The following is a 72,089-nucleotide window of genomic DNA, read 5'->3' as shown; positions in this document are numbered from 1 at the left end:
AGTGTTTCGGGAGCATCGGGAGTCGGATTTGGAAAATGTAAGCGGCATTGGAAAGCTAGTTCAGAGGGCTATCTGATGACAGAGGTCAGAATTTCCTGTGTGCAAGTTCAGTCTATCTAATTCATTAAGTAATCGACACCTTCTTCTCATTCCTAATAAAACGGTCGCCCATCTTGAAAGTGGACCCGGAGACGTAGTTCATCAGGGAGAAACTCCGTAATCAATCTTGTTGTCTGGTATAACTATGTTTTCACTATTTTCACTTCTTTTTTTCTTCTTAATTGTGGTTTGTCAGCTGTCGTAAAGTGTTATGTTCAAGCAGCTTATCTCGATTTCCATTCTTTCATTTAAAATTCAACTACTTAATGGCTAATCAATTCTATATTAGTTTTTAGTATGTGGTCATATTAGATCATATAATTTGGTATCAGAGCAGGTTACATTGTAGAATGTGCCAATGAATGTTAACCAGGTCTAAGTTGCAACGAGGAGAAGGAATCCTTGAGCAAATCGATCCAGAGATTGGAAAGTGAAAAGTTGTTCAGAAATCGATCATGTCAGGACCTAATACAAGTGAAAACACTAAGACTAAGATGAGTGAGGAGCAGTTTCAGTAGGCATTCTTAACTATGCAACACATGTTGGGAGAATTGTACGAAGACAAGAAGGCGAGAGATGCAGCTTCTTCTTCAAAGTCATCGAAGAAGGACAAAGGTAAAGGGAAGAATGATAAACCATCTTCACCTCCATCATCTCCATCATCCTCCTCTTCTTCTTCTTCTTCTTCCAGTGCAGAATCTAAAATGGAAAAAAATCCGAAGAAATCATCTCTTTTGAAACTTGATGTTAAATTTGAGTTACATGTTTATGATGGAAAAATGAATCCCGAAAAGCTAGATAATTGGATAAAGCAGTTAGAAGTGTATTGTCACATTCAGAACATTTCTAGAGATAAAACTAAAATTCAGTTAGCTACACTTAGAATGGGGGGAATAACTTTAATCTAGTGGGAAAGAAAAGCTCAGCTAGACGTAAAGCATAAAGGAAAATTCATCTCTTCATGGTCTAAGTTTTTGAAAGCTCTTAGGAAACAGTTCTATCCTTTAGGATACATGAAACAAGTTGTTATTGATTGGAAGCATCTAAGGCAAGGTAAAGGGAAGAGTTTTCAAGAGTTTACTTAGGAATTCAGAAAGAAAGCATTGGCGCTTGGTATTTCATTAGATACACGTGGAACTTTGTTAAAATACATCAGCAGTTTACATTCATATTTGCAACATACTTTATTGATGTTTAATCTTGATGATTTTGATGAGGTGTGTGTTCAGGCCATACATATTGAATCAGGTGGCATACCATTCAAGTTTTCATTAGACTCATCTAAAGAGTTGGAAACCAGAGATTCCAGTGACAGTAAGAGGAAGAAAATTTTGAAGAGAAAGAAATCAACGATTGTTCAGAAGGAAACACCTACTTGTTCTCATTGCCAGAGAATCGGTCATGATGAATCGAAGTGCTGGAAAATTCATCTAGAACTTAAGCCAAAAAAGTTCCTTAAGGCGAAGGATGAAAAGAAGGCCATTGCAGCAGTCCAGTAAGATCTGGGTTCAAATTCAGGTGATGAAAGGAGGATAACTGCCATGGTTATGATAGGTAAAACTTCTGATACTGGTTCAAGTTCGAAAAATAATGTATCTTCTTCAATCATAAATCCTCCACATGAGGATAAAGGAGTTGAACTCTTCCACATAAGGATAACTTCTAAGCATACAAATATTCACACAATGTTTGACAGTGGATCGCAAGAAAATTTAATATCTGAACATATAGTTAATCAATTAAGATTGGAGACACAAAATCATCCGAGACCATACCCATTAGGTTGGATTAATAAATCAACTCTGTTACATGTCACAAAGTAGTGTCGGTTAAAATTTGCAATTACATCTAAGTACATTGATTAAGTGGAGATAGATGTGGTCCTAGTAGACATATGTGGAGTTGTCTTAGGAAGTCCTTATATTTATGATAGAGATGCAGTGTTTTACAGAAGAGAACATAAATATCACCTAAAGAAAGAAGGGGTTGAATTTATTGTTAGGGCACATAAAGTCAAATCAAACTTGGATTTAATTGTTACAAATCAAGTTAAGAAGTTAATAAGTTCAAGTAAATATGTACTCATGTTTATTAAGGAACAAAATAAGGATGATTGATCGAGATGCGAGATTTGGTTTATAGATCAATTGGTCAAGGTGGTTAATTCTTTTCCAAGAAATATTATTCATAAACAAGGTAAGCAACATGAGATACATTTAATATCCTATGAACATCTTCTTAAAGAAAAAATGAATCTCAATTAATTCATTCAACTGAATTCTAGAAACTATCATCATCAGCAATGTATTGCAGGGAATGGTACATGTGAGTCAAATCAAAGACTTGTTTTAAATGATATGTTTATTTACAGTTTTAGGGGTGTAGGCTAGTATTGGGGAAATTTAGTGTTCCATTTCTTTGGTAATGCATCATCATTTCATGCTTTAAAAAGTAATGAACCCTCTTTTCAAGTGGAGAGGAAGTCTATAAGTTTTCATGACAAAGAATTTTCGAAAGCATATCTAAATTTTCCTTATCATGATTTGAAAACTAATGCATTAAGTGAAAGTGTAAGTGAGTGGAGATATTAGTTAATAGACGAAGAAATATTGATTCAAGTAAATCAACAATTACTTAGATACTTTCAAAGTCAAAATAAGTTGCATCAGTCTTTACATCACAACTGCATGAGTTCTGTGCAGCAAGTTCACTTAGTAACTAGTCAACAAGAAAGTAAATCAAGTCAAGTAATTGATATGAAGTCAAAATCAATGGAGTATTTGAATATTTCACTTATTTCGGAAAGTAGATTGTTAATACCCATTAGATGTATTGAACAAAGTTCTACAAATACTATTTTCAAAGATGTTTTTGAATCACTAACTCATGATTCTTCGTGGAAAGAATTCAATTGCCATGTTTAGAGCCGGTTGTTTGCCCATCATCGCAAGTTGGTCATACTACGAATGGAAGAAATAGGTCACCAAATCAAAAGGTATAAGGGTCAGCATCGGCAGGGTCATCACTTGCAGGTGATTGATCAAATGCATTGGTACATCGTGAGGTCAAGATGGAAAGAGAGGGAGTTCTACCCTCATCGACTATTTAATTAGTCAAACTTTTGTGGTCCAAAAGCTTTCAAGTGGAGACGAATGATCCAGGAGGATCCGTCGATTTAATTCCACAGGTATTCAAAGTTTCTTCATCATCGTTCAGTGTCATCGTCGCTTCAATTCAATTTCAACAGTGTTGGTTATGATCAGGTTGTTCAGGTAATGTTCATAGGTTTTCATGGCATTCAGCAGAGATGGTTTAGTGCGTGCTTGTTGAGTTGAGTTCATCAACAGTTCCCTAGGGTTTGGTCGATGACATGTGTTTTGTCATTTGACAAAAAGGATTGGTGTTGACATGGTTGTATCATCCATCACAGAGGCTTGATATGTCGTCAGGGTGTTGTTCGTGGCATAGGTTCATCATCCAAGTTGTCGTTGCAAAGACAGCTAGAGTTGATGATGTGTGTGGGTTTTTTCATCATAGGTGGTTCTACGTCACAATGTGATGAAAGATTGTAAAAGGGTTTTTAAAAATTCTAGACCTAAGCCCTATTCCTACATCTAAGTCCTAATGACTAAAACTAAACACTAAGCCCTAGCACTAAACCATGTATTAGTCCTAAACCTATGCTAAAAAACCATATGCCAAAATGCTATATTCAAAATACATTGAAAAAAATGTAAACCTAACCCTAATCCTATGCTAAACACCATCCGCTAAGCTACAACCATGTATCAAATGCTCAAACCTAAGTACAAATGTACCTAAAACACTAGCCTACCAAACCTAGTCCTAAAGCCATGCAAAATCCATTACCTAAACTCTAACTCTCGGCCTTTGTTTATAATCAAACCATTATAAAACAAATATAACACAGCTAAACCGCTGGCGGCTAACCGTGTCGGAACCGCCGGAGAAAAATCCATGTGAGCAGGTTAGGCAGAGGTTAGCCCTAACTACCAGTCCTTAACCAAGTAGAGTAAAACTCGACATGTGAACACTTGCAGGTATAGCCGCGTAGTCAAGGTTTGTTCTGCGGTTTTAGTAGACGGTTACGGTTAGGCAGTCACAGCGCTATGTGAACGTCGGGATAACCGCCACCTCCAACAGCTACGGTAAATGGTTAGCGGAACCGCCAGGACCTAAAACCATTGAGATAACCACTCTGCAAACACCTGTTTACATGCACAGTCAGCACCTTCCGCCCGGTTAGCTAACCGCTAACAGTCTTCAGGCTATTCTAAGGTGAAAAGTGGGTTTTATATTGTTAGTTTGTTATAAATTAATTCGAAGACCATGGCCTAATGAACCAAGGTGGCAAATCATGACAAAACCAAACACATTCAAACCCTAAAGTCAGATCATTCACCTCAAATCTAGTCAGGGAGGTTTGAATGTACTTGCAGGCCTATAAGAGGCAGTTTTTCTCATTAAAGAAAAACTTGGTGGTTTTCAGCTTTTGTATGCGGGTTCTAGAGGGATAGAGGCGATTTTGTTTTTAGTGTTTTGGGAGCATCGGGAGTCGGATTTGGAAACCGTAAGTGGCATTGGAAAGATGGTTCAAAGGGCTATCTAATGATAGATGTCAAAATTTCCTGTGCATAAGTTCAGCCTTTTTAATTCACTGAGTAATCAACACCTTCTTCTCATTCCTAATAAAAAAGTCGCCCATCTTGAAAGCAGACCCAGAGACGTAGTACATCAGGGATGAACTCTGTAATCAATCTTGTTGTCTAGTATAACTATGTTTTCATTGTTTTCACTTCTGTTTTGCATCTTAATTATGGTTTATCAGCTATCGTAAAGTGTTATGTTCAAGAAGTTTACCTCAATTTCTGTTCCTTCAGTTAACATTCAACTACTTAATGGCTAATCAATTCTATATTAGTTTTTAGTATATGGTCATATCAGATCAGAGGGAGTGTTGAAAAATGCAACAAGAAACTCTGAATTTGTTTTTTCCTTGATTAAATTGAGAAAAATTGAATTTCCACATCAGTAGACAACTTGGATGCAGTTAACTTGTGTGACATGGCTTGCGTCATCTAGTTTACTCAGTAAATTTGAGTTGGAGCAGTTAGAGTTCAGTTAAGCACGTATGATTACTAATTTGTAGCAATCAAAGTCAGTTATCTCAAGTTGTTTTCAATTAAGCTAGTTCCAACTATTAGAGGAACTAGTGGAAGGTTAGTTATGTAGTGGTACCTCAGTTAAACTCAATGGTCATCCATTTAACTAGTCAATCATCCCAAAATAGCTAGTGCATGCAAAGAATTCAAGTTCTGTAGCTATGGTGGATATTCCAAGGCAGTGTAACATAAGTTGTAGACTAGTATTGAGTGTACATGTGTTTCATGCAGTTAGATGATCAACCTTGGGAATTAAGCAATTCATTTTGGAGAAATTCCTAAATAATAGGGGCCTAATTTCTCAAGGAATTGTGCAAGGAAATTGGATCTGAAGTAGAGATATGGGTTATTCACTTTCGAGTTGTGCTCAGTTGAGAAAATAAATTGTAATACATATTTATTAATTAGATTAATGGATGTAGGCATTGGGTTTTTTTAGTAGATTGCTTTCCCTAGGAAACTATTGTGTGCATGTGTATTATTTCTTATTGCATGTCTAAATTTTTTGTTCTAAATTGTGAATTAACTTCTATAAAGTAGTAGAGAAGGTTTGCATCCTATGATTTTTATTAAAAATTCAGAGGAGTTGAAAATATACACCATAATTTATACACAATCGAGAAAGAGATGAAAGGGATTATATCTATTACTGAGTTAAGTGGGGAAGACATAGTAATTTGTATGATGAATCAATACTTCCTGAAAAGATAGTCCCTGCCCAAAAGATTAGACCAAGGCATAGAAGCTAGAGTTCTACCAGTTGTTGGGATAGCGTCCCTAGGGTCAATTTTTTACAGTTTGAGAAATTTTTGGTTATCATTTTGTAAAGAATGTAAAGTCTCCACGAAATATGGAAGTGAAGCACATAGTTAGGTAAAAGTCAAAGGTCATTCAACCCCTAATATGGGTATGTGATAGGATGGTTTTGAGACTCACCCATAGGCTACGGGTCAAGTTATTGTAATAGAAAGGCTACAAATATTTGAGTCATAGAGAGTCTAGGAGGAAAACTTTGGATGAAGATATATTGAAAGGGAAAGGTGCTAAGACAGGAAAATTTTGTTTCCTGTACTTAGGAGAAAGGGGAAGGCTCCTCAAACTGAGTGCGCGGAGACCTTGGCAAGTCCACAGCTGAGTGTGCAGGGTAGAAGAGTCTGTAATTTCAACGCTAAATCTAATAAATACAGTTTTAGGTTGAAATGAATACATCTATGCCTTTTTCTTCAAATTATGCTTAAGTTAATTTATCTTCTATATGTAAGATAGTTTATATAAATTAATGTGTTCTATAGCACGAATCTGTTGCATCTTTAATGTCTATGCATGAAAAGTATAAAGCACTGTTTTTACGAAGATATTAGACAGATATATTATTTATACTGTTTGCAAAGGGAAGATCTGTGTAAAGGCATATCTAGGGTTACTATCTATTGAGAGAAAGTCATGAATCTGCCTCTCTTATGTTTGATAAGAACGATCGTATACCTTCGAGAAGACCTGGAGGTCAATAGGATAGAGTTGCAGTAGCGGTCAATAGGAAGGTATAGATCTGCGTGAAGGTCGATCTGATATACAAGGGTTTCAAAATACAAATCACACAGTCTCTAGATGCAGAAACCTAGTTCTAGAATCCCCCAATACTGCTTCAGGTGAGACTGCAACCTTCGCTATGCATGTTGTTGTTGAAAGGGCCAACATTTAAGGTTTTGTTTGGGACGGGTGGAGCGTGCGGAGGATTCCAAGGCCAAGGAGGAGGAAGAGGAGTAGGGCCTAGTAGAGGTCATGGACAAGTGATCTGTTATAACTGTGGCGAGGCAGGACACTTCGTGTGAGATTGTCAAAACCCAACGCATCTGTCATGTCAATACTATAGAAAGTTCAACCATGTGATAGAAGATTGTCTAATCCTTATAGGAAGATGAAAAAAGGAAGATATAGCTCCAATAGCCTATGAAGAATATTCAGATGATGAGGGCAGAACCACGCGAAGAAGATCATAATGTTAATATAGTAACGCGCAGTGGTATGGCCACTGATAAAGATAAGGTAAAATAGCCAGAGACTAAGGGATGGGTGCACAAGGCTGCTGAAAAGGAAGTTGGATTTTACCTCAACCAAGCTAAATAAACTTTGATGGAAGAAAAGAAGAACTTCGCTTAGTCCTCCACCTCAGGAAGCTAGGAGAAAATGCTGGAAACTGGTACGACATGGGAAGTAGATCCTTTGGTGTTAGCTACTTTCCTAGAGACCTGTATGAAGTTGTTGGGTGATAAGAAAGTAGTAGAAGGAATCCAAGAAATAATAGAAGAGTGTGCAAGTAAGATTAAATTTCCTTCAGAAAAACGCACTGTAAGGAAAATCGGTAAGCATAAGAAGAGGACAAGGCATGAGATGAGGCTCACTGCGCATATAGGAGAATATGAAATCGACCAAGTCATCCTGGATTTGGGTTCTGATGTGAATGTAATTCCTAAGAAGATGTGGGAAATAATGGGGAGACCTACACTGTAGTGGTCTCCTATTCAGGCGCACATGGAAAATCAATAGAATATTATTCTGATGGGAAGCCTATATGGTGTAACGATAGACATTGAGAGTGTGAGTGCGCTGGCTAACTTTGAGGTCATTAAAATAGTGGATGGTAGTAACCCTTACCCTGTGCTATTCAGAATAGATTGGTATTTTGACATGGACGTGGTAATCAACTTGAAGAAGTGGAAGATGACTTTTGAAAGAAAGGCGCTCACGGTTGTAGTGCCACTAGACCCTGTTGAGGGAGCACGCTATACTGAACATGTTAGTGAATTTTTGGAGGATAATGATGATCTGGATTAGATATACAAGATCACAATGTGAAATGAAGATTGGATCAATCCTACAACCAATGGATGAATTGTGTGGGATAGGGATAGTTCCTACACCTCAGAGTTAGATGAAGAGCTCGAGCACTGGCAAAATTGGTTGCATGAAGTATCTACGCTATGTTGCAATATGATGACCAAATCACTGCGGCGTGTCTCAACTGGGGTAAGGAAGCTTCCACATTATGATGGTTTGACTGATGTTGATATGTTTCTAGATGAATTTGAAAGGGAAGTACCTAAAGAAAATCACTTCCAAGCACTTGAATTGGTGTTGCTCACTACACCTACTCATTGGTGGGGTACACACAAGGAGAGTTTCACGGGTTGGAAGGACTATATAAGGATGATGAAATTGAGGTTTGGATATGCTAATACCAGGATGACCAAGAAATATAGTGTGAAGGATGATCCTCGTGATCATTTGGCGCGGTGGACTAAGGCCTTGATCCAAATGGAAAACAACATCAACCCATGGTATTCATCCACCCATGGAATTTACCCATGGTATTGCAAGTGTCATCCACTCATGGTATTTATCCACCCATGGTATTGTAAGTGACATCCACCCATGGTATTTTCCCATGGTATTGTGACGTCCACCCATGGTATTCATTCACCCATGGAATTGACCCATGGTATTATGACATCAACCCATGGTATTCATTCACCCATGGAATTGACCCGTGGTATTATAACTGAAAAATACTATAAGTAACAAGTCGCATTTTGTAAATGGACAATTTTGTCTACCACAATGTAACTTTTATATTTATTCTCTATTTTAATAAAGATTTTCTTTGTGGTTTTGTTGATTGGGAATTCTCCTCTTTTTCTTCTGGCATTTCAATTTTTCAAATCTTGGGGGCATCTCCCCCAAGATCCATTTCAATTTTTTAGCTCTTGGGGGCCTCCCTCCAAGATCTGGGTCAGTGGTATCAAAGTAGGTTATGATTCCATGGGAATAAGGGTTTGATACATATTTCAGTTTCAAATTTTGCAGAAATATTCAACAAAATTCAGGCATATGCTACGTCCTCCACAAAACATTTTCTTGGGCCAAGTGGGAAGAATTTTTCCTTTTTCATTTTTTACAGGAATGGTTTTGGGTGACGAGTTTGCAGATCAGGTATGAAAATTTTCATGAAAAATTTACTAAAGAAAATAACTTATATAGATTCCTTGCGAAAACATACCCAAGTTCGAAAAAAGATTGGCCAAATCGGGGTTCGAATGATGGAGATATCGCTGATTTAAAATTAGCTATGTTGCAGAAATGTTTCTGACGACAATTTATGGACGACGACTCTCCTATATTATTTTTTGCAATTTTAGTGAATAATTTCAGAAACTTGATTGTATATCTGAGCTCCTCTTGAAAATTCACCCAATTTAAAAAAAAATGGGTCGAATCGCAGTTCGGATGTGGGAGATATCACTAATTTAAAATCAACTATTTTTTCAGAACATTTGTGACAGTGGAAAAGTTGCAGCACCAATATGAGGTTCTAGAGTGTCCAAATAAGGATTTCCAACACATGGGAAGATGCAAAATGGTCCTTCTGTTTCCAAAAACAGGTTATAATAAATATTCTGAGTTATATTGACCGAGTTATATCCATTTTAATTCTGGAGTAGCATTCGTAGTGGGTTCCATTTGGAGACGTGCCCTCCCACCCCGCTTTAGTAGGCACCTACTTCACATTCATCAGTTTCATCATAACATCATTCGACTTGGGTTCTTTGGAGACATTCCCTCCCACCCTAGGATATGTAGGTACTTGTTACTTCATCAACAACCAATATCATGGTTATGGGTCATCCACAAACCCACACTTCATCGAATTCCACTTGCTAGGATGCACATTGTTAGTATCATAGTTGGTCACAAGTAGTACAGGGTATCTCTATCCTCAGATACTCATTCATCATGGTTACGGGTCATCCACAAACCCATAGTTCATCGAATTCTATTTTCTAGGCCGCACATTGTCAGTATCACAATTGGTCACAAGCATTACAGGGTATCTCTATCCTCGGATCTTCGTTCATCATGGTTATGGGTTAACCACATAAAACCCTTCTCTTCAGTGGCTCTTCATATTCAACAAAGGATTCTCAAGAGTGAACTTCATGCAATGGGGACCATTTCTTCTTAAGGAGGGAGGAATGATCCGAATAGAAAACGGCATCAACCCATGGTATTCATCCACTCATGTTATTCATCCACCCATGGAATTTACCCATGGTATTGTAAGTGTCATCCACTCATGGTATTTATCCACCCATTGTACTGTAAGTGACATCCACCCATGGTATTCATTCACCCATGGAATTGACCCATGGTATTGTGACATCCACCCATGGAATTGACCCGTGTTATTGTAACTGAAAAATACTATAAGTAACAAGTCGCATTTTGTAAAAGGACAGTTTTGTCCACCACAATGTAGCTTTTACAGTTATTCTCCATTTTAATAAAAAATTTCTTTGTGGTTTTGTTGATTAGGCATTCTCCTCTTTTTCTTCTGGCATTTCAATTTTTCAGATCTTGGGGGCCTCTCCCCAAATATCCATTTCAATTTTTTAGCTCTTGGGGGCCTCCCTCCAGGATCTGAATCAGGCTTGGGGAATGGAGCCACAACCAAAATGGGTGCACGTTTTTTGTCATACCTTAGATATAATCCCAATGAATTGGTATTTGGAAATGGATAATTTCCATGGGACAATTGAATGGGACATCTTAAGAGAGAGTTTCTTATTGAATTTCAGCTTTGAGGATGGGTTTGAATGCATTGATGAAGTGCTCCAAGAGATCAAAGTGGCTATATTTAGAACGCCTAAGGGATTGATAGAATGGACTCACCCAGATTGGAGTACACACCTGCACCATGTGCTAGAATGTTGCAATGTGACTGCTAAAGAGGAAGAAGAAGACCTGCAAAATATTAACATTCCAAAGACAAAAGGACAACGTGAAGTCAAAGGATCGACATCTAAGAAATTGGATATATCAGAGCCTTTGAAAACTAAACAGGTAAATATTGGTTCTGAAGCAGAGCCTAAGTTTGCTAAGATAAGATACTATTGGGATGAGGGTATAGTCGATAAGGTGGTCGAACTGCTGCGCAAATACCAATATCTATTCCCAACAAAGTTCTTGGATCTCAAGGGGATTGTAGGATATTTGGGCATAATGAAAATCACTTTGAAACCTGATGCGAAGCCCGTCAAACAGAGACCTTATCAATTCAATCTGAAGTATAAAGAAAAGGTGCGCCAAGAGCTTGATAAGATGTTGGATGTCAGAATTATTGAACCAGTAGAGGAATCCGATTGGGTGAGCCCAATGGTTGTCCAAGAAAAGAAACAAAAAGGAGAAATTAGGATACGCATAGACATAACAAAGCTAAATGATGCATGCGTACACGATCTGTTTTCAACACCATTTACAGATGAAGTGTTAGAGAATGTTGGAGGACAAGAGGCTTATTCATTCACTGATGGTTTCTCAGGATACCATCAGATTAAGATCACGCTGGAGGGTCACAACAAGACAACCTTTGCGACATAGTGGGGTTTCTTTCAGTATACAGTAATGCTATTCAGATTAAAAAATTCACCCATAATCTTCTCCAAGGTAGTAATCATGGAATTCAAGGAGTTTATTCATAAATTATTGGAAGTATATTTTGATGATTGGGCTATCTTCAGGTTGTTGAAGCACCATGTTGCAAGACTACACCTTATGCTGGATACATGCCATTGATATTAGATTGCACTAAACTTGAAGAAGTTCATATTATGTGTGCCCTTTGGAATATTTCTTAGTAATGTAGTATATAAGCAAGGATTGATGGTGGACCCTACGAAGATCACTATGATTGTGAATTTGGAAGCCCCCAGGAATGTAAAGTAGCTACGCGTGACATTGGGGCACACTAGGTATTTTAGGAAATTTATCAAGGCTTATGCTCAGATAACCATGCCGATGGAAACGTTATTGAAGAAAGACGCAACGTTTTGTTGGGATGAAGATTGTTAGCACCGCCTGGACGTATTGAAGGAGAAGATGGTGACTGCACTAATCTTGATGTTCCCAGATTGGAAGAAATAATTCCATGTGCATGTGGATGCCTCTTGCATTGCGCTTCGTGCAGTATTGACCTAGGTAGGAGAAGGAGAAATTGATCATCTGATAGCTTTCACAAGTAGAAAGTTATCAAAGGCTGAGAATAGTTATTCCACTACAGAGTGCGAAGGGCTGGTGATGGTCTATGCACTGCAAAAGTTTTGACATTATTTGTTGGGCGTACATTTTAAAATGTATATAGATCACTCCGCGCTGAGGTACCTGTTCAATAAGCCTGTGTTGGGGGAGAAAATCTGTCGATGGTTATTATTGTTTCAAGAGTATGACTTTGAAGTAGTTATGAAATATAGAATGCTGAATGCAGGACCGGACCACCTATCAAGGATTGAAACAGGAAAATAACCAAATAGTTTGGAGGAAGGATTGTCGGATGTGCAACTCTTTGTTGTGTGCATTGCGAATGACTATTTTACTGACATCATTCAATTTTTAACCATGGGTACAACTCTGAAAGGGTATTTCACTCAGCAAAAGAAGGAATTAGTGGTCCACTCTGTGGATTTTTTGATGATTCCAGGTCACTTGTATAAGATGGGAACAAATGAGATACTGCGAAGGTATGTTCCATAGTTTGAGCACGCTAGTATCCTCACCGAAGCACATGGAGAAGCAGCGGGAGGACACTATGCAGGAAAAGAGACTACGCAGAAGATTTTGCGTGTAGGTTTATGTTGGCTAACATTACACAGTGATTCTAAGGTGTACTTAAAAGCATGCTATGCTTGCCAAAGGATACGAAAGCCTTCGCGAATAGATGAATTTCCCATAAATCCTCCAGTGTCATTGCAAGTACTTGATAAGTGGGCTATTGATTTTATAGCACCAATACAGCCACCAAGAAAGAAGACGGGCGCATGGTATATTATTATTGCAAAAAAGTACTTAAAAAGATGGGTAGAAGCACAACTAGTGAAGGATTGTTCTTCTACCATTACCACAAAGTTCTTTTTCAAGTATGTCTTGACATGGTTTGGGTTCACTAAGGTATTGATGAGTGATAGGGGCACACATTTTCTGAATGAAACAATCAGCGCAATGCTTGAAGAATTCCAGCTATATCATCAAAAGAGTAGGCCCTATCATCCCCAAGCCAATGGTATTGTGGAAGCATTCAATGATATTTTGGAGAACGTGTTGAAAAATATTTGCAACACGCAGAAAAATGACTAGGACGTGCGCGTACCAAGAGTTCTATGGGAATATAGAATGACCTACAAGAAGTTGACAGGGAAAACTCCGTTTAGGTTGGTCTATGGGATTGAGGTGGTAATGCCTATGGAGTATATTGTGCCAAGCCTTCATATTGCAACTTTGATAGAGATGGTGGATCATGAGACCTTGGAGGAATGGCTCAAGTAGTTACTGGAACTAGAAGAAGATCATTTTCTTCTACGATTTCATCAGTAAGTGCAAAAGGAATGAGAAAAATCCTGGCATGATAGGCATGTTACGTTGCGCACTTTCAAGGTGGATGATTTTGTGTTACTATATGACAACAACTTCACAAAGTTTCCGGGGAAATTTCAAATGCATTGGTTAGGGCCATATGTTGTTAAGGAGATCGCGGATGCTGGCACAATTCATCTCGTGAAGTTGAACGGGGATCCATTCCCTAGAAGAGTGAATGGATGTTGATTGAAGGTATATATAGGGGATCTTGGCCCCTCGCAATGACTACATGGTCACAGGATAGTCTTATCACTCCAGGAAGTTGCAAGGGAGAGCAGGAATATAAACTACACACTAAAGAGAAGGAATATACAATAAGGTGGTTGCGCGACAAATGCAAGCTGTGACAGAAGAAGCTACGACAGTAGAAGATGCGATGGATGAGCTGCACCATAGGAGGTGGTATTGCGTAGCCACGTCGAAAAATAGCCATTGGAGTCATTGTTCATGATTGGATAGAAAAAAATCCTATTAGGAGGAGTGGGTAGGTGACATCTATGGTGAAAATATTTGGAGATCTACCGCCAAAGAGGCATTTATGATAAAAAAATGGAGGGAACGGTCGTATTTGAATTAAAACTCAATTATAAATCTAGCATGTTCATTTGCCGAAGAACACTTTGCCATCTGAGAGTTGTGTCTGAGCATTATTGTCTTTGCTCTATGAATCGACAGACTTGGGAGAATTTCTTTGCAAGCCCGACATTCGCGAAACTATTTGAAGAAACTAGATGCTTATCCTAGAACAGATGGCTGAGCCTATAAGTTCTGAAGCAACTGTCTCGGAAGAAAAATCCCCTGAAGTAGTGTCAATGGAATCCATGCCATATGTGCCTATGACACCGTGATCACCTAGGCCACAGAAATTGGTTTCTAAGCAGAAGAAGAAGAAAGTTGTACCAGTGAGGCAATCACTAAGGAAGAATTCAGAGGTTCGATAGAAAGAAAATAAAGACAAGGCAAAGAATCCTGAGGAACTAGTGGATTTGGAAGCTGAAGAGCTCCGTGATGGAGTGGAGGAATTGGATGTTGAGGAGGGTGAGCCTATCACAAGGCTCTAGATGTATATCCCGCTGTGGAAAGGAAAATGCAAGGTGACCAAGGACCCAGATTTGGGCGAATTCATGGTCTCTACGCCCCTGTTACTGAAAGAACTAGGTTTTCAAGGTACGCTCTTGGCACGCATCCTGGTGTTAAAGATGGAAGATTGGGATCTCGCCGACCATAAGAAATTCCCTCATTTTGCCACTAATAAATACATGACCAAGATTTAATATGAAGAGACTGGGGTCACAAGGATGGAGCTGATGAAATGGGTTAAAGGCGTTGAGCAGGCCAGATTACTAAATATGTTGTGTGTGCCATACTTTCACAGGTCAATTATCAATATTGTCTGTGTGCGCCAACTACTCACACTGGTGCATGATGGGTGCTTATGGCTAGCAAACCCATCCCTATAACCAATATGCTTATCCATAGAATTACGGAGTTTCCCTATAAAGGGGTGGACCTAGCCAAGGAATTTGGAGGAAAGAGCAAAGAAAAGGAGAAAGACCAAGCGGTGTAGTTTTTTGCTCAAATTTTAGCCAGGAAGATCATGAGAAAATTTCATGCGCATGATGTTCCGACGCCAATCGTTTCATTGGATGGACAATGCGCAAAGGGGGTGCAGTACAATTGGGCACAATACCTATGTAAAGGATTCTTAGTGAACTGCCGCAAAGCACAGGAGGACAATAAGGCTCTTCACTTTGCCTGGCTCCTATTGCTGATCGTATTAGTAGCATGGTGACTTTCGGAAGATAGTCAGTTCCCTCCATAAGAAGAAGACTTATCAGAGGCAACAGACTTCACTTCGCTCTGGGAAATGAAGGATCGAGAGAGGATCATGGAATCAAAGGTATTTTGGATACTGGTTGAGAAGGACCTATGCATAGTGATAAGCTAGTGGCCAAGGTTGTCTCCAACCTTTTTTGAGAAGTTAAGTGCCTTCACGGAGTTCAAGGCTGACTTTCATAATGTTTCAATCCAAGCAAGGTGAGACCCGAAGAAGATATGGCAATAGTTTCCATACTTAATGACAAAAGATGATGTGCAGGAGGTTGTGGGACTATGGCCAGCAAAGTGGCGAGAGCCCACTGACCTTGGTGCAGGTACCAGTAGGGGCCGAGAAATATCTTCTATGCAAACAACCTATGAGTAGAATAAGAAAGAAGTGGAGCAAGCAATAGCACGCGAGAAGGCTTCTCAAAAGAAAAAAGACATTGCTGCTAAGGCAGCTGTTGAAAAAGAGCGTGTTGGACAAAAGGACATAGTGGATGTTGAAGCACTGGCTTTCCAGCATACTGAAGAACAGTACCAGTAAGAGAAGGAAGGAGGCAGGGGTGAATCTCAAAGCACTCCTTTTACCCTATTTAAGCGACAAAAGTAGACCACTGTTGGGCCAAGGAAGAAAAAAAAATAAAACAAGCAAGCGCACATTGACCCAATGGTCCTCACAAAAGGGGACCTCAATGAAATTGGGGATTAGCTCAGAGACACCATAATGGAACTATGGCAACAGTTCAAACAACAGTACATGCAAACACTGGGGAGCGTCCATAAGGATCTCCGTGAGTTTCAGATTCAAGTAGCTAGAATTCAGGCGAGCATTGGACAAGCGAGCGAGGTTCAGTTGAGCCTACCACAAGTGAGTGAGAGCATGTTGGAGACATAAAGGACTTTGGACCTTAGAGTCATCTCCTTATTAGAAGGTACAGTCTGCATAGAATCAGAGGAAGACCACGCCCAACTGGGAAAGATCAAAGGCATGGGTGTGAACTTAGCCACGCTGGCACTTGAGACCCTCCACACGCTTCATCAGGTGGTCTCAGATGAGCTTCATACTAGAGATTAGCATCCACTAGTGGTGATTAGCGAGGTTACGTTGAACAACGAACAAATATTCCCTATGAAGTCTCAGGCCCTGAAAGATAATGAAGAGCTAGCAATGCAAAGTCAGAGCCTCGAAGTAGCAATTACACAGGTATGTAATTCAGTCCTAGAGTTACATATTCCAGAGGATGTAGTAGTTGTGGAAACTATTAGGAAATTAGATGCTCCAGTACGTGAATCAAGAGATGAAATAGGCTGAGTCACTTTTGACTTCCAAATGCAGATATTGGAACTACAGTTGAAATTGCAGCCAACTACTCCACCAGAGGTCAAGGAGCAGCGCAACGCAACCATCAAGGAGCACATGACTACTCTGGAGAATGCAGTCAAAGGTTGCGACTTTCTTTTTGAAAATGCCATGTAGTTGTGGGATTTTGCAGGAGGACCCAAGCCTGTAGAAATTGACTACATAAACCAGAGAGGCTGTTGGGTCTTGAAAATGTCATTCATTTCCATTACACTTTCACTATTATGTCCATTATATCACCTCCATTTCACTACTATGTCACCACATTCATCCCACTTCTATTATCATTGGGCCACATTTATGTTTTTCCAAACTTTATTAATTCTTAGCCTTTTTAAGTGAATTTGTGGTTAAAAATTAGAAAATAATGTGCATATGCTTATACCTAACAAATGGGTTGAGATTGTTGACATGTGTAGGTTGAAAGGAGGCTTCTAGAAGACCCTTATGTGGCACTCTAAGGCCAAATTCGAATTTGAGTGGAAAGAATCATGGCATCATGAGGATATGTGTCACATCTCCTAATTATATTGTAACTCTAAGAAGACATGTGTTTTATCAGTTCCTATTTTGATTAAGACTCTAGAGGTAGAGGGAGAGATTCATGGACTCTCATTAATGAGATGGCTTCTCATCTTTTTGTATAAATAGGAGATCTCTCTCCTTCATTTGTTAGTTCTTACGTCTTAGTTTGTTAGTTCTTAAGCTTGTTAACTTGTGAGATGGCTTTTGAAAGCTTTGGAGAGCTTTCTTGTATTTTGTAATTTTGAAGAATTTGAATAAAGCTTTGATGTTCTCAACATGGAAGGAGATGTGAAGTAGATGTTATGGAGCACATTAGAATGTAAGATAGAGTAGATTTTATTTTGTAATTTTGGTTTGATTTCATTATGTCATTTGATAGATTAGAGTTTCCATTGATGCAATTTTAATTCATGAAAGTGTGTTCAACCGGTTGATTGTAGATTAGTTTTATCTTTACATGCTTTTGCATCAACTAGTGTCATGAGATTAACGTCTCTGCTGACTTTTCTTTTCTTAGTTTTTTTTTAATTCCAGTTCTATTTTGATTTTAGTCTTCTTTACTTGATTTGTTAGTTAGTTTAGAAATCAACTTGCTCATATCATTGACAGTTACCTCCGAAATCCATAGTTGGACTACTGGTGAGGGATTGAATTATGGATGTGTAATTTGATTTTAGTTTTACTTTTCTGCAAATAGATATTAAATTCTTCATATCATTGACAGTTACCTCCGAAAGCCATAGCGAGACTACTAGTGAGGGATTGAATTATAGATGTGTAATTTGATTTTAGTTTTACTTTTCTGCAATTAGATATTAAATTGCTCATATCATTGACAGTTACGTCTGAAAGCCATAGCTGGACTATTAGCGACGGATTGAATTATGGATGTGTAATTTTATTTTAGTTTTACTTTTCTGTAATTAGATATCAGATTGCTCATGACATTGATGATTACCTCCAAAAGCCATAGCTGGACTATTGGCGAGGGATCGAATCATGAATGTGTAATTTGATTTTAGTTTTACTTTCCTTGCAATTTTTTATTTCTTTGAGTGCAGTAGCTTAAATTACTTTTTTGTATTTAGACAGCTGCATAGATAATAGTTTCATGATCAGTAGTTCATTATTTACTTGTTTTAAATAGCAACACATTTTCCATTCTTGTTCAAGCATTACTGTCATCACTAATACATTCTAAGACCTTCTGAAGTGTTAAGTTCTAGAAATTATTATAGAGGACATAATTGCCTTAAAATCTGTATCCATACTTGCCTTCTAGAGACTTAGGAATAGGATTTCCATTTGCATTAGATACTTTAGGAGATCAACAAGAACAAAACCCCAAAACAAAACAAAAATTATAAAACAACGAAGTAAGAAAAAAGTTAACTAAGCACATATGGTGCACCACACTTCATCAGTTTACGATCCCTGGATTGATAATTTATGTAGAGCAATTTAAGACGTTAAATTGACTAGACATTTTGGCGTCGTTGCCGGGGAAGTGTAATTAGGAAACCTTATTTCTTACATCTAAAAAAATTTAATAATTCTTGAGTATGCTCTTCTCCTACACTTTGTGTGATCTGGAGGATCAGAAAAAGGATTGTTATGTAAAAAAAAAAAAAAAAATCTTGAGTATGCTCTCCTCTTGCAGTTTGTGTGATCTAGAGGATCAGAAAAAGAATTGTTATGTTTAAAAAACAAAAATTAAAAAGAAAAGAAAAAAAGAAAAAAAAGGAGACAAAATAAACTTCTTCATTTCAATTGATTCAAATAATAATAATAATAATGAAATAATGAAACCTAACTGCTTTGATAGGTTCAATTGTCCAAGATTGACTGGTTATGGTTTGTAGTGGTCCTCAAAACACTGTATCCTATTTTAATAAGGTTTTGCAACTTAGCTGCAGAATGTAGCCTGATTCCGCAGCTAGTTGAGAATTTCACAGCTGATTTCAAGGTTTAGGAGGTTACAAGCGTCCAATAAAGAAACCGACCACATGGGCATCTCCAGAATTGTCCTGAAATGGATCCTATCCTAGTCACACAGCTCAGATCGATAAAAAACTAGCCTAAGACCTCAGTCAAAGTCCTATTTTTAGCATATTTTCCTTGAAGCCTTTGATGCCTGAAATTGAAAATCATTAATCATTCTTATAAAATTTCACAATTTCAGAGATATATATATATATATATATATATATATATATATATATATATATATATATATATATATATATATATATATATATCTATGGCTATCTTCAATCCTAAGTTCCACTGTGGCTTCAATAGAAATCTGCATCCCTGTTCAAGCTTTGGCCTTAAAACGAACCTGCAAAAGCATTAAAAAATATAAATAAATAAATATCCTGCAGATCTATGGAGTTAACTAAGATTGACTCAAATAATTATGCCATAAGGTTGGAATAGAATGCATTATCTATTTGGCAGAATTCATTACATGAGATGCCATAATGTGGTTGAATTGGAACTATGGCTTCCACACAGAATGCTTTGACAAATGGATTCATTCTAACTCTTCCTGCTCTACTTGTAGACATTTTCGTCATTTTGGCTTTAAAATAAAGGGAAAGCACATTCGAATCAACAAATTATATCTTTGACAAGCTCAAATTCATCAACCAAGAACTTCTCAAGAGTCTGATGTAATCATTGACTTAGAATTTGGGGTTAATCGATTTACAATTCCTTGATCAAATTATTCTGAGAGTGCACCTTTGTTTGAAGTAATGCTACGCTGGAGGAAGAGAAGGAAAGCCATTCAAGGCAAAAGTTAAACCATCTTATGCTACAACAGTTGTTTCTGTTCTTGATCCAATCGACGATGAAGCAACAGAGGCTATTCTCTGTGCTGAAAATTGCAAAACTACCCATAGCTCAACATGTGAAAGATTTATTTGTTTCTATGAAAGCATGGGATAGTTACTGTAAAATATGTTCACTTGCTCCCACTAGCTACTGTAGATATTGCAAACCTGAAGAAAACGCATTTGCCACAGCAATTTAGAAAAAACGCAAAACAGAGAAAAACGTCTAACTTCAAACGCACGATTTTGCCAAACGGAGGTGAATTTGGAAAAAATAAACCATGGGTTTTTTCGGTAGTAGGGTCAATTAAATAAATCAGAAACCATTTTTAGAAATTCGTGGTGTTTTGGAGATATCCTCAGTTCTTTGGAGCGCATTTTTTGTCTGCCGCGTGAAAAAAAAGGGAATTTCAATTAATGAACAAGCTGTGATTTAATTCAGCGTGCCTGAGGAAGGGAATTCTAATTAAGAATCAACTATGTGGTGGCATTCAACTCATGGTTACAAGCCTCTTGTCCTTAATGAAATCATACTTCATCACACGCCTGTTAACAGCAATCCCAATTGAAGACGGCTCTGTTTAGTGAGTAACTCCATTACGTGAACCGATTGGATACGGCTCTTCACAGCCGATTGATAGACGTGGCATGGAGCTTTTTAGCATTTAATTTTGACTTTAATGTATAACGGCACTTCTCCAAGCACCCATCTAACAACTATTCCTATGACTCGACATTTTACTTGCTAAAATATCGGCATAGGTGTTGATACTCATGGATTTTGTCTCCATTGACAAGTTCTATGTACGTGTTTAACTTTATTGTGACGTGCTTGGCAGTTTGACCATACTTTCAGCCAGAAATTCTGCAATAAAACAACCTCTATCAACCCGTAATCCCATGACAAGCATTGATCAATCTCATCTTTATCAAACTGCTCTTATAGCGAGGGTGGATTATATGCTCTGGTTTTAAGTAATTTGAGTAAATTAATAATTAGCATATGGCTCAATCCAGTTTCTAGAATTCCTTTAATAAGTGGCCTTGAGAACTATGCCTTGGTACCAATTGATCTTGCTACTGATCATACAAAAATTGGAGGATTGCGTGTTGAATTTCAAAATTGACGGTTGACTGTCTTTTAGCTGCGGAATGTAGCCACTTTCCGCAGCTGATTCAACTTTCCGCAACTGTTTTTGTTAAACTCTAGGTTGCAGGTGTCATCAAGCAAAACAAGCCACATGGGTAGCTGGAAAAATGTTAATATATGGACGGTGTCCTATTCATTTGATCCAATTCGGTGAAAAAGACCTCGGTCAAAGGGAAGTCAAGTTGTGTGTTATCACTAAGTTGCTACACTGAGTCGCCACACTAAGTCGCTGCATGTCAAGAAAAAATAATAATTTTGAATCAATGAAATGAATAAGTTATTTGCTCACTTTTCTGAAGGTATTGATTAATTTTAGACTGATGATGAAATATGAGTGGCTAAATTTGTATTCAAGATTTTTAGCTACAGAAACCGTGCACATTCTGCAGCTGAAGTCCAATTCCGTAGTTGAAAAGAACCTTATTGTTCAAATCAGCCTAACTTTTTCATACGAAATCAGATTTTGATGATTTAAGTACCGTTGGAAAGATCTCAACAAGATCTACACAATGAGAAATGCATCAATAGAGTTTGAAATGACAGATAATGAAATAAATTGCTGAAAAGAAGAAACATCCAACTTGGGGCACCAATTCCAAAGCAGGTATAAATTATTTTGATTTTTCCTTTGAAGACTTGTTTCATTATTAAAAATTCTTAGTTTTGTATGTAAATATCATAACTAGATAGATTGATCACCTCTCTCCTTTGATAATCTTACATTCCATTGCAGAAGAAGTATTAGTTTTTTTGCAGGTTCCAGGAGGAAGGACAAATGACTACAAGAGAATGGTGTCTCTCAAAGAGACTAATTTGCTTCATAAGAGGATGATCAGCAACAAAGAGGAAATATGCTGATGTAAAATCAAATCCAAACACTTAAAAAACTTTCAGATACTATTGTCTCCATCACATCCATACCTCATAATAAACCATTCATCTCATTTTCCTCCATATTTTCCATTTACATTCACATACACTTTCCATCTCTTTTTGTCCATTCATAACCCACAAATAAAAGCAAGAGGCTCATTCACATGCTTATTACCCATTTCCATTTCTGTTCTCCATTGCCATCTTCCATTTTCATCTTCCATTTCCTATCATTTTCATTCCGCAAATAAGCCCTGCTTCAATGCAAATTATTGAGTCCATAGTCCTTTGAGTCTAAGTTCTTTGTAAAAACACCTTGAGGCTTGCATGCCTTAATGTCAAGTCCTCATGATGACAAACAATGGGAATACATTAATGTCCCTTGTTCATCAGATCTTCTAGGTGAATCAACATCGGAAAAATCATTTGTACCTAGCAAGATGTGTTTGGGCATCTTGACTCTCATTGTCATCAATGGTGAGAGTTCTCGTGTTGACTAGTGGCATCCATTAATGGCCACTAAGTCAACAATTTCCTACTATGTTCGACATCAGAACATTTTTTCACATAGTAGGAATTGTGCCAATGAGTTTTGAAGACATGAAGACTATTATTTTCAGCATTTTGGAGTAGATTCAACAAGTTTTAGTAGAAGCAATAAAAAGTCATCTTATCTCTTCATCCATGACTCCTCTTATTCAGCCACTTGAAGAAGAATATGATCATAATTTTGCAGCCACAACACATACAACTCATCCGTTCCAAAGGGTAAGTTAAGGTACGTCATTTTCTAACTTTTAACCATAGAATTCCATAAAAAGGTAGAATGATAATTGTTGGAAAAACATTTCTCTTCCTCATTTCATAAAATTGTCAATACCATCAGTTGGGGGGGGAATACATTCATATTCATATCTTGCCATGTCTATATCATACTCAGGAGCTCACATACTTCCAACATATACTAACTATTACATTGTTATTATGAGCATACAATGGCTTTTCAAAAAAATGCTTAAAGGATAAATTGGATACAAACAAAATCATGGTTGTCACATAAGAACCAACCATCATGCAAATTTAAGCCAAAGCTCAAGGATCAAAAGAGTTAATGTAATATATATTGCATAAGGACATGCAATAACTTTAGTTGGGGGGTATGTTGGGTCTTGAAAATGTCATTCATTTCCATTACACTTTCACTATTATGTCCATTATATCACCTCCATTTCACCTCCATTTCACTACTATGCCACCACATTCATCCCACTTTCATTATCATCGGGCCACATTTATGTTTTTCCAAAATTTATTAATTCTTAGCCTTTTTAAGTGAATTTGTGGTTAAAAATTAGAAAATAATGTGCATATGCTTATACCGAACAAATGGGTTGAGATTGTTGACAGGTAGAAGACCCTTATGTGGCACTCTAAAGACAAATTCGAATTTGAGTGGAAAGAATCATTCATGAGGAATGTGACCCTAATTATATTGTAACTCTAAGAAGACATGGTTCCTATTTTGATTAGGACTCATTCATGGACTCTCATTAATGAGATCATCGAATGTTAGAGTGGAAAGAATCATGGGATGGAGGATATGTCTATATTAGTAACTCTAAGAAGACATGTTTCTTATCAGTTCCTATTTTGATTAAGACTCTAGAGGTAGAGGGAGAGATTCATGGACTCTCATTAATGAGATGGCTTCTCATATTTTTGTATAAATAGGAGATCTCTCTCCTTCATTTGTTAGTTATTAAGTCTTAGTTTGTTAGTTCTTAAGCTTTGTAGAAATTTTGAATAATATGACACGTATTCACAGAGATTATCTTGATTATACACTTATAAGCGGAACATGCATAATACATAACCTCCTCTATGTTGATCATCAATTTTGCGGAAACAAAACACAAGCATGCGCACATAGAAGCATCAATCACACATATTAAGACAGTATTTTCCCAGGGAAAGCATCTCGCTAAAAACCCCAACTATCTGTATATTATATTGATTGAGAACATGTAACAATACATAGTACAATACTCATCCCAAGTACTCAGTACTATCTCCTCATGCTACACACAATATAGCTCAGATCCGATCTCCAAATCTCCCCTGCTGCTTGCCTGCCTCCACTGCACAATACCTGCTGAGAATGAATGAATTCAAACTCGTTCCAAGTTCTTATTTACCTTGGAAAAGTCACTCACACTGGGAATCACGTGAGCATAGGCTATCTATTGGGCATATCTCATAGGCATACTCAATCTTGTGCAAATCTCCTGCACAACTGACAGCGACAACTCACCCTTTCACTTACCTCTACCACCTGTCTTCACTGAACTATGCACGCACTGAGTTAACTAATGTATTCTTCAGTTGCATTATGAGTTAATAACTTGTGAATTAATTAATAAATAATTCACCCAACTCATCTCTAGTCTATTGATCAGTTAGACTAAATACAACTAGTTTAACAAAGTCAAACTGAACACAACTCCATTAACTCCACTTCCAGTCCACTAAACTCAACTCACTTGAGTTTTAACTGAAGTCCTGCATGTAAAGATCAGTCATCCCATAGGTAACCACATATTTCCTTTTGGGATCTGCATGTGCCACATCCGTAGCTCATCCTGAAGTGCTCAAAGAGAATAAGATAATGTTTATAGTCCAAATATTATTAAGGGATAATAATATTCGACTATTCTATATTTAGACTACCAGTCACTCCGCTATGATCTAAAAATAGAAGTCCATCTATTTTTCCCAACATGACCAATCATCCATAAACAACATCTTGCAACTCATAGACATGATCCATATGTCTAAAAATAGACATAATCTAAAAATAGACTTGCGCCAAAAATAGCCTGCGAGCCCACTTAGTGAAGGCGACTCCTTTCCACTAAGCTCCATCATCTTGTTGCATTCTCAACAAGAATTTCTTGTTGCACACTTTTCAACACTCCCTCTCAACAAGAAAGGCTTGCTCTCAAACCCGATCCTGTAACTCTGGAATGTTCTGCATGCAAAACATCTGGCTGGTCCACTTGCTCTGTCATCAAAGTCTCTGACTGCTATTGCCTTTGTCGATTGAAAACTCTGCATCTTTGTGCTCTTCAGTATCTGACTGCTCTAGCCTCTGTCACTTTGATCTCTGACTGCATCAGTGTTGCTGCTAGTTCTATCTCCCAGCATTGCATCTGCACTGCACCTCCCAACTGACCTCCCTGTTGGGCTAGAAAAACCCTCTGATGCTAAAGCTCTACCTACTGCTGACAAGTGATCCCTCTCTGACAGCTGCGCTACTGCAACATCTCCATGGATCTCGCACCATTGCACACCTCTTTATGCCACCTAGCACTGTGCAAAACACTTGTGCCTCTCGCATTGCTGCAACCTGATAGCTATGCGCTGTCCTGGGATTCCCTACACTGTCGCTCTCTCTGTTGCTCCATCCACATCTGTCTCTACCCAATCAGTCAGTTCCTGCTACTCCACATCGGGGCTCCCATAGCAAGGTCTCATCCAAGAGGTTGGGTACCTCAAGGATCCTACCCCTCCTCCTTGGGATGATCAATCCACATCACCCCACCTCCTACCTGGAGGTATGGTTGCATGCGATCCCTCAACCCACCTGGCTCGAAGTTTCCCCCTGCTGGAGGTCTCTGCATGAGTAGATGTCTCTACTCGATCTCCTCTCAACTTCCCTTGTTGTGGCTGCTCCACAACCCCCTGAAGCTGTTGCACCAATCGTGGCTCCTCCACAATCGTCTGAGACTTCTTCTGGCTCTGCATGTTGAGAGGTAATATACCATCCCTCTCAACCACCAAGTCTCCATCAGTTTCCTTGCTTCTCAAGGCTTTGCATGCATCTTGAACCTCTAGAGCATATAGGTTCTTGACCCGTGAACCAATCTCATGACAACGAAAGCATCTCACCTTCGACTTGTCAAGCTTCTTCCCATCACTGGAAGAACAAGATTCAGAAAGAGAAACCTTCTCCTTCCCCTTCTTCACCTTACTCGCTAAGGCACAGTTCTCCTCATCATGCATGCATGAAGAACTATCTTTGGTGCTCCGTCTGATCTCCTCTTGCACAAGATCCGACCAAAGTCTCTCCCATCCTGGCAATTTCTCCCTTCCATTCACCGAGTCCTGGTAGCTATGCCAACTCTTAGGAAGGCCAAGGAGTGCTAGACTCACCATATCCTCATCCTCAACAGTTACCCCCACACTTCCCAGCTCATCCCGGCATTGGGTGAACTTTGTGAGATACTAGGGCATACTATCTCCATTCTCACACCTAATGTTTCTGAGTTTATCCTTGAGCGCCATTCCACCAGCTCAAAACTCAACTGCTTTTGATCTAAAATTCATGAGAACAAAGTATTTCTTGTACAGAGATCGACTGTATGGGCATTCATCAGATATCTCACCTTCCAAAAAAAGGATGAATCTAGAGGCTACTTGGCCTGATTACAGACTCTGCCTAAAGAAATAAAATGTAATCACTTTCTGAATAATAGTTCTGATGATCAATACAACACTGATATCATGTAGAACTTCTTCTACAAATCAGCTCACTCTAATACCATGTAGAAATTTTGAATAATATGACACATATTCACAGAGATTATCCTGATTATACACTTATAAGTGAAACATGCATAATACATAACCTCCTCTACGTTGATCATCAATTTTGCGGAAACAAAAGACAAGCATGCGCACATAGAAGCATCAATCACACATATTAACACAGTATTTTCCCAGGGAAAAAATCTCGCTAAAAACCCAAACTATCTGTATATTATATTGATTGAGAACATGTAACAATACATAGTACAATACTCATCCCAAGTACTCAGTACTATCTCCTCATGCTACACATAATACAGCTCATATCTGATCTCCAAATATCCCCCGCTGCTTGTCTGCCTCCACTGCACAATACCTACTGAGAATGAATGAATTCAAACTCGTTCCAAGTTCTTATTTACCTTGGAAAAGTCACTCACAATGGGAATCACGTGAGCACAGGCTATCTATTGGGCATATCTCATAGGCATAATTAATCTTGTGCAAATCTCATGCACAACTGACAGCTACAACTCACCCTTTCACTTACCTCTACCACCTGTCTTCACTGAACTGTGCATGCACTGAGTTAACTGATGTATTCTTTAGTTGCATTATGAGTTAATAATTTGTGAATTAATTAATAAATAATTCACCCAACTCATCTCTAGTCTATTGATCAGTTAGACTAAATACAACTAGTTTAACAAAGTCAAACTGAACACAACTCCATTAACTCCACCTCCAGTCCACTAAACTCAACTCACTTGAGTTCTAACTGAAGTCCTGCATGTAAAGATCAGTCATCCCATAGGTAACCATGTATTTCCTTCTGGGATCTGCATGTGCCACATCTGTAGCTCATCCTGAAGTGCTCCAAGAGAATAAGATAATGTTTATAGTCCAAATATTATTAAGGGCTAATAATATTCGACTGTTCTATATTTAGACTGACAGTCACTCCGCTGTGATCTAAAAATAGAAGTCCATCTATTTTTCCCAACATGACCAATCATCCATAAACAACATCCTGCAACTCATAGACATGATCCATATGTCTAAAAGTAGACATAGTCTAAAAATAGACTTGCGCCAAAAATAGCCTACGGGCCCACTTAGTGAAGGCGAATCCTTTCCACTCAGCTCCATCATCTTGTTGCATTCTCAACAAGAATTTCTTGTTGCACACTTTTCAACAAGCTTGTTAGCTTGTGAGATGACTTTTGAAAGCTGGAGAGCTTTTTTGTACTTTGTAATTTTGAAAAATTTGAATAAATCTTTGATGTTCTCAACATGGAAGGAGATGTGAAGTAGATGTTATGGAGCACATTAGAATGTAAGGTAGAGTAGATTTTATTTTGTAATTTGGCTTTGATTTCATTATGTCATTTGATTGCTTTCAAGTTTGATAGATTAGAGTTTCCATTGATGCAAATTTTAATTCATGCAAGTGTGTTCAACCAGTTGATTGTAGATTAGTTTTCTCTTTACATGTTTTTGCATCAACTAGTGACATGAGATTAACCTATCTGCTGACTTTGCTTTTCTTAGTTTTTTTTAATTCCAGTTCTATTTTGATTTCAGCCTTCTTCTTTACTTGCTTTGTTAGTTAGTTTAGAAATCAACTTGCTCATATCATTGACAGTTACCTCCGAAAGCCATAGTTGAACTACTGGCGAGGGATTGAATTATGGATGTGTAATTTGATTTTAGTTTTACTTTTCTGCAATTAGATATTAAATTGCTCATATCATTGACAGTTACCTCTGAAAGCCATAGCTGAACCACTGGCGAGGGATTGAATTATGGATGTGTAATTTGATTTTAGTTTTACTTTTCTGCAATTAGATATTAAATTGCTCATATCATTGACAGTTGCCTCCGAAAGCCATAGCTGGACTACTAGCGAGGGATTGAATTATGGATGTGTAATTTGGATTTAGTTTTACTTTTCTTCAATTAGAAATTAAATAGCTCATATCATTGACAGTTACCTCCGAAAGCCATAGCTGGACTACTGGCGGGGGATTGAATTATGGATGTGTAATTTGATTTTAGTTTTACTTTTCTACAATTAGATATCAGATTGCTCATGACATTGATGATTACCTCCAAAAGCCATAGTTGGACTACTGGCGAGGGATCGAATCATGAATGTGTAATTTGATTTTAGTTTTACTTTCCTTGCAATTTTTAATTTCTTTGAGTGCAGTAGCTTAAATCACTTTTCTGTATTTAGACAATAGCAGAGATAATAGTTTCATGATCAGTAGTTCATTATTTACTTGTTTTAAATAGCAGCGCATTTTCCATTCTTGTTCAAGCATTACTGTCATCACTAGTACATTCTAAGACCTTCTGAAGTGTTAAGTTCTAGGAATCATTATAGAGGACATAATTTCTTTAAAATATATATCCATACTTGCCTTCTAGAGACTTAGGAATATGATTTCCATTTGCATTAGATACTTTAGGAGATCAACAAGAAAAAAACCCAAAAAAAAAAAAAACTATAAAACAATGAAGTAAGAAAAAGGTTAACTAAGAACATATGGTGCACCACACTTCATCAGTTTACGATACCCGGATTGATAATTTATGTAGAGAAATTTAAGACGTTAAATTGACTAGACAGAGGCCCAGAAGAAATATGATGAGATCAGGCGATTACACACACCTTGGCGCCAGTCCCTTTACATGCTTACAGGAAGGGAAGATGATACAAGCACAAGTTTAGGAATTGAATCAAAAAGAATTAGTGTTAAAGGCTTAGCTTCAACCATGGAAAAATGAGGGCATCTATATCTCTTAGACTATTCAAGAAAAGGTGAAATCCTTTTAGCAGACTCAAAGGACCATGCGCCTTGCAGTGGAGGGACCAACTACAGAAAAACAGGTCGAAGAGATGAAATAGGTTATAGTATAGAGCATCACGGAGCTCGAAGCATTGAAGCAGGAGTTCAGTGAGCTCCACCACAAAGTAGAGAAGTCGTTGAGTGACTCGAGGGCGAGTCACCATATTTGTGTTGGGTACATGTTGGAATAGGGCCCCTAGGGTCAATTTTTGATAGTTTAAGCAATTTTTGGTTATAATTTTTCAAAGAATGTAAGTCTCCACAAAATATGGAAGAGAAGTGCGCGGTTAGGTAAAAGTGAAAGGGGCTTTAGCCCCTTATATGGGTAAGTGATAGGATGGTTTTAAGACTCACCCATAGGCCGCGGGCCATGCTATTGTAATAGAAAGGCTATAAATATTTGAGTCATAGTGAGTCTAGGATGAAAACTTTGGATGAATATCTATTGAAAGGGCAAGGTGCTAAGACAAGGAAATTTTGCTTCTTATACTTAGGTGAAAGGGGAAGGCTCCTGCAGTTGACTGCACAGAGACCTTTGCAAGTCCATAGCTGAGTGTCCCTGCAGCTGAGTGCGCAGGTCCCTGCAGCTGAATGCGCAGGGTAGAAGAGTCTGTAATTTGAATGTTGAATCTAATAAAGATAGTTTTGGGTTGAATTGAATACATCTGTGCCTTGTTATTGAAAGTATGCTTAAGTTAATGTATCTTCTATTTGTAAGTTTCTTTCTACAAATTAATGTGTTCTACTACGCGAATCTATTGCATCTTTAATGTCTATGCATGAAAAGTATAATGAAAATTTTTCGCGAAGATATTATATAGATCTATTATTTATAATGTTCAGAAAGGGAAGATCTGCACAAACATAGATCTATGGTTACTATTTACTAAGCCACAGTCATGAATCTGCCTCTCTTATGTCTGATAAGCATGATCGTATACCTTCGCGAAGACCTGGAGGTCAATAGGATAGAGTTGCAGTAGAAAAAAGAGGAAGTTATAGATCTACGTGAAGGCCGATATGAGCTATAAGGGTTTTATAATACACATCACATGGTTTCTGGATAAATAAACCTAGTTCTAGCATCCCCCAACATTGCTTTGGGTGAGACTGTAGACTGCACTATGCAGGTTGTTTTCGAAAGGGCCAATAGTTAGGGTTTTGTTGGTTGGCATGAATAACTCTGAACCTGGGTTAGGCCCCCTTAATCCAATACCAGTGTGTCAGCAAGTGTTGTCATTGTGACAAACACCCTCCAAAATTTGGTCTACACTTGAATTTTAAAGCCTACAGTGGATATTGCGATCATTTATACCATAACCACTTTATGTTCGATCAATAAGTGTCAAAGGAACCTTCTCACACATTCTCAACTCGCAACAAGTTCATGAGTACACCCTTTTATGCAAGCTTGAAAAAGCATCTAACAAGTTCATCACAACAATGCTTGTGGAATGTTCAACCAGTGTCGATAGTCAGTGCGAACTTTCATTGAGAGTCTCTCATTTTTGGGTGCGATTGTTCTTTTGTTTTACCAATTGATGCTCTTGTGCACCTTCACTTTCGTAAGTGTCACTTTCATGTTTTTGAATGTCACTTTTATTTTCTTTCACTATAATAAGTGTCATTTTCATGCTGTCCTTTTTCTGGTCATGTGTTTCTTTCAATGTTGTTCGCATTTTGTAAGTGTTGTTTACACTTTTCTCACACAGTCACAAATGTCATCTTTTGGCATGACAGGCATAATAAATCACACAAATATAATTTTTATTTTTTTCAAGTGGTAACCTTGGGGATAGTGAGTCATTATTATCATGTAGACATGTATCACACTCATTCCCAAAGTTTCAAGCCCCATCGCACAAGTGTCGTCATTGTCATTGCAAAGTGTATCTTTAGTGTCAAAGTTGGGGAAAGATATCACAATGTTGTTGCATTGGGTGTATTTTGTTATTCATGTGTTCAAAGGGATCAATGTTGCGTCATCAACTATTCTAAGTGTGTGACCATAGTTAAGTTTTATCATTATTGACTTTGGTCTCACTGATCCCACACTTAGCCAAATCTAGAAAAGTTCCTGCCTAAGAAACTTGGCCTCAATCAACCTTCCTAAACCATGCACTACACAATCTCACTCCTCAAGCTTCAACCTTGTATCTTGACATTACAGAATGCATAGTCCCTGACTTCTGAAACTACACACTGCACAATCTCAATTCTCAGTCTCAACTCTTGAGCACCAAAATTTCACAGTCCCTGCCTTGATCCAATCTCTTCTATGCATTGCACAGTATCAAGCATCAAGGCTCAACCTTGAGCCCTTGAACTACACAAATGCACAATCACTTGTCCTCTGTCCCTCTAAAACTATGCATTAGGAAACCTCAAGGCTCAAGGCTCAAGCTTGACCCCTTGAGCACCTCAACTATGTAGTTATCTTGCCCTAGCCCACCTAAACTACACATTGTGTAGTCTAAAGGCTTAGTCTTGGCCCCTGACCTCCTAAGCTACTTAACTACACAATTCATAAACCTATCTCCCAACCTACTACCTGGTTACAACTCAATCAATGTCTGTCATGAAGAATTTTATACTAGGGGTTTTATTAGACCGATATCGACTTGCCACGAGTGAATTTTAGTCTCAAATATTTTATCATGTTATGACTAGATGATGACAAAGGAGATGAAGAAGGAGAACCTTCTAGAAGACATCTTTGTAGCTGCAAATATAATTGGATCAATCAAGACATAAAATGGGACACAATATTGCGACAATAACTAGAAATCAAGATCACAATGAGGACTCCCTACCTTCAAGCATTATGGAGGAGGAGGAGGAAGAACATGTTCCATCTTCCAAGAGATGCAAAGAAAGAAATAGAAAAGAATGACTTGATACTGCTACATCATGATGCAGATGATGTCATAAGTGTCATGTCATGTCATGTCCCGTCACAAGTCATCATTTTCCACATCATTTGTGGATTATGAAAATTCAATATTGGAGAAATATAATGTATAGTGGAAGACCAAGAGACATTTATAAAATGTGAAAAGTCATGTAGGAGTCAAAAGGAAATATATAAGTGAAACAATTATGAGGGTAGTCCAAGACTCACAAGGAAGGTGAATGATCACCCCATTTGTTATATACACCTTGGCTCCTCCTACCAGGCATTAGAGAGGAAAATAGTTCTTTTGGAAAAGCAAGTGGTTGCTCTAATGCTCCACTATTGGGGCTAGTGGTGTTTAATGTCTTGATGTATCTTGGAACTTTTGCATAATTCAGAAGCTCTTTGAGCCAACACACTTTCATGCGTATGTCGTAAGTATTATAAGACTATTCTTTGAATGTTGTGATGTATGTTTTTCACATATGTACTAAGGAAATTGAGCTATTTCAGTGGCTTTTGTACTTATCTTGTTGAAGTTGTGTTGTATGTGTTTTAACAATTGTTGCTTCTATGTGCACTATTTCGCTAGTTTTCAAATGATTCATTCATATGTGCATGATGTGTGACTTTAATAAATTAGTACTGTTATTTTTCTTTTAAAGGCTCACTTTTGTCTCCCCTTTCGGTAGAAGAACCTTGATACGTTCCGTAGATGAACATTCCCCAAGGAATATTCACTTGCTAATCCAAAAGAACCTATATATTGTTCTCTTGCACTGAACCTTGTAGCCAAGGAAAATCTATAATAATATATGGTAGTCGTGCCTTAATTCCAAAAGATCTCCCACACCAAATGGTACAGAGTCTAATTGGGACTTTTCATTGGGGAGACCCCATTGGTTAATGGATTTCCAAGGCTATCAACACATCCATGAAGGACATGAGAAGAACCAATAGAGGTCCTTTCTCCCTCTAGGAAAAAAACCCTCAAAGAAAAGTTATTTTCAACTATCAAAAGCCTTTTCATGGTTATTATTTTTCTTGCAATAAATTTTTGACATAAATCCATACACTGTATATGGTTTTCAAGAAAACAGAGTGTGTGGAGAAGCAACAAGAGAAAGCATATTGGAAGTAGTAGAGGCCTTGATAGGAATTCTTCCAAGTATAACAATATTTTTTCTCAATTCCTAATTCCTGTTGAATACTACAACTATGGTAATTTTGGGCACAAGGCATCAGACTACAAATATAAAAAAACATATCCCACTTCTCAAATGATGCAAAAAAATGTAGCAGCTTGACATTTGATGATGAGAAGAAATATAGGAGAAGAGGAAGCTGAGTTTTTCTTAAACTCTCTATGTAAAGAGGGCATGTTGAGAAATGGAGGAAGAAATCATTAAGGAGATGATTTTTCTTTTAATAAAAATCAAAGAGACATCAAGAGGGATGATTCTCATATTACAATGGTAAAACCTTTCGTGAGTGTCAGCGGAAATGAATGCAATATTTTCGCAAGAAAAAGAAGCAACAAATCTATTAATCCACTCTTGCAAGTAAAAAAAAAAGCATCAAGAATATTTGGGTAAAGACAAGATAAATAAAAGAAGAGGTAAAGGAGAATATCCCTCTAGCCATACACAATAGGGAAAAGGCTTGAACAGGGGCAAAGGAGAAGCTACAAAGAAATGATCATGTAAGGAATCAACCAATGATGGCTTGGATGAAGAAGGAGGAAAATATTCTCAAGGGGAGTAGATCCTCTATTTCTCTTCAGTGAAGGAAGAGAATGGCCTCAACAAAGGCCAAATAAGTCAGATGTAAGCATAATAAAGCTTATACAGAAGATATGCATCTTAAATTTGGAGGTATGGTTGAATCCCCTTGCCGGTTACAGTAATGAATTTGTTTATTTCAAATGTATCAACATTGCAAGAGAGAGAAGAATGTAATCAACTTGGTTTTAGGGGGAGTTCACAACACGATGTTGTTAGAATAAGATTAACTATAACAAAGGCGTGGAATGATAAGACGCTCACAGTTAAGTCAGGTCCATAGGGTCAGTCCCCACGTAGAAGCAAGGAAGAAGATGTCAGAGATCAGAGAGCATTGGCTTAGGGGGAGCTTCTTTATTAAGTAGTAGTAAGAAACAGTTTTCAGCCTCAGGAAGAAATATTGTAGATTAAATGAAAATTTTGCATCTTGGGTGAGTTACCCTTATTTCCTTTAAGTTGTGAATTTTATTATGCCTATAAATCTTGTGTTCATGAGCACAATTGGTACAATATTTACACGTCCCTTAGTTGTCAATTGGTATCACTATGTCAATTGGTAGTCTTGGGTTCGGATGGTGTATCCTTCTCATGTGAATGGACATTTATTTTTGAGAAAGAGTTATTAGAGTTGGCATGATACATTATTTGATTTGCAAAAAACTTTTGGTGCAATTGGTGTCATTTAAGCAGTAGTCCTTATCTGGTGAAGCATGATATTAAAGGGAGAAGCATTGACTATTATGATTCCCAAGAGAAGTGAGCAAGGTCTCAGTAGTAGGAGCATCAATGGAAGGATAAGCCTAAATGCATCACTAATGGTTTCTATTTGCAACAATAGAAATACCATTTGCAATTTTAATTGATATCTGTTTCTGTTTAATTGGTAAAAAATATGCATTGGAAGAGAGAATATTCAACCAACAACAATAAGATGAAAATAATTGGATGATGTTTCATAGAAGAGGAAATATATGTCCAGGGGGAGCATACTATAAATTTCTAGTTCCTAGAGCAAAAACAACAACTACAAGAAGACACAAAGACAAATTTACCAATGGTTGATTCCTACAAGTGTGTTTGTTTATGGCATTTGTAACTGAGTTTGGATGGAAAACTTCAAGTGACTCATTAAAGATATGAACCCTTAAGAAGAGAAGTTTGTAAAGAATAATGCACCTCATTAGCTAGACTTTCAGTTAGTAATTGGAAGAGAGATAAGAAGACACTTGTAGCCCTTTCCATTGATGTCAAAGGGGGAGAGTAAGCTGTGATGGCCCATGCAAAGGAGATCAAGCCATTGGTGTCTCATGTAAGGAGAAGTTTGGAAGAAATATGAGGTTTGGCCATCAATGTGGAGAAGTGATGAGGTGTTTCCATTAATGTCAAAGTGGGAGATTGTTGGACAATTAACATTGTTTGGATGGCTAGTGGTAACAAGTGTGTTGGAATTGATGTCAACAAGATTAGCATTGATGTTGGTGGTAGCTAGTGTGTTTTCATTGATGTTAAATAGGTTAGCTCTAATGTCCACTAGGGCTAGCATTGGTGTGCATGACCTGTCAAGCTCAGGGGGAGTCCCATGCTTGATGCAGTCTCTTGTAGAGAATCATCATAGTAATACATTAATTGGAGAAACCATAATATGATGACAATTATGGTTAAGGAGTGCCATGATTTGAAGGAATTTATACCTCAGGATGCCAACTTAGATGTCTATGTGAATGAATCAATTGGATAATGATCTGAATGAAATTTCTAATGTTATGCTGAAGTCTAGAAAAGGCCTTCCATATTAGTAGCTATTTCCAGTCAAAGTATGCATATTGAGAGGTCAATAGGTTGGGTTCCACGACTCAAGGTTACACCTCTTCCTTGTGTTTTGTGTGAAATCTATCTGATTATGTTAGAAAATTATATATTATAGAGAAATAGAACACAAAAAATATTATGGAAACACAAATACATAAACACATAAAATAAGAGAGACACATATATACGTGGTTCACCCAATATGGGCTACATCCCTGAAGAAACATTGATTCCTTCCTTTTATATTATCCAGCAAAATGAAGAGATACAACCTACAATAGATCCACTTTGATTTCCTCTTCACTCTCACACAACCTCCTCTCTCTCTCTTGCTTAGAATAATCATACACAACTGCAATACAATTCCCTCACATAAACCAAGGTTTGCCTTCTAGTGAAAAAATCCCTAAATTAACATAACTTCTAACGTCTTATCATTTGTCTAATGAACAACCCATATTGACTAAAAAATTACAATATTTTACAAGGCAAATTTTCACCTATTTTTAGCTTCGGGGCTACTGTCCCCAAAACCCCACTAGGGGGGGGCTCATAAAAGTCATCATCACCCACCCTGGACCCCCCTCACGATGATCAAATGGGAAACGTTATCTAATGTGACTGAAACAAAAACCTATGAACAATTAGGAAGATAACCAGGCTCCACAACCAACCAAATCAAGACTTAGGCACATTTTGAAGCAAGGTCAGGACTTAGGCAAATATGGCCAAGTCAAAAGTTGGGCATAGTAGGAAGGTGAGACTAGTTGGGCCTAGTTAATGGTCGGGTCGTGCAATAAGTTTATGAATCTAATACTTAGGTGATTTAGGCCTAGTCAGAAGTTGGGCCATGATGCAAAATTTGACAAGAGAACAAAGCACTGATCCTCGACCCACGATCTGTGTGGGATAAACTCTTAGTTGATCTTGTGAACTAGTCGGTAGTCAAACAAGTCAAGATGTTTCGACAAGTTTTCATAGGACTGATTCTGATCTCTGACCTGTGTGGACTTGATGCAAGTAGATGACGTCGGTTGAGGGTGACATGGAATCATAGGAAGAGGAAAATTTCTTGTTGGAATTCTAGTTTTGGAATTGATGTCAACATGGTCATGATGCAGCTAGTTGAGTTGACATTTGGTTGATTGTGTTAGCATTGATGTCAATAGTATGATGTCACTCGTGTTGGTATGTGTTGGCATTGATGTTGGTCCTATGATGATGGAACACTTGTGGCACATTAGTAACTTGATGGTAGCATGATGGTCATGGGGGAGTTGGAATGTGTTGGCATGTACATTGATGGAGACTCATGATGGTTAGTGATAGCATAAGTTTGCTTGATAATGCTGCTATAGATACATGATGTAGATCTACATGTGATGGTGATGGTTGATGACAAACTAGTTGAGTTTTCAACTAGGTCTTAATCTAGTTCTTCAGGATTATGCCAAATGGAGATGACTTGTTGTAGTGTGATGTCTTCATCATGATGATGCTAATGTTTCAGAGTTTCTATAGAGGTTTGTAGACTTATTCAGATGTGTTGCATCTTGTGTAAATCATCTTTCGAATTCATCTCGCATTAGGTTTGTTGTTATGATCGATGTTTCGAACCAGCAATGGTGGTTCATCATCAAGATGAGAAAGATTTATGGAAGACTGGTCTATTATTTAGATCAATAAATAGATGTTTGAGATGCACAGTCGTAATTGATGAATCTCTACATCTTTTTAAGAATGTAAGATCAATCTTCCTTTTCATTAAGAGCAGTTTGTATCATTCAAATCTGTGAACTTTTTTCATTATATCCCTTCCGTATTGAGTGATTATTTCATATTTCAGGTTTATGTGATCTTCATACTTGTGTAAATCATCTTCCAGTAGGTTTGTTGTTATGATTGACGTTTCGAACCAGCAATGGTGGTTCATCATCAGGATGGGAAAGATTTATGAAAGACTGGCCTATTATTTAGATCAATAAATAGATGTTTGAGATGCACAGGCATAATTGATGAATCTTTGAATCTTTTTAAGATGTAAGATCAGTCTTCCTTTTCATTAAAAACAGTCTGTATCGTTCAAATCTATAGAATTTTTTAATTATATCCCTTCTGTATTGGGTGAGTATTTCATATTTCAGGTTTCTGCGATCTTCATACTTGTGTAAATCATCTTCCGGATTCATTTCGTATTAGGTTTGTTGTTATGTTCAACGTTTCGAACCAGCAACGATGGTTCATCATCAGGATGAGAAAGATTTATGGAAGACTGGTCTATTATTTAGATCAATAAATAGATGTTTGAGATGCACAACCGTAATTGATGAATCTCTACATCTTTTTAAGAATGTAAGATCAATCTTCCTTTTCATTAAGATTAGTCTGTATCATTGATCTGCAAACTTTTTTCATTATATCCCTTCCGTATTGTGTGAGTATTTCATATTTCAGGTTTATGTGATCTTCATACTTGTGTAAATCATTTTCCAGATTCATCTCACATTAGGTTTGTTTTTATGATTGACATTTCGAACCAGCAACGGTGGTTCATCATCAGGATGAGAAATATTTATGGAAGACTGGTCCATTATTTAGATCAATAAATAGATGTTTTAGATGCACAGGCGTAATTGATGAATCTCTGAATCTTTTTAAGAATGTAAGATCAGTCTTCCTTTTCATTAAGAGCAGTTTGTATCGTTCAAATCTACATACTTTTTTAATTATATCCCTTATGTATTGGGTGAGTATTTCATATTTCAGGTTTCTTCGATCTTCATACTTGTGTAAATCATCTTCCGAATTCATCTCACATTAGGTTTTTTGTTATGATTGACGTTTCGAACTAGCAATGGTGGTTCATCATTAAGATGAGAAATTTTTATGGAAGATTAGTTTATTATTTAGATCAATGAATAGATGTTTGAGATGCATAGCCATAATTAATGAATTTTTGCATCATTTTAACAATGTAAGATCAATCTTCCTTGTCATTAAGAGTAGTCTGTATCATTCAAATCTACGAACTTTTTTCATTATATCCCTTTTGTATTAGTGAGTATTTCATATTTTAGGTTTTTGTGATCTTCATATTTGTGTAAATCATCTTCCGGATTCATCTCGCATTAGGTTTGTTGTTATGATCGACGTTTCAAACCAGCAACAGTATTTCATCATAAGGATGAGAAATATTTATGGGAGATTAGTCTATTATTTAGATCAATAAGTAGATGTTTGAGATGCACAACCATAATTGATGAATCTCTGCATCTTTTTAAGAATGTAAGATCAGTCTTCCTTTTCATTAAGAGCAGTCTCTATCATTGAAATCTACGAACTTTTTTCATTATATCCCTTCCGTATTGGGTGAGTATTTCATATTTCAAGTTTCTGCGATCTTCATACTTGTGTAAATCATCTTCTGGATTCATCTCGCGTCAGGTTTGCTATTATGACCGACCTTTCGAACCAACAATGGTGGTTCATCATCAGGATGAGAAATATTTATGGAACACTGGTCTATTTTTTAGATCAATAAATAGATGTTTGAGATGCGCAGTCGTAATTGATGAATCTCTACATCTTTTTAAGAATGTAAGAACATTCTTCCTTTTCATTAAGATCAGTCTGTATCGTTCAAATCTGCGAACTTTTTTCATTATATCCCTTTTGTATTGGGTGAGTATTTCATATTTTAGGTTTATGTGATCTTCATACTTGTGTAAATCATCTTCCGGATTCATATCGCATTAGGTTTGTTGTTATGATCGACGTTTCGAACTAGCAATGGTGGTTCATCATCAGGATGAGAAAGATTTATGGAAGAATAGTCTATTATTTAGATCAATAAATAGATGTTTGAGATGCACAGCCGTAATTGATGAATCTCTACATCTTTTTAAGAATGTAAGATCAATCTTCAGTTTCATTAAGAGCAGTCTGTATCGTTCAAATCTACAAACCTTTTTCATTATATCCCTTCTGTATTGGGTGAGTATTTCATATTTCAGATTTCTACGATCTTCATACTTGTGTAAATCATCTTCCAAATTCATCTCACATTAGGTTTGTTGTTATGATCAACGTTTAGAACCAGCAACAATGGTTCATCATCAGGATGAGAAAGATTTATGGAAGACTAGTCTATTATTTAGATCAATAAATAGATGTTTGAGATGCACAGCCATAATTGATGAATGTCTACATCTTTTTAAGAATGTAAGATCGGTCTTCCTTTTCATTAAGAGTAGTCTGTATCGTTCAAATCTATGAACTTTTTTCATTATATCCCTTCCATATTTGGTGAGTATTTCATATTTCAGGTTTCAACAATCTTCATACTTGTGTAAATCATCCTCCGGATTCATCTTCGATTAGGTTTGTTGTTATGATCAACAATTCGAACCAGCAACGATGGTTCATCATTAGGATGAGAAAGATTTATGGAAGACTGGTCTATTATTTAGATCAACAAATAGATGTTTGAGATGCATAACCGTAATTGATGAATCTCCGCATCCATTTAAGATTGTAAGATCAGTCTACCTTTTCATTAAGAGCAGTTTGTACTGTTCAAATCTCCAAACTTTATTCATTATATCCCTTCCGTCCTCGGTGGGTATTTTATATTTCAGGTTTCTTCGATCTTCATACTTGTGTAAATCATCTTCTGGATTCATCTCGCATTAGGTTTGTTGTTATGATCGAAGTTTCGAACCAGCAACAGTGGTTCATCATCAGGAAGAGAAATATTTATGGAAGACTGGTCTATTATTTAGATCAATAACTACATGTTTGAGATGCACAGTCATAATTGATGAATCTCTGCATCTTTTTAAGAATATAAGATCAGTCTTCCTTTTCATTAAGAGTAGTCTGTATCGTTCAAATCTGTGAGCTTTTTTCATTATATCCCTTCTGTATTGGGTGAGTATTTCATATTTCAGGTTTCTGCGATCTTCATACTTGTGTAAATCATCTTTCGGATTCATCTCGCATTAGGTTTGTTGTTATGATCAATGTTTCGAACCAACAACGGTGGTTCATCATCAGGGTGAGAACGATTTATGGAAGACTGGTCTATTATTTAGATCAATAAATAGATGTCTGAGATGCACAACCGTAATTGATGAATCTATGCATCTTTTTAAGAATGTAAGATCAATCTTCCTTTTCATTAAGAGCAGTCTGTATCATTCAAATCTATGAACTTTTTTCATTATATCCCTTTTGTATTGGGTGAGTATTTCATATTTCAAGTTTCTGCGATCTTCATACTTGTGTAAGTCATCTTACAGATTCATCTCGCATTAGGTTTGTTGCTATGAGAAACGTTTCGAACCAACAACAGTGGTTCATCATCAGGATGAGAAAGATTTATGGAAAACTGGGGTATTATTTAGATCAATAAATAGATGTTTGATATGCACAGCCGTAATTGATGAATCTCTGCATCATTTTAAGAATGTAAGATCAATCTTCCTTTTCATTAAGAATAGCCTGTATCATTCAAATCTACGAACTTTTTTCATTATATCCCTTCCGTATTGGGTGAGTATTTCATATTTCTTGTTTCTGTGATCTTCATACTTGTGTAAATCATCTTTTGGATTCATCTCGCATTAGGTTTGTTGTTATGATTGACGTTTCGAACCAGCAACGGTGGTTCATCATCAGGATGAGAAAGATTTATGGAAGACTGGTCTATTATTTAGATCAATAAATAGATGTTTGAGATGCATAGCCGTAATTGATGAATCTCTGCATCTTTTTAATAATGTAAGATCAATATTCCTTTTCATTAAGATCAGTCTGTATTGTTCAAATCTACAAACTTTTTTCATTATATCCCTTCCGTATTGGGTGAGTATTTCATATTTAAGGTTTTTGCGATCTTCATACTTTTGTAAATCATCTTCCGGATTCATCTCGCATTAGGTTTGTTGTTATGATCGATGTTTCAAACTAGCGATGGTGGTTCATCATTGGGATGAGAAAGATTTATGGAAGACTAGTCTATTATTTAGATCAATAAATAGATGTTTGAGATGCATAGCCGTAATTGATGAATCTCTGCATCTTTTTAAGAATGTAAGATCAGCCTTCCTTTTCATTAAGAGTAGTCTGTATCGTTCAAATCTATGAAGTTTTTTCATTATATCCCTTCCATATTGGGTGAGTATTTCATATTTCAGGTTTCTGCGATCTTCATACTTGTGTAAATCATCTTTTGGATTCATCCCGCATTAGGTTTGTTGTTATGATTGACGTTTCAAACCAACAACGGTGGTTCATCATCAGGATGAGAAATATTTATGGAAGACTAGTCTATTATTAAGTTCAATAAGTAGAGGTTTGAGATGCACAGCCGTAATTGATGAATCTTTGCATCTTTTTAAGAATGTAAGACCAGTCTCCCTTTTCATTAAGAGTAGTATGTATCATTCAAATATGTGAACTTTTTTCATTAAATCCCTTCCATATTGTGTGATTATTTCATATTTCAGGTTTCTGCGATCTTCATACTTGTGTAAATCATCTTCCGGATTCATAAAATTTTGCCAACAAGTTTGTCAACAATTGGTATCTCTACAACTTGGAGATGTCATGTGTTCAGGGAGAGAATTATTTGTTCCTATTTTCTTCATCCATAAATTGTTGGCATTATGATCCGCTTGGAGGTGTTCATGCTATGCCTTATAATATGTTATGTTAGTGGGGTTCTTAGCCTCATGTGATGAGATGATTTGGTAGTTGCTGCTACGAAGTTATGGGGTAGATTGTATGTGGTTGCCTCATGTGGACATTGTTGCATTATGTGATGATGAATTTTATGTTCCTACTTATATGGAGGCATGGATGATTTTTGATGCATTATATATCAGCCATGTAGAGATTTGTTTCTCTAGTATGTGCTTCAATTATTTCTTCCTATTCATATGGTGTTAACCCTTTTCCATTGATGCCAAAGGGGGAGAGATTTTGGATGGATAGAGATCACCCTCAGAGTTTTAGTTTTAGTGGAGATGAACCTCACATGTTGTTGAGGTTGACTTTAACGCAAAAGGGGAATTTTGTTGGCATTGTATTATTGGCATTGATGTCAACATGGCCATGATGCTACTTGTTGAGTTGACATTGGGTCGATTGTGTTGGAATTGATGTCAATAGTATGATGTAACTCATGTTCGTATATGTTGGAATTGATGTTGGTCCTATGATTGTGGAACACTTGTGCCACATTAGTAGCTTGATGGTAGCATGATGGTCATGGGGGAGTTGGCATGTGTTGGCATGTACATTGATGGACACTCGTGATGCCCAGTAATGGCATTGGTTTGGTTGATAATGCTGCTACAGATACATGATGTATATCTACATGTGATGGTGATGGTTGATGGCACACTAGTTGAGTTGTCAACTAGATCTTAATCTAGGTCTTCATTCTTATGGTTCATGGAGATGAATTGTTGCAGTGTGATGGATTCATGGTGGTGATGCTGATAAGGCAGAGGTGCTATAGAGGTTTCCAGGTTTGTTCATATGCATTCCAGCTTGTTTAGAGGTATAATGGAGAGTGGAGGAATTTTTGGCACACTTTTCAACCCTTTTTGTTGGCCCTTGTAGGTGAAATTGGTAGTGACACTTGGGAGGCATGTTTGATCTACTTGCATATGTGTCGAAGGCCATTTTAGAGGTCTGGATGCTAGCGCAAATACTAGAGAATATATCTAACTGGTGGCAGAGGTTTTGAGCTGAAGGCAGGATGTTTTACCTCAATTATATTCACACCCACATACATACAAGCCTATGGGAGCAGTTATAGGCTTAGTCGCACAAAGACAGTGTTATGGGAGTGACTGAGGGATTTGATGAGATTGTCTCCACATTCCTCGCACTGAACGGAAGAAAATTAGCTTGGAAATTTTGGGAGGCTTCCAGAAAAAGTGAAAAGGGTTGGAAGTGGTTTGAAAAGGTCCTCTCATGATGTGAATGTATTTAGTGCACTATTGGTGACCTTAGTGGATTGATTTGGTCCAATTTGTGCAACTTTGATCCTAGACCCATGCTTAATTTCACCCTACATGTTTTATAGACTTGATCTTCGACCTATGTGTTGGTTAATTATGAATTGATGATGTATGTATGAGAGTGAGAAGGTATCAAAGAAGGAGATTATGCTTCAGACCTTGAGTAGAGCCTAAATTATTCAGTCTATGAGTGTTATTTGCTGCATAATGAGCGGATTTGAAGCATGTTGCAGAATAGATCATAATTGAATTTGTTGGAGTAGAATTGTTTGGAGATTTTTGTATGTTGTTGGAGTATATGTTGGTGAGCTTCTAAAACTTATTTTTGCTGGAGATGCTAATGCATTTGGCACATAGCAATAGTTTCTCATGATGTTATTTGTATTAAGCAACATTTTATTATTGTGGGGATTTGATTGTATTTGATGTGGCCACAATTTTTCTATATTGGAGAGAATTTTATTTGTGGAGTTTTCATTTTGATTTGATGATGATATCTTGCTGCTAAGAGCATGTATGCATAGATAAATTCTTGTTGACTAGAGAGTCTTGGATCCAGTTTGAAAATAGATCAAAGGAGCTCCACAAAGTGGTAGAGGAGCAGTGACTTCATGAGAGTGGAGCAGTGACTTCGAAGCTTCAACAAAAGGAACAAATTTCTCAATCCAATGGTAGTTGGATAGTCCAATTGAAGTTGGTCGAGGATCAATTGAACATGGTGGCTTTTAGTGGATGGTAGTTCGTAGATTCGAAGAGAACAAAGTCTTCCGAAATGATTAGTAGTATAGAGTCTCCTAGCCAATCCGTGTTGGAATTTGTATATGAGTTCGAGTATCCATACTAATAGGAGTCAAAAAGCTAATTGAAAGATTAGTTGCTTGAAATAGTAGAAATTCAAAGTCGAGCAACATTAGTAAGGGTGGTTTTTCTACTGGAAGAGTCTCCACTAGAAACCTTGTGTCTCATTTGTGATTGATATGATGTGAATGTTTATTGTTCTGTAGTTTCTTATGGTTTTCAGTGGTTTATGTGATGAAAATGCTATGAGTTTTATTAGCTATTGGTTAACATATGTTTGATTCAATAATTGAAGTTTAAATTGGTAAAAAGCATATATATATCGCACTACTCATTCACCCCCCCTCTTAGCACTACTCAAATGTTTCCAATATTGGCATGCATTTTTGACATTTTTGGGTACCCAAGTGGGCCATTTCTGAGTGACGCATGTGTTATAGACATTTTTGTGCCTTACAGCTATAAGTATGAAATGTTCATAATCCAAGGGATCCAAATTCCCTAAACATGTTGTTCCTACCCCTAGAGGAACAAGGCTAACAAACCACAGCAATTCACAGAAGTTCTCCACCAGAAACTGCTCAAAAACAAGTCAATTCAGGATCAATTCAGAGGCTCCACTAACTGTCTGCGCTGAAATGCAGAGATTGCACTGGCTAGGTGCACTGCAACGCAGGTAGAAGCACTACCAGGGTGCGCTGAGTGGGAAATGACAAATGGCAAGTTAATTCAACGAGGTGGAAAGACCCTGGAAGCTTCCAGAATCTTCTCCAATGACACTTGCCTCAATGAATTCGACTAGTGATGAGTAAGAGGCTCTTAGTCTCCAAGTGGAAGCAAGAACTGACAGAGGGAGAGGACACTAGTCAGATCTCAAGCTGACTCATCCTCTCTCCAAACATCTATATATGGATCTCTCCTCCATGAGATCCAGGAGGTTGGAATTTTGTTATTGCAAAGAATTGCTGTTGGTTTGAGATTGGAATCATTGGGTGCTTAATGCTTTGAAGGGAGGTGAAGATAGGAATTTCATTTGCTGGGAAGGAGATGCTGGATTGGAACTCTTTTGGTTGTATCTCCTCCTGAACCTTGTTATTCATCAATAAAGCTATCTTGGTTTCTCCTATATGCTGATGTCTCTTTGATGTATGATTGCATTAGTGTATTTGGTTTATTTCTAATCCTGAACTAGTTATGAATATGAATCTATGTCTTCGTGTAGTGTTCCCTTCTTGTGATCTTACAGGAACCTGTTGAAGTTGGGCGAGTGAGAAGGCAAGTAGTTGGGAACTCTCAAAGAGAAGAGAAACCGGATCGAGGGACAAACGGAAGACACCGGTTAGTCCATCCATCTCTCTTCATTCTTAATTCATAAAGGAAGAATACTAGAATAGCTGTTTCTGTTTGTTGCTAAGGCACTGTCACACCTTAGGTGGATAGGATCGTCCTGCATAGGCATTTTTCCCCACAAAAAATTGGCGACTCCACTGGGGGCATCTGTTTAGTCATTTTATTTGTGTCTCTATCATTGTTTGTTTCATAGACTCAAGAGCAGCAATCGAACTGCATCTGCTATTTTCAGATGCAAAGTAGATAGCTGCTGCTTTGATCCAATCACTGGGTTTGTCTATGATCTGAACAATGGACCCACAAATGATTTGATGATCCTTTGTGATAGATCTTAGCCCTCCCTCAAATCATCCCTTTGATTGTACCTTGCTTGTTGCTTTTATTTGGCCTAAAACCGTAGATTAATCAGCAAACTGTAACCCAGAACCCAGAAACAACTCTCGTTTTTGCTTCAGCGCGGACTCTGTGAAGAGGTTCTGCATTTCAACGCAGGTCCCGTGGAGGCTACCTACGCTGAATGTCAAAACCTCTGTGTTGAGGGTGCGTTGATCCAGCTTAGGCCTTGTGCAGTTGGGGTTCTCTGCTCTGTTTTGCCTTGTTTTGATCTCTGATTTCTAAAGCCTGTAGTCAGCACAAGTACCTATCTGATAACTCCTTTTCTCTGCTTAAATTCCGCCTCCTTTTGTACAAAAAGACTGTGAGTGTTTTTATGTGTTTGTGGCGTCATTTACAGTTTTCCATTGCAAGAGTGAAATAGTCATCCTGTAGCCCTTGATTCAGATCTGTTGATTGTGATCTTAGGAGAGAGTTCATTGGCTGTTTACAGTTGATTATACATTTACTTTTGCTTTTGGTTTAAGTTTGTCTCTTTTAAGTGTCGAAACAAGTGTTCATTTCGAAAGTTGTAAAGTGTTGTATTCTCTTCTACCCTTTCTGATTTTGAAAAAGTAAACTTGTTTGTATTTGTCATTTAAAATCAAATTCAAAGTTGTACAAAAAGCTTTCTTTTTAGGCATCAATATTAAGGGAGCGGAAAACAAACACCTGCATTGTGCATTTGCATCTGGATAGTTTGCATGCTTGATTTAGGAAAAGTGCATTTAGAGTGTGCTGATTTCTCTTTGACAAATGATGGTGTCTTTCTTTGCCCTTTGTAGCTAGGATTTTCATTGTTGAAAAGGTATAAAAGCTTGCTTATCATCTTTAGACTGCATTTAGGAATTGTATCATACATCTCGTGGTGATCCAAAAAGGAAAACTTCTAAAAAATATCAACCTAAAATAAATTGAATGAACTTAACAACGCTTTGTAACTTAACGCACAACATAGAGGTCTAGGCTAGAGACGTGTTCCGGCGTCGTAAAGCCTGGTGACTGTCGATCTCGCTGATGGTGGGTGATTCCTCCTGAGGGACGATAGCGCCAGTACAGATTGTGCTCCCACGTACCGTCGAGTATATATTGGGAGACCCCTATAGGCATAAAACCTTTATCCTTAGGAAGTCGTGTTGGCCGCCCTACTGATCGCAATGCACTGAACACAACATTCAGGAAGATTGACCACCCGTACCTTAAAAAGTATTCTGCGGTTTTGCTAAAAGTTTGGCACACCCTCTACCTAGAACTCCAGAGCAGTTCCTTTTGGCCTTTTTCAGACTCTATAACGGAAAAAGTCCATCCGAGCATTTGTCACTTCGGGCTCGTTAAAACATCAAAGGAGACTAGAGTCATCTTTAGATTTTTCTCGACTCTTTAAAATTGAAAAAGCAAGTTGTGTCTAAAGCGTCGTAAAAATTTATTTTAAACGGAACAATCACCCCTTCTTCCTGCGTTGATCTTTAGGTTGAGAAAATGGAGCACACCAACCAAGGAATTCCCCTTGGTGGAAATCCTAGTCCCTTCTCCTCTTGGGGAGATGTTGGTGTGCCCCATATGGCCACATTGTCGCTTCCAGGACTGACAATTGGCTTGCCGGTCTGGCTCTTCTCAACCAATGTCGTTCAGAACACCACTATTCCTGAACAGTCAAATCAACAGTTAGACCAGATCAGAGTTACCCACCGGCCTTCTACTTCATCTGATTCTTCCTCTCCTCCTTCCTCTTCGCTTGACGGAACTGGTAAAACAAAAAACCAAGTTCCTAAGGAGAAGAAGGAAAAGAAGAAGAAAGAGAAGAAGAAGAAGGAGCCAAAAGCGACTGGGGACAAACAAGTGTCGTCTGACAAAAATCCACACACAGCACTGACTAGGCCTAAATCGCCATGTGTCATATGCAAGGGAGACCACTTCCACAGAGATTGTCCCTGCATCCCTCAGATACTAAGGGACTAGTCTCCCCGTTTGCACAATTCGGTGGCGTCAACCTCTGATAGCCATGTTGATAGCACACCGTCAACTAGTGAAAGTGAAGCCACAGGACAGAGAGGGAAAGCTAGATTTCCCTGCAAACTGTGTGAAGGCGACCATGCCATCCACCGTTGTCCCTTCTTAGATGAGGCTAAAAGAGTTTTGGAAGATCGCCTAGTTTTACCACCACGACTTCCTCCTGGATATCAAAAACTCTTGCCAAGTCCTTCACCAGTTGAGAACCCGACTGGCCCTCTCAGGTGGTCAGCCGAAGCACCTATCATTGAGGATGAACCGTCCAAATCCATACCTGACGAAAGTCAAAAGGTCGAGGTGGCAGTTGACCCGGTCTTGCCTTCGGAGGTTCTATCTTCGAATGATACCATCACAGAAGAGAATAAAGACGACACCGTCCAAATTCTCTTCATCAACACAGACTCCAACGAACAAGGGGGAAATTTGCCCATTCCTTTATCGCATGAAGGAACTTTGTCAGAGTCATACCCGGCCGTATATTCGGTCCCACCACCAAGCAACCTAGTTGTATCCTTCGATTGGAACCAACTAGGCAGACCCCGGTTGCCAGCAAGCATACCATTCAAAATTATCGTTCAAATATACACAATGGTAATGGCTGGCACCGTCATTGATGAGGGGGCATCTGTGAGTATCCTTTCCTCTATTGCTTGGAAAGCGCTTGGTTCGCCAGCGCTTTTGCCTGAAATGAGAAATCTGACAGGCTTTGATAAAGGAACCAGTCGACCTTTAGGGATCCTCCCTAATGTGCCTATCACATTGAAAGGGAAGACCGTTCAAATGAACGTGATGGTCGTTCAAGGACGCTTGGATTATAACCTACTCCTTGGACGAGACTATATATATTGCATGGGAGCCATCGTCTCCTCACTCTTTAGAGTAATGTGTTTTCCGCATGAAGGAAGAGTGGTCAAGCTCGTGGACCAGCTTTCATTTCCCAGATCACGCATCGCAAATAGTCATATACCTTCCCTAAATGGTCTCTTCACGTAAGAAATGTCTCAACCCACGGTCCGTCCTCCTGATGAGCGCGAGTAATTCAGAGGGATATGACTGGAACCCAGGGGGCATGCGTCCTGGTCTGTTTCGGCAGGAAAACTTTGGGTATAGAATAGGTTTCCGCGGGAGAATATGACTAGTCCGTACCCCGTCCGTGATTGAGACAGGGGTTGTTCTAGAATAAGATTCTTTTGTCAAAGTTATGTGAGTTGGCGGACATCGTCGCTCACCTTTGTTTATCTCGATAGACATCGCCGAAGAAGTGTTTTGTTTGAAAGATTAACAGAACAATCTTTGGGTAACCTGAAAGAGGTAGGCCTCTCTCGGTAAAACAAATTTTTTGGCGGAAGTGAAGTAGAGGTAACCTTGAAACTCTATTTTATACCTGGGTGCATGCAAAACTTTTGGAGCGCAAGCAAGGGGCGGCTATTTATTTTTTTAAATTTTTAGGTCCTCCCTTTAAACCTGTAGGTCTAACCCTTTAAACTCGTAGGATTAGTCGTTCCCGAACTTGCGTAACGAAAGGATGTGGAGCAAAGCTTTGTAAGATGAAGCTCCATAAAAAATAGAATCTTAATGAGACATTCTTATCATATGACTGGATTAATCGAGCAGTTTTAGCACACAGTTCATGCTCGTTAAAAAATAAACGCAAGATCCGAGCAGTTTTAGCACATAGTTCATGCTCGTTAAAAAATAAACATAAGACTGAGTAGTGTTTTTCCGCGTTTAAGCTCGTTAAAAAATGAACTATCTTCCGGTAAATAACCACCGTGAATGTAACATTATCAGCCATTAAAGCCTTGGTCGTGTTTGCACCGTCACCTCCACTTTTCCATTGACCGATCATTCACCTCCATATGATTGTTTACCCATTTTGAGGAATAGCTGCGAAGAGTGATTTCACTAGCCACCCTTGTGACACTGCCGTGATTGGAAAATTCCAACCCGTACCTAGAATTAGTTGCTAACCCGTTTTATCACTCGTTCCTCAAAAGACGAGTCTTCTTTAAGCTCTTTTCATCTGACTCGTAAAATATGAAAAGATTGCCGAGTTTTAGCCTTCCAGCTCGTTAAAGCGACCAGAAGTGCTATCCCTCCTCTAGATTTTAATCTTTTTGGACCTGAGGGATTATTGCACAAAAAGATCGAGTGCTTGTTTTTGTTCGGCTCGTTAAAACTATCGAAAACTCATCCCTTCTATATTGTTTTATACTTTTTCGGACTTAAGGGATTAGATGACGAAAAAGGACTTTCGGAGTTGACTTTACGTACCTTTTCAGACTCTCTAAAAATGAAAAGGACCGAGTTATCTTTGTCGTTAGACTCGTTAAAAACATTAAATAGCGACAAACTTGTCTTTAGACGAGAACGAGTTTCACTATCGCTAGGCTCGTTAAAACATAGTGATGGGCTTGCCCGAAGGGCAAGTTATAGAACAAGCATATGTTATCCTCCTCAAGCTTGACAAAAATAAAGAGGTACTGGTCAGCAATGACTGGGGAAAAATTGGGAGAAACTCAAGAAAACTTTGATGGTAGCAAGTCGCCCTTGAACATGACACTTTTCCTCCGTACCACAGTCGGGTTGGGTTGTTTCATTCACCGGTCACATCACCATGGTCTCGCCATACCATCCATATTTGGGGTAATGCTACCGATCCATCGCATAAGTGTCGCCATATGTTCAAGAGAAGTCATTCAGAAAAGTCACCCGTGTCCCATCCACTACCATACATTATCCTTCATTCTTTTCATGACCGCCACCCTGAATCATATATCATCAGATCGTTTTCACCTCCATCAAAATCATTAGCTCCGTTCCGTGTCATTGATGCAGGATTCATTAAGGCCCTCCTTTGACGGATCGCTTCTTGTCGACATCACCTCATTATCCAAGAAGTTGATCTAGGAACACCCCCTTCAGTACTTTGAAGCTTGCATGCCTCAATGGCAAGTTTCTCACTTCCGGCGATAGGTATACATCAATGACCTTCGACCGAAAGATTTTGCGTGGTGTTCGACGCCAAGTCCTTTATTCACACCACGTGAATTGTACTGCAGTACCTTGAGGGTCATTATCATTATCGGTGATTCCTCTCGCGCTTGTTAACGGTTTACCTCATTGACTGGTAATCAAGTGATGTCTTTCCATGTTCGACTTCAGAACATTTCTCACATGGATCGACTTGTACGTAGAGTGAAGATCGAATGATTTTGAAGACCCCGGATCTAGTTTCATCCATCCGGGCTGCGATATATATTCAGGAAAGATAAAGACATTGACATGTACATCATTGCAGCAGATAATCATCCTACAAAGGATGATAATTTCATCAAAATTATCAGTCTACCATCAGACGATTGTCTGTTCTATGTACAGAAAAATGAATTTATAAAGCTGAGCATGGGAATGCCCACCTTAGCTAGATCATAAAAGTAGTATGAAAAATAATGTATTGTATTGTATCTTATTACAGGTCTCCTCCCAGCATTGGATGAACTTCGGATCCTCCTAATAAAGCATTTCACCCGATAAACAGCCTCATACTTTAGGGGGCAACTGTTATAGACATTTTTGTGCCTTACAGCTATAAGCATGAAATGTCCATAATCCAAGGGATCCAAGTCCCTAAACATGTTGTTCCTACCCCTAGAGGAACAAGGCTAACAAACCACAGCAATTCACAGAAGTTCTCCACCAGAAACTGCTCAAAAACAAGTCAATTCAGGATCAATTCAGAGGCTCCACTAACTGTCTGCGCTGAAATGCAGAGATTGCACTGGCTAGGTGCACTGCAACGCAGGTAGAAGCACTACCAGGGTGCGCTGAGAGGGAAATGACAAATCGCAAGTTCATTCAACGAGGTGGAAAGACCCTGGAAGCTTCTAGAATCTTCTCCAATGACACTTGCCTCAATGAATTCGACTAGTGATGAGTAAGAGGCTCTTAGTCTCCAAGTGGAAGCAAGAACTGACAGAGGGAGAGGACACTAGTCAGATCTCAAGCTGACTCATCCTCTCTCCAAACATCTATATATGGATCTCTCCTCCATGAGATCTAGGAGGCTGGAATTTTGTTATTGCAAAGAATTGTTGTTGGTTTGAGATTGGAATCATTGGGTGCTTAATGCTTTGAAGGGAGGTGAAGATAGGAATTTCATTTGCTGGGAAGGAGATGCTGGATTGGAACTCTTTTGGTTGTATCTCCTCCTGAACCTTGTTATTCATCAATAAAGCTATCTTGGTTTCTCCTATATGCTGATGTATCTTTGATGTATGATTGCATTAGTGTATTTGGTTTATTTCTAATCCTGAACTAGTTATGAATATGAATCTATGTCTTCGTGTAGTGTTCCCTTCTTGTGATCTTGCAGGAACCTGTTGAAGTTGGGCGAGCGAGAAGGCAAGTAGCTGGGAACTCTCAAAGAGAAGAGAAACCAGATCGAGGGACAAACGGAAGACACCGGTTAGTCCATCCATCTCTCTTCATTCTTAATTCATAAAGGAAGAATACTAGAATAGCTATTTCTGTTTGTTGCTAAGGCACTGTCACACCTTAGGTGGATAGGATCGTCCTGCATAGGCATTTTTACCCCACAACAACATGCACCACTCATAGAGTGCCACATGGTGGAGGTGACCTGAGCATGACATCATCCCATAGGACAAACCATAGAAGGTTCGAGTGATGCATATAGAAGAGGTGCTTAGGATGATGTAAGCGAGATACCACAATCTTGCGGGAGGCTGGATTTACATAGAGTGAAAGTTCGTGGGCAGATCTACCGCTACATATCCCCACTATTTCATCGATGTAAATGTGACAGGGACAATTGCTCAAAAGTTAAAGTGAATAAGGGATGGTGCAAAGTGCGTTTATCATGCCACTAATCGCAAGATTGATGATGAGGATTAATTGCACTACACCCTGCTCTCAAAACTAGAAACCACCAACAAAGGGGGGCACAAACCACAACTCAGGTTTTTCCCACATACTAGGCAAATGTGAGCATGATGTCATCTTAACATGATTTTGATTCGATGATGGCTACAATGGGTGGACCCATGGGACATGTTAGCCTGCAGGGTAGATCCCAGAAGACTTTAAAGGGAACAAAAGAAAAATGCCAAGAGGATATCTTCGAGACATGTCAACAAGACAATGCATAAGTGACATCCAATGAGATAAGAGGGGAGTGTTATTAGGAAACCTAGTGTCCACTCCGAGCTGCTAGTCCCACTGAGACTGGTAGCTATCTTAGAAACAAACTAACTAAAACTACTTTCGTTTTCCTTTATGATAAGTAGATAAGAGGGGAATGAAGGACACCAACCTCAGTCTTGCGCTTGGTTCCTTTCTCGGTTCCTCTCCCTTCTTTTGACAGATCCTCGCTGCTCCTCTCTCGTCAACACAGCTTCAAAGAACACCTGTGGAATGAAAGCAACATAATACTATCGAAGAACAGAGATCTACAATCATAAACAATATAGGACCAGATATATATTCACCACACAAAAGCATATATCATCAAACATACAAGAATGTGGAGGAAAACTTGAATAGCTTTATTAATATCATGAATAAGCAAAGAGGATTACAACCAATTGTTCTGATCCCAACGTCATCCTCTCAGCAAGAAGCCCTTCTTCACCTTATGAAAAGCTTAGATCACCCAACACTATGATGTTACAACAAGAAACCAACAGCACTTCCTTACAAGATACAAAATTCCAGCCTCTAACCTCTGGATCTCTGGGATGAGAGATCTATATATAGATATTTGCAGAGGTGTGAGTCAGCTCTGGGTTTTTGATTAGTGTCTTCTCTCTGATAGTTCTTGATTCCACTTGGAGATCTCATTGATCTCTTACTCATCCTTGGGCGATTCTGAGAGGCAAGTGTCACAGGAGAAGTTTCTGGAAGATTCCATGATCATCCACCTCGCAAACTGTCTCTGCCACTTGTCTATTCTCATTCATCGCACCCTATAGAAGGAATTTTCAGTATGCATTGCACTTCCTGTGTGTAGTAGGTGCGATGCATCTCACCCTCAGCACTGAGCAATCAATATGGTCCAGTTTTGACCATTTCTGAGTAGTTTTTCATGGAGAACTTCTGGGAGATGATGTAATCAACTGACCTTGTTATTTTAGGGTATGAAACAACACTTTTAGGGACTTAGGAGCCCTTGGTTTATGGACATGTATGATTGGGGTTGCAGTGCCCAAAAATGTCTATAATAGTTGCCCCCTAAAGCATGAGGTCGTTAATCTTTTGATGTCAGGTGAAATGCTTTATCATGAGGATCTGAAGTTTTTTCGAGCTGGAAGGCGACTTGTAATAAGGTACAATACAATACATTATCTTAATAATATTTTCATGATCTGGTTGAGTCGGGCATTCCCATGCTCCGATTTATAAATTCATTTTCATGTCCGTAGGACAGACAATCGTATGTGTGCAGACTGATGATTCTGCTAGAGCCATCATCCCTTAGTTTGGATGATTATCTGTGCAGCAATGATGTACATTTGATGTCTTTATTTTCTTGAATATATATCGCAGCCCGGATGGATGAAACTAGATCTGGGGTCTTCAATCTAGTTTGGTCTTCACTCAAAGTACAAGTCGATCCATGTGAGAGATGTTCTAGAGTCGAACATGGAAAGACGTCGCCTAATTACCAGCCAGTGATGTAAGCTGTTAACAGGCGCGAGAGGAATCACCGATAATGATGATGACCCTCAAGGTATGACAGTACAATTCATGTGGTGTGAAAAAGGGACTTGGCGTCGAACACCACCCAAAATCCTTCGGTTGAAGGCCATTGATGTAAACCTGTTGTCAGAAGTGAGAAACTTGCCATTGAGGCATGCAAGCTTCAAAGTACTGAAAGGGTTGTTCCTAGATCGACTTCCTGGATAATGAGCTGATGTGGAAAAGAAGCGATCCATCATAGGAGGGCCTTAATGAATCCCACATCTATGACACGGAATAGAGAAAATGATTTTAATGGAGGTGAAAACGATCTGATGATATAGGGTTCAGGGTGGTGGTCATGAAAGAATGGAACATGAATGTATCATAGTGGATGAGACACAGGTGAATTCTCTGAGCGACTTCTCTTGAACATACTGGCAACACTAACATGATGGATTAGTAGCATTAACCCCAAATGTGGATGGTGTGATGGACCAATGGTGATATGACCAGTGAACGGAACAACCCAACCCGACTCAGATGCGGAGTGAAAGTGTCATGTTCAAGAGCGACTTGCTACCAATAAAGTTTCTTCAAGTTTTCTTCCCAATTTTTCCCCAGCCATTGCTGACCACTACCATTTATTTTTGTCAAGCTTGAGGAGGATAACATATGCGCGTTCTATAATTTGCCCTTCGGGCAAACCCATCGCTATGTTTTAACGAGCCTAGTGATAGTGAAACTCGTTCTTGTCTGTATGGACAAGTTTGTCGCTATTTGGTTTTAACGAGTTTAATGACAAAGATAACTCAGTCCTTTTCAATTTTAGAGAGTCTAGAAGGGACATAAAGAAAACTCCAATAATCCTTTTTCGTCATATAATCCCTTAGGCCCGAAAAAGTATAAAATAATACGAAAGGGATGAATTTTCGGTAATTTTAACGAGCCGAACAAAACAAGCGCTCGATCTTTTTGTGTAATAATCCCTCAGGTACTAATGGATTTAAATGTAGAGGAGGGATAGCACTTCCAGTCACTTTAACGAGATGGAGTGGCCAATTTCTCGGCAATCTTTTCATATTTTACGAGTCAAATGAAAATAGCTTAAAGGAGACTCATTTTTCAAGGAACAAGTGATAAATTCGGGTAGCAGCTGATTCCAGGTAAGGTTTGGAATTTTCCGATCACGGTAGTGCCACAAGGATGGCTAACAGGATCACTCTTCGCAGCTGTTCCTCAAAAAGGGTAAAAAATCAAATGGAGGTGAATGATTGGCCAAAACAGAGTGGAGGTGATGATGAGAACACGACCAAGGTTCAAAGTTTGATGATAATGCATTCACGATGGTTATTTACCGGAAATTGGTTCATTTTTTAATGAATGAGCTTAAACTCTGGGGGAAACATTTTCTCATTTCTTATGTTTAATTTTTAACGAGCTTGAACTCCACATAAAAACTGCTTGAGGCAGGTTTATTTTTAACGAGCTTGAACCCTGCGGTAACACTGCTCATGATAAATTTGCATGCCCCCAACATAATAACGCAAATCAAGGTGCATGCCCCCCAAGCTTCATTGCATTCAACATGGTGGTTGGAATGAAGGTTTACCTTCGAGGTCTTTTGAAAGACTCGACTTAGATAGGGAGTTGTTTCATTTTTTAATGAGGTTGACACAGTAAAAGAACTATCCTCATAATCCACCATATTTACAGTATTTGATAGAAAATCAAAAACTAAAGGATGATTAAGGTTGCTAGAATAATCTTCGTGGTAATCCGGAGGATGGGAATGATGGTGGTAATCTTCCCATGGTGCCTCTTCTATCATCATTGACGGATTGATTCCTTCGTCTGTAGAATCTACATGTGACCAAGGATCTGAAGAGGTGCCATATTCCTTAGACCTATCTATCCAAACACTCGATGAGCGTTGATGTAGGTTTTCCCCCTAGACCAAGAAAATTGATTGCAACAATATTTCTATTAGGGCGATGATCCATGCTAGCAAAATGTTCAGGAATCCTTTGAATCTAGAAGATACCATATTGCAGGTCTCCACTGTTGCCACTTCTGCCAGATTGTTTGGAGGCGGTAGGGCAAAAGTCCCCATCAATGTAGGGTCTTTTAGTAGACCTACTCCGATATTTTGAAGCAAATGAGGGCTTCCGTGGATCATTGGAATGCTTCCCGTAACTTGTGAATTGTTGGGGAGAAATTTTTGTTGGTCGACGATTGTAATTCCTCCTTGGAAAGGAAATGCAATCTTTCTGAAGTATTTCGACACAACGGCAGCCATAGCATATATCCATGGCCTTCCCAGTAGGATGTTGTAATCGAGGTTTCCATCGATAACTTCAACATCTATTTCTACTGTTTCCCCCCAGTTCAACTTGCAAGTTACCTAAAATCCCATATGGAGTGTATGTTCGTCCATCAAATGCTTTTAATGTTGTCGAAGATCGCGACAAGGGTGGAGATCCTAAAGTTTTCCAGCAACTCATCGACATAATACATGTAGATGCCCCCTCATCAATAATTGTTCAATGAACAGTTTTGTTGAGGGATTTCACTTGAATAAGGAAAGCTAGTTGAGCTGGTAACTGAGGGTCATATCCTTTGTGATTAAAGGACACAAGATTGGAATCCATTGGGTCAATCCCACCTATTGCTGATAATAAAGCCTACTTTTGCGAGGGGAAATTTTGTAGTACCTCAAGTGTCAACATAGCGGATGGCGATTGTGCCAGATCTTCCACTATATTATAATGCTATGCTGCTCTGGCACGAGGATTAAATGTTGATTTGTGTAGTACTCCCTTTGGTGGCTTTATCGTTAGCTCTGGAATGATGGGCGGCACAACTTCTGTCGAAGTTGTTGTCGAACTACTAGGTTGATATTTATCCTTATTGTTCGATAGCTGTGGATTCCTGTAATCTTTATTCCTTGTCGTTATAAAAGCATCATTTTGCTGCTTCGAAACCGACAACATTATCACTTGGGACGGGGAAGCATTATCACTGGCAACCAGATTTGTTCCTGGATTTGGAAATGGATCAGTTAATACCGTCGAGATTTTTGAATTCTTGAAGAATTTTTTAAGCTCATCTTTATATGGACAATCTCTTATCCAATGATCCTCATCACATATAAGACATGGACAATTTGGTTTCTTATCTCCAGAAGGGTTTGCAGAAGATTTTTCAGGTGATGATTCCTCCTGTTTCTTCTTCTTCCCCCTTTTTTTCTTCTTGCCTCCTGGTTGCTTAGTTTCATTGCCTTTGTCAGTTGAGACGGCATTTACTTCCGAGGTGAGAAGTTCCTCATTTGCATTTTGACTAGAAATCTTACGGGCCTTTTTAGATGTAGCCTTTGTCGATTTCATGCTTGTCGTACCTATCACGCCATTGCCGGCATGAGAGTCATTGTTTGATTTGGGAGGAGGAGGAATGGAAAATTCTGGTCTGGGAGCATCAGGGATTTTATCGTAGAGCGTGCCAGACTGAGTATAAATCAAGTCTAAATATTGCGCATGAGCAATAACTTGCTCTTCAGTTACAACTCCTCCCTTTGCCACATCTTCTGTAATGGAAGGTAATAATGACTTAATAAACCATTCAGCTAAAAGCTGATCAGGAAAGTACGTTTTTACCATTCTACGATGACGTCGCCACTCATGAATATGATCAGATATGTGAGTGGCCATCGTTTGCTTGAAATTTGTAAGAAGTTCTGTTCCCATTTCGTACCTTATAGGTAACTGAAAATGGGTTAAAAAGGTTGTGGCTAGGGTACTGAAGTTATCAAGCGAAGCTCTAGGTAATTCGATATACCATTTTGCTGCTGGACCAGTTAACATTCTCTGAAAAAGGTGAAGCCTAATCGAATCATGGTTTAGGGTGTTTGACGAACACCACAGATGAAAGGTCATCACATGATTCGACGGGTCTTCACCCGGATTTATATTAAATTTAGGAATATCTAACGGAAGTTTATGCAGAATCGCTAGCCACCAAGGGGCATAAGCAATTGGGTCGTTCATTAGCCGATTTAGATTCGGTAACTCTAAAGTCACCACGAAGGGAAACTATTGATTTAGGTTTGGCGAAGCATACCCAGGATAAGATGGAATTTCCTGAGCAGTTGGTCTTTGCATACCGGCATAATGCATTTGGTGCTAGTAACTTTGGTAAGGTTGGTGGGCATAACCATTATGGAATGGTTGATATTGACCGTTTTGAATATACGGCTGCCCATTATTTGCAAAGATTTGTTGCTCAGATCCTTGGTAAGCTTGTTGGAATTGTGGTTGTTGATATTGCACCAGCCATGGTTGTGAAGCCATGTGCTGTTGTCCAATATTGGCTGTTTGACCAAGATGAGGGGTAATTGTACCCGTTTGGGCCTGTGTCATTCCACTAGTTGGCGATTGTGGTTGAGTCGCAGGGATAAGAGGCTGTTGCATTACAACCTGAGAAACCTGAGGTTGGCATACAACAAGCAACGCTTGTACTTGCGACACCGTCACAATAGCCGGCGTAGTTGGTATATTTGACATAAGTAAACATTGTTGCATCGAGTATACAACTCTTGGTTGTTGAAGCGGTATCGGCACCCAACCACTAGATGTAATTCCAGCATAACCAGGATTTTGTTGTGAACTCTCGTATGGTTGTTCCCCCGAAGGAGACAATGAAATGGTATATTGCCCCCCATATGGCAGTAATCCGGTATTCAAAGGAATGACTTGCCTTTGATGACCGGATTGCCCAAATTGACACCGTGAAGTATCAATTTGCTGAGACTCAACATAAGAGATTCCGGATATTATTCTGGATGAACAAACGGGAATGGACCATACTGTTGAAATAGCCCCTGAGTGGGCCCCATCTAGTGATTGAGAGCTAGTTGGGACACTTGGTATGTCGGCGAACATTGTTGGAGTGACAGCAGGAAGTTCTGCCGTCGTTGTGTCAGATGACATAGTCCTAGATGTCGACAGTTGTTCAGACATTTCTAGTCTATCCAAAAGATTTCCTAGCTATTCTATAGGAGCTTCCGATAACGGTAGACTAATTTTTGATGAAGAAGGATATAGGGTGATCCCGACTCCAAATTGCGATGGAGTACTAGATGGAGGATCCTCCACAATCTCTTCTATAGCAATCAGACCAGGTGGAAGAGGTAGACCGTCAAGTCTGTAAAATATTTCTGGTGCCGAAGAAGGTATAGATTCTGCAGCGACAGATTTTTAGGGAATAACACCTTCCGAATCAGCTGTAGATGGAGTTGGTTCAGTAAAGGCTCTACTGTCCTTTGGTGGCTGCGGAACTTCTTTTGTAAAGGCAGGGATACCAGAAATGTTTGGAGTAATCGGAGTCTCCGATGGTGTCGGAATACTTGTTCCAACTTTACCAGGGGAGTTTGAACCGGTTAAACGAGTTCGCTTCATCCGTAATAGTTTTGATTCTGGAGACAAAGACGGTTGACTCGTAAGCCTCTGCGAATGATGGGGTTTCAATTGACTTTCTTCCACGATTGCGGATTACTTGATCAACTAAAAATTAAAAGGGAAATATGTTTCTGAATTAAATGAATTTTAGACGCTTTGACACAACTTGTTTTTTCGATTTTTAAGAGTCGAGAAAAAACAAAAGATGACTCTAGTTGCCTTCGATTTTTAATGAGCTTGAAGTGACAAGTGCTTAGCTAGACCTTTTCCTTTAAGGAGTCTGAAAAGGAATGAAAGAGACTGCTCTGGAAGTCTAGACAGAGGGATTACCAAACCAATTGCAAAACTACAGAATACTTTTTACGGTACGACAATCAATCTTCCCGAATGCTGTGTTCAGTGCATTACGATCGATAGGGCGACAGACACGGATTCCTATGGATAAAGGATGTAGCCTATTGTGGTCTCCCAATATATACTCAACGGTACATGGGAGCACAAGTCCGTACTGGAACTTGTCGTCTCAAAGTGGAGGAATCACCCAACCAGCAATGAAGACAACAGTTACCAGGCTTTACGATGCCGGAATACGTCTCTAGCCTAGACTTCTAAATGTTGTGTGTTAGGTTCCAAAGCGTTTTTAGATTCATTAAATTTATTTTACAGTTGATCTTTCTTAAGAAATTTTCCTTTCAGGTTCACAGCGTGATGTAGATATACATTTCCTAAAATGCAGTCTAAGATGATAAACACTCATTTAATCTTCTTATTGCAATGAAAATCCTAGCTACCAAAGAAAGAGAGATGATTTTCTTTCAACATAGAGCAGAGAGCACACACTATATGAATTGTCCCAAATCAAACCAACAAACAGTCTAAATGCAAATGCACATGCATGTATTTTTCAACCTTCTTAATGTGTGAATGATAAAAAGAAAGCTACGCGCAAATCTTAATTATTTTTCAAAGCGACATTACTAACAAGCTTCTTTTCAAGACAAAATGAAGACACTGACGACACTTTGCGATTTAGAATTGAAAACTTGCTTTTGACACTTGAAAAATTACTAATTCAAATCAAATACAAGAGTAATAGTGTAATCGACTATCAAGAACAATCAGATTCTCTTCTATGACTAAAAACGACACTTGCGACACTTCCAAATCAAGAAACGACAGTTCAATTACGCTACTTCTTTGTAAAAGAGAACTGAAAATGGCTCACAATACATAAAAACATTTACAGCTCTTTGCACAATGGAGGCGGAATAATGGAAAGGAAGGGGGTTTACACAGAGGTATACTGACTACAGACAGCAAAACTCCTGAATAGAGCTGAAAAGAGTGAAGAAAAACCAAAGTCTGGAGGCAAAATTAGCCTTCTCTGACCATCGCACCTGTTACACAAGGATTCCAATATGCATCCCACCTACTGCACATGGGAAGTGCGATGCATACTGATATCCTTTAAGAGAGGGTGCGATGGTATAGTGCGAGACTTTTGATCCAGTTCTTGATCACAGTTTGCAGCACAATTCAGGGATTTAGGCCGAGCAAGTGATAATCAGTAAATAAATCACAGGGGTAGATCTAAGGAGGTTACTAGAGCCACCACAAGGGCAATTAGGATGTTTATAAATCAATTGTTCAGTTTATAAACAAAACTCAGAGATAGATTGAAGAAGCATTGATCTACTTTGCACTTTCATAGCAAATGCAGTTCAAAGGCTAGCTGGCTTGACTTCAGGCTCCGTCTGTAAGTTTATAAAATGAACAAATATAGAAAAGTAAACAAACTATTCGCTCCCCAGCGGAGTTGCCATTTTGTTATCAGGAAATCTAGTGTCCACTCGGAGTTGCTAGTCCCACTAAGACTGGTAGCTATCTTAGAAACGAACAAACTAAAACTACTTTCGTTTTCCTTTATGATAAGTAGATAAGAGGGGAATGAAGGAAACCAACCTCAGTCTTGTGCTTGGTTCCCTGCTCGGTTCCTCTCCCTTCTTCTGACAGATCCTCGCTGCTCCTTTCTCGTCAACACAGCTTTAAAGAACACCTGTGGAATGAAAGCAGCATAATACTATGAAGAACAGAGATCTACAATCATAAACAATATAGGACCAGATATATATTGACCACACAAAAGCATATATCATCAAACATACAAGAATGTGGAGGAAAAATTGAATATCTTTATTAATATCAAGAATAAGCAAAGAGGATTACAACCAATTGTTCTGACCCAGCGTCATCCTCTCAGCAAGAAGCCCTTATTCACCTCATGAAAAGCTTAGATCACCCAACACTATGATGTTACAACAAGAAACCAACAACACTTCCTTACAAGATACAAAATTCTAGCCTCTAACCTCTAGATCTCTGGGATGAGAGATCTATATATAGATATTTTCAGAGGTGTGAGTCAGCTCTAGGTTTTTGATTAGTGTCTTCTCTTTGATAGTTCTTGATTCCACTTGGAGATCTCATTGATCTCTTACTCATCCTTGGGCGATTCTGAGAGGCAAGTGTCATAGGAGAAGTTTCTGGAAGATTCCATGATCATCCACCTCGCAAACTATCTCTGCCACTTGTCTATTCTCGTTCATCGCACCCTATAGAAGGAATTTTCAGTATGCATCGCACTTCCCATGTGTAGTAGGTGTGATGCATCTCACCCTCGGCACTGAGCAATCAGTATGGTTCAGTTTTGACCATTTCTTAGTAGTTTTTCATGGAGAACTTCTGGGAGATGATGTAATCAGCTGACCTTGTTCTTTTAGGGTATGAAACAACACTTTTAGGGACTTAGGATCCCTTGGTTTATGGACATGTATGATTGGGGTTGCAGTGCCCAAAAATGTCTATAACAGGGAGGACCCCATGAGACCCGTCATCCTGCAAGGCTCATATTGGAGGAAATAAAAGGGCACATGTTAATTGTGCTAGGATAATGGCACCAATGGATAAGTATTATGTGCCACTATATAGGTTTTATGCAACTTTATGACCAGAATCATAGAGGAAAATAAGCCCTCTGGGCTTAAAGGTAAAGAGGTTCCCAGGTGCTAGTTTGCAGTGGTATTATAGAGTTTTCACCTACTACTATGTGTTACACTAAAAAATGTCACCATGACTATTTACAGTTAGTATGGCTCAATCAACAGTCATGCTACCCTCTTAGGCAAGTCTTATGCCTCTGCTCTCCATGTCAAACTCCAAAAAAGAGAGAAAGTCTTGTATAAATGTATTTATCTCTGGGGACGCAGGTTCTCTCAACCTTACCTGCGGGGACGCTCCCAATGTTCACAAAAGTTGCGTCCAAAGACGCTCTGTATGTAAAGGGACAGGTGCGTCCCCCTGTAAAGGTTAGAATGCGCAAGTTTCATCTTTAAAAAGTTACTTGTGGTCATTTCTAGAGCATTCTAGAAGGTTGTTCGACGTGTATTGGGCGCCTCGAGATGGTTCATGCACTCCTATCAAAGAGGAACTTATCCCATCAATAAGGGAGCTATCCCACCCAAAGAGGGGATTATCCCATTGATGGTGGACCTGATTAACATCCTCTTGAGCACTATAAATACAGGCATTGGGCCAGAAGGAGGGGAGGTTGAAGCTATACATTTTCTAAGGGTAAATGCTGCAGGAATTAGGACTCCCATTTAGAAGCTTGTGAGGAGAGATTGCCATCTTTGCTTGTTCTATTTGGAAGTGGGTGTGCTTTGTCAAAGTAAAGGAGAACTCTTGATGGACCCTGGGAAGGACTTGCACAACACCAAGGCTCAGGTTGTATTTGTTCTTTTTGTTACCTATTAATGCAACTGAGTCCATTCTTCTCAATAACTTGTTGTTTATGAGTTATTTCATGTACTCCTTGGTCTACATGTTGACTATGCTTTGTTTTATGTTATAATCAGGTGCTATTTAATTGTTTGACTGTTGGTGATTACAGGTTTTGGAGAAAAGGAGGAGCTCATCCAGATCAACAAAGCTTGGACTTCTACAACAGCGTTTGGACAAAGGTAAGAACAAAACACTTGATATCTCATATCATAATGCATGTTTAGAGAAGGATAGATCTTATTTGTCTTGTTTGTCACTAGAGAGTCTTAGGCTCCTAGGGAGGTTGGTTGTGTCCGCACAATCGACTCTTTCCGCCTGACAAATTGGCGACTCCACTGGGGAATCCATTAATGTGAAAAGTCTTTTCCTTTGTATGAACTTTGCTCTGAGAAAATTAGTCTATTTTTCTGGTTTTTGGCTCTGTGACTTTTTCTTTGGGTGGGTTAGCTTAGAGTTAGAATCCTTTTAGTTTTTCTTGAGTTTTTCAGTAGGACGCACCCTCTGAGTGCTGCACAGTGCGTCCCTGGACGCACTGTTGCTGTGTGCACAGAGCGGGCCCGCACCTGTTCTAACGGGTCGCCTGCGTCCCCTGCTAAAATTTGAGAAAACTCCATTTTTTGCTTTTTTACTCTTAGATTTTGTTTTTTCTTAGTTTTTACTGCCCAGATTCATTAGTCCCTTGTCAAAGATCTTCACCTGAACTTGTTTCTATAGCATTGAGTGTTTTAGTGGATTTCATAGAAGTTTAAGCCCTAGGGTTTGATTTTTGAGTAGGTCTTGTAGTGACTTTGGCGGTAGAAGTTGTCAAGCCTTAGATCTCTCTGGTTTTGTCAACATTCTTAGAAGTCAGACCTGTCATAAAGTCTACCTGTGTGAGCAACTTACCATTGAGTTGTCTCTTGGGCCAATTTCGGAGTGCTTGTTGTTTAAGTCTTGAATTCCATTTTACAAAAAGAACAAAAAGATTTGAGTTTTGTTTTCACTAGTCTTTTGATTCTGCATTAGCTAGTCCTTGATTTGATTTTGATCAAGTAAAACAACCTAGAATCATCTTTGTGAGCTTTTGCCTTGTTAGGTTTGTTTAGAGTAATTTCTCTTTTGATTTGCTTGTGAGTCAAGTTTTCATAGTTTTTGTAGCTTTTGAGATTGTTTTGTGTTAAGATAGGTTTATATGCTTTATTAAAAAGAGAAAATACAAAAACATCTCCTTTGAAAAGTTTTGTTTCAAGTAGCTTTGAAAGTTTTGAAAGAAAATGAGTTTTTCTTGCAAGTAAAGAGTGGTCATGTTTGTGTGCTTGAAAAGAAAAAGAGAATTGTTTCTTTGATTGTCTTTTCTAAGGAAGTTGTTTTCTCTAAAATTTGCATTCTCTCAACTCTCTTAGTTAAGAATTTCATTGAAAAAGGAAAAGTAGAGTAAATCATCTTAGGTGCATCTTTGTAGTGGTTGGAGTCGAGTCTACACACCATTGGTTTCACTTCCACTACCTTGTGACTTTAAAGAACAACCATAAAAGTAACGCTTAAAGTAAAATCGAAATAGTAACTTTTATTTACTAGGGCTCTGAAGCACCAATTTAGATCAGGCTAGTGTCTTGGAGTAGGTGAGTAATTAACTCTCCAAGACAACAAAACCAAACAAGTAGCTTATCTTGTGATAGATTAAATCCAATTGTCTCATTTGTACTCTGGGAAAGCTCCTCTTAAAGGAGAAGCACGAGCTCGTGTCCGAACCAGTGAGGGGATCATTCCCCCCTCGTTGGGAACGACGCCAGACACGCACGTATTACAAACGGTAAACCTCGGATTAACCATTGTCGAGGAGCCAGGGGTCACTTGTCGGTAAACCTTGGATTATTGTCAAGGAGCCGGCAAGGGGATTGAGCTTGCTACTCTGCCCTTGCGTGCTGTCGGAGTTTAGACTGTTCCCCCAGGTGCATTTGTTGCGGTTGGTAACCTTAGTGGCCATTATCTTTAGGATTCTACCGAGGTGACGGTGGAGGGAAGGTCCCACTGTACCTGGAGCAGACGTCGGTTATACTCACTTGGATTTTCTGGGGGGTTCACTTCACTCGAGACGGTTAAAGTGGAGGAACTTGGTCCAGTCTATTCATTAAGCAGGTTGCCGGGGTAACTGTTCCACCTGCCATTTCTGTACTGAATCCAGCGAGGTTGGGCTTCATCACCAACTAGCGCTTTTGGTCCGGAAGACTACTGTTTGTGTTTGGTTTGACGCCCTAGATTCTTTAGGCGTGTGATTCAAATTTGTTTGGTTCTTTAGAGACTTTAGGTGGTTTGATTTGAAATTTTACTTTGTTTTCGTGTGTAGTAGTTAAAAGTTTTTAGCTGTGGCGGAATTACCGAGACAGTCCCATAGACTTCGGGGCCAGTCTCCTGAAGTTGTTTCTGTGGCCGAATTGTTGAGAAGATCCCGTAGACTTAGGGGTGAACCTCCTCAAGACGAGTCCAATCATCTAGAAGGTTTAAAGGTCCTTGTAACTCCTCCTAGTGGCAGTAGAGTAGGTTCACCTGAAGAAGGAGAATCTTCCTTGGTGGTCCATCCAGATTACCAAAGTTTAGAGACAGGGTATAATCCCGAAGCTGTTACAGTTTCTGAGCTTGTTGGTAGTTTTTCGTCTGCTAGTGATACAGGCAAAGAACCAGAAATATCCGAACCTGTTACTCCAACTCCTAGTGTTCCTGATTCACTGAGAATAGAAAGAATTATCACCGAAAATCTTCCTGTTGGTTTGATTGCTATTGAAGAACTTATTCCAGAGGAAGAAATAGGCGTCTCTGATCCTGAAGATCAAATTACCCTTGATCTAAGGGAGCGTGAATCTATCTTTTACAGTCCTCCTAGAAGTACTACTTGGTACCTTTCGTTAACCAATTATTTAGACAACTTTGGGCTAGGTTTTTCTACACCTCGTACTCCTTTTCCACCTAGAGGTATTCATACTCCTGTAAATATGTCTGGTCAGTCGTCCGTGTTTACACAAAGTCCTAAATCTTTTTTACATGGCGGTCCTTCTATTCCTACTGGGTATCAATCTCTTTCTGGTACCTTTGCGGGAGCATCTCCTCAACCCGTTGATCATGGGTTATTATTGGAAACAGTGGTAATGTACCATTGGGTGTAGGAGACATTTACATGATGTCAGGTTCAGTTCCCGTTTCTCAACCTCAAGGTGGCCAATTACCGCCTGGGGGGCAACCGCAGTTAACGCCTGGGGGGCAACCTCAAGGTACACAAATCGTGTGGGGGGGGCAACCTCAAAGTCAGTATGTACCTATGGTGCAATACGTGCCTCAAGGTCAACCCCAGCCTCAATATGTACCCCAGGGTCAACCTCAGTATCAATATCAACCTCAAGGATGGCAACCTCAAGGGTATCAACCCCAAGGTTATCAACCTCAAGGGTACCAACCTCAAGGTCAAGGTCAACCCCAGTATCAGTATTTACCTCAAGGTTATCAACCTCAAGGTCAATACTCGAGTCAAGGTTATCAACCGCCTCAAGGTCAGCCATATGTTCCAAGTGTGGGAACTGCACCTTACAATTATCAATCCTACCCTCAATCCGGTTATGGATCTCAGTATCCTCAACCTGTTACGGGTCAATACCCTGGAATGTTAGTGTGGGATCCATCACAGGGTCAATAGGTGTTGCAGCCAAGTATACAGATGGTTCCTCAAGCTGGACAACCCGTAGTTTCTGGTCCAACCCAGCAACCGCAACCTGTCCAGTCAAATGTTCAAACTTCTGTAACTTCGGTAGTTACTCAGCCGCCAATTGCACCTAGTACTCCATCTCAAACGACTGCTGCAACTACCGCTGCATCTACCATACTTACTTTTGGAGTATCGACGGCTGCAGTTTCTACTGTCCCTGTTACCACACCTCAGACATCTTTACTGTTGTCTGGATCTACGATTCAGACCACGGTCCAGATGCCTGTAGGTCAGCCTGGTATAAGTACGGTTGTCACTACTCAACCTCAATTTGTTCAACCTCCGTACCAGGGACAGTACCAACATGGGCAAGCTGTCCAACAACCGGTTTACCAGTATCAACCGTATCCTGGGTACACTTATCAACAACCTCAACAACCCCAGTACGGTCCGGTTAATCCTGGTTTTCCAGGAGGATATAATATCCCAAATGCGACTCCTGTTCCTAGTTATCCTGGATATCCTCCTCCTGGGGCTGGTATTGTGACCCAGAGTTTTAGAGATCCTAACCGGCAGTTACCGTTTATCGCAACTTTGGATTTACCAGACTTGACGCGCCTAACGAACGATCCAATTCAATATCTTCAGTTCTGGCCGCCAATGCCAAATAAGTTGCCCAGTGATATACCCAAGTTCGAAGGTAAGTCTGGAGAGGATCCGTCCAATCACGTGATGACTTACCACCTCTGGTGTGCTTCAAATTCTATCTCGGATGATTCGATCCGCTTACGTCTTTTCCAGCGTACACTCATTGGTCTCGCAGCCAAGTGGTACATTGAGTTACCACGGGCCTCTTTTTACAATTTTAGCCAGTTAGCTACCTCGTTCTTAACTCACTTTCAGTTGCCGGTCAGATACGATAACGGCACGGAGTTATTAACTTCACTAAAACAATCGACGTCCACGTATATTTCTGATCACATTCATGAGTGGAGACGTCGAAGAAGGCTAGTGAAAGTTTTTATCCTGGACCAAATCTTAGCTGAATGGTTTGTCAAATCATTATTACCGAAGATTACTGAAGATGTAGCTAAGGCCGGAGTAGTTACTGAGGAGCAAGTCATTGCTCAGGCACAATACCTTGACTTAGTTTACACTCAGTCGGGTACGTTACACGAGAAAATTCCGGATCTTCCAAAGTCGAATCAAATCGCTGCTGCTCCTTCGGGATCTCATGCCGCTGATGGTATGATTGGTATCGTGAATACAAAGAGCAAGAAGAAGTCTTCCAAGGCTTCAACTACTCCAATTATCACTTTGCCTGATTCTCCGACAGGAGAGTCTTCTCCTGAACTTACCGCCGATATTCACGCTGTAGAGTCATCTACGGCCAAATCAAAAAACGGTGGAAAGAAGAAAGGAAAGAAGAAGGCTAAAGCAGACAAGGCTCCGAAGGAGAAAACTGAAAAGTCGGAAACCAATGACGAAAAGCGCAAACCTCGATATCCTTGTCTTATTTGTGAAGAGGATCATTTTACGAGAGATTGCCCTCATCGGGCCGAGGTTGTGAAAATAGTCAAAGGTTCTCCCACTCCTGCTGTGTTAAAAAATCCATTTCCGGAGCAGGAGAATAAGATGATAGGTTCTTCTTCGAATGCCAGTGAAGAACCCATTTTGATGATGTCTCATGTGAGGATTGCGACTCGATCGCAAGATTATGGTAGTAAGGCTCCTGTTGATGGTAAGGAAGCAGAATCTTCTCATTCTAACCCATCAACCTCAGCTCCTGGTTCCGATCCACTACAGATCGAAAAACCTAACCCGGACTTAGTAATTAAACCGCCCGCCAAGGGTGTACTTCGAAGGTCTGCTTTCAATCCACATGCGAGAGCAGCCCAGAATTACAACATTGTTGAGGACTTAGCTGTTTCACCCTCAGCAATGTCGGTGTTAGAAGTGCTGCAATCATGCCCAGCACAACGAAAATTACTTTTGTCGGCTATCGGAGCTGTTGATGTTCAGGACCCGAACCTGATAATCTTTGATCTAGAAAATAGTACACCACGTCTCCCCCATCAAATGGCTTTCCAAATTCCAGTGATAGTCAAAAACAGGCCTATTCATCGGACTGTGATTGATGAGGGAGCTTCTACGTGTATTATGTCGATTCAATGTTGGAGATCCCTTGGTTCTCCTTCGTTGAACCAATCCCCCACCATCCTTAAGGCCTTTGATGGCCGTGGGTTCCGTCCGTTTGGTATTCTACAAGAATTGCCTATAGGGGTAGAAGGTAAAACCGTTAGTCTGGATGTGGAAGTGGTTGATGCCCCTCTAGACTACAACCTTCTTTTGGGTCGAAGTTGGTCATATGCTATGACAGCGGTCGTTTCATCGGTCTTCAGAGTAATTAAGTTTCCACATAACGGTAAGATCGTGACTATTGATCAGCTGACATACTTTTCATCCGACCCAGCCTCTTCAGAGAGTATCCAGCATGTCGGTAAGACGACAATCCCTTATAGGGACGTTGGTGTAGGTTTAGTTAAGGATTCCGGTTTACTGGGAACTTTTCCTCTCCCTCCACTCAGCGTAGAACCTTCGTTTGCAACAATTCATATGATTACATCAGAAAACATTATTTATGATGATCCTTGGTTCGTCCCATCTGACTCTGAGATAGACTCATTCGGTAATGCTATGCCCTTGAGTCCATATGAAATTGCTTATGAAGCTCTCATGTCTTTTACCGACTTTCATTCAACCGAGTCGACCAAATGAATGTGGTCAGTGAAGAGTCACTTTTCACCTCACCCTTAGAACGGATAACGTTTCCCGAAGTCGTGTCATCTGACGAACAACTTCGCGAAATCCTAAGTGTAGACGATCTACCATGGGAGGATCTCCATCACAGATCTTCGTTTTTACCTAAGGATGATGCATTTGAAAATGATTTTTCATCTATCTTTACCGCTGAATATGTCAAAGACGCTCAGGATCCAACGAAACATTCTGATTCAGAGTTGAATTTAGGGAATATTTCTCGTACTATTCCCATTGATATTTCAGTGAAGCCCGGAATTGAGGAAAACATTCATATAGGTGCCGCATGTACAGAAGAAGAAATCCAAACTTACAAGGCCCTATTCCAAGAATTCCGCGATGTGTTTGCCTGGTCTTACGAGGAAATGCCAGGAATCGATCCTGCCATTGTTGTTCATGAAATAAAGACCTACCCGGATGCTAAACCCGTCCGGCAACGGTTGCGTCAGATTCACCCTCGAAAAGCGGCTGCGATTAAAGCAGAAGTCGAAAAGCTGTTGAAAGCAGGTTTCATTTATCCGATCCCGTTAACGGATTGGGTATCGAATATTGTTCCGGTCAACAAGAAACAAGGAACAATAAGAATCTGTATCGACTATAGGGATATAAATCGAGCTTGTCCAAAAGACAACTATCCTACGCCTTATATCGATCAAATTATTGATGATTGTGCCGGAAGTGAAATGTTTTCCTTTATGGATGGTTTTTCGGGCTATAATCAAATCAATATTCTACCTGCCGACCAACCAAAAACGGCATTCATTTGTCCATGGGGGACATTTGCTTATTGCAAATTACCTTTTGG

This window comes from Pinus tabuliformis, chromosome X (assembly GCF_031772625.1).
Source record: "Pinus tabuliformis cultivar Carrire ecotype Pingquan chromosome X, CPIR1, whole genome shotgun sequence".
Taxonomy (NCBI): Eukaryota; Viridiplantae; Streptophyta; class Pinopsida; order Pinales; family Pinaceae; genus Pinus; species Pinus tabuliformis.
This window is presented reverse-complemented; position numbering follows the sequence as displayed.